Source organism: Chrysemys picta, chromosome 3 (assembly GCF_011386835.1).
Source record: "Chrysemys picta bellii isolate R12L10 chromosome 3, ASM1138683v2, whole genome shotgun sequence".
Classification (NCBI taxonomy): domain Eukaryota; kingdom Metazoa; phylum Chordata; order Testudines; family Emydidae; genus Chrysemys; species Chrysemys picta.
Window position 1 is genome coordinate 80,531,259 of NC_088793.1, and position 72,089 is coordinate 80,603,347.

Consider the following 72,089-nt stretch of genomic DNA (forward strand, 5'->3'; position numbering starts at 1 on the left):
GCCAAAATTAGGCTATCCCATCATACCATCCCCTCCATAAACTTATCATGCTTAGTTTTGAAGCCAGATACATCTTTTTCCTCCACTGCTCCCCTTGGAAGGCTGTTCCAGAACTTCACTCCTCTGATGGTTAGAAACCTTCATCTAATTTCAAGTTTAAACTTCCTGATGGCCATTTTATATCCATTTGTTCTTGTGTTCACATTGGTACTGAGCTTAAATAATTCCTCTTCCTCTCTGGTATTTATTCCTCTGATATATTTATAGAGAACAATCATATCTCCCCTCAGCCTTCTTTTGGTTTGGCTAAACAAGTCAAGCTCTTTGAGTCTTCTTTCATAAGACAGGTTTTCCATTCTTCGGATCATCCTAGTAGCCCTTCTCTGTACCTGTTCCAGTTTGAATTCATCCTTCTTAAACATGGGAGACCGGAACTGCACATAGTATTCCAGATGAGGTCTCACCAGTGCCTTGTATAATGGTACTAACATCTCCTTATCTCTACTGGAACTACCTCGCCTGATGCATCCCAAGCCCGCATTAGCTTTCTTCACGGCACTATCACACTGACGGCTCATAGTCATCCTGTGATCAACCAATGCTCCGAGGTTCTTCTCCTCCTCTGTTACTTCCAGCTGACACGTCCCCATCTTATAACAAAAAATCTTGTTATTAATCCCTAAATGCATGACCTTGCACTTTTCACTATTAAATTTCATCCTATTACTATTACTATAGTTTACAAGGTCATCCAGATCTTCCTGTATGATATTCCCATCCTTCTCTGTATTGGTAATACCTCCCAGCTTTGTGTCACCCCAAACTTTATTAGCACATTCCTACTTTTTGTGCAAAGGTCAGTAATAAAAAGATTAAATAAGATTGGTCCCAAAACCGATCCCTGAGGAACTCCACTAGTAACCTCCCTACAGCCTGACAGTTCACCTTTCAGTATGACCCATTGTCATCTCACCTTTAACCAGTTCCTTATCCACCTTTCAATTTTCATATTGATCCCCATCTTTTCCAATTTAGCTAATAATTCCCCATGTGGAACCGTATCAATTGCCTTACTGAAATCGAGGTAAATAAGATTCACTGCATTTCATTTGTCTAAAAAATCTGTTACCTTCTCAAAGAAGGAGATCAGGTTGGTTTGGCATGATCTACCTTTTATAAAACTATGTTGTATTTTGTCCCAATTACCATTGATCTCAATGTCCTTAACTACTTTCTCCTTCAAAATGTTTTCCAAGACCTTCCATACTATAGATGTCAAACTAACAGGCCTGTAGTTACCCGGATCACTTTTTTTTCCCTTTTTTTAAAATAGGAACTATGTTAGCAATTCTCCAGCCATATGGTACAACCCCTGAGTTTACAGTTTCATTAAAAATTCTTGCTAATGGGCTTGCAATTTCATGTGCCACTTCTAGCATTTGTATACAAGCACTCATAAAATTTGTCAAGATTTAGTTGTCTGCCTACATATGAAGTAATTGAATGGGACTCTTTTTTGTTTGTCTGTTTCTCTTCAATTCCTATCTGTACTTTATTAACTTCTATTCTCTCCTTTTTACTAGGAAATCCTTTAGTAATTCCTCCCCTAAGGGATGTCTCTGTCAAATCATGCACTCCTCCACACCTGTTGGCTTTCCCCCAATCCTTTACACCACTCAGGCAGTGTAAAGAGATCAGTAAAGGAGTGTAATTATGCTCACAGCATAATTGATCATAATTGTAAATTGATCTTAATCTAAATGAGAATCATGCCTTTTAAGTTTTATATTTATCAAAGTAGAGTTTATTTGCAAGCACTGAATGCAACCAATTTCTTTACCTTTAGCCACATTCTGTCTCTCAGACTTTAAGGTCAGAAGGGACCATTGTGATAATGTAATCTGACCTTCTACACAGGGATCAGCACCCTTTGGCATGCGGCCCGCCAGGGTAAGCACCCTGGTGGGCCGGGTTGGTTTGTTTACCTGCCACGTCCGCAGGTTTAGCCGATCATGGCTCCCACTGGCCGCAGTTCGCCGCTCCAGGCCAATGGGGGCTGCAGGAAGTGGCGGCCAGCACATCCCTCGGCCAGCACATCCCTCAGCCCGCGATTGGCTGAACCTGCTGATGTGGTAGGTAAACAAACCAGCCCGGCCTGCCAGGGTGCTTATCCTGGCAGTCCACAGGACAAAGGGTGCTGATCCCTGTTCTACACGTTTGAGGCCACAGATCCTCAACCACTCACTCCTTGTAATACACCCCTAAACTGAGATACTGAAATCCTCAGATCATGATTTAAGACCTCAAGTTACAAAGAATCCACCATTCAACACTTACACTAGTTGAAACCTGCAAGTGACCCGTGCCCCATGCTCCAGAGGAAGGAGTTGCTGGGAGAATGTGCCATTATGCAACTAAAGGAATGTCTCCGTTGAGGAACATGAACTTCGTGTAATACAGAAGAAAGTTGTATTTAGATGTTATGAGACATCTGACTTACATCATGGAGTAGATCAGGGGTCAGCAGCCTTTCAGAAGTAGTGTGCCGAGTCTTCATTTATTCACTCTAATTTAAGATTTCGCGTGCCAGTAATACATTTTAATGTTTTTAGAAGGTCTCTTTCTATAAATCTATAGTATATAACTAAACTATTGTTGTATGTAAAGTAAATAAGGTTTTTAAAATGTTTAAGAAGCTTCATTTAAAATTAAATTAAAATGCAGAGCCCCCTGGACCGGTGTCCAGGAACCGGGCAGTGTGAGTGCCACTGAGAATCAGCTCACGTGCCGTCTTCGGCACGCGTGCCATAGGTTGCCTACCCCTGGAGTAGATACTGTCTCATGTTGTCCCGCTCTTCGTTTCCCCACTCACTCTCTCTATTAAACATTCATAAGCAAATTCATTACAGGGTATCAGGGTAGCAGTATAACTTAAAGCCTTTAATGCATTTATAAGGGCAAGTAGTACACTGGGGATGAACTGTGACCTTTCACTAAGAGGATGACATGTATGGTAATAGGTTTTTATACCCTGCTGATTTAAACATGCCATTATAAAAAGGATTTGGCAGTTGTTAAAAATTTGTTAACATATTCATGAAAGATAATGTGTGAATTATTATTCCATTTAAACAAAAAAAGGTTACTCTATTCCCACATGATGCTTAGAGTCCCTTTAACATTGTGTAAAATATAGTTTCCTATTTGTGCTTGATAGAACCTAGTTTAACAGGTACAGGGCTCTAAAGTTTTATTGCCCAAACCTAAATTTCTTTTCCAAACTCTGATCTCAGTTATGTATCCTGGAATCAGACATTAATTGTGAAAGATGTTTGATATTTTGGAGTTCTTTTGTAATCGTTATTGTCTGACACAAAGGCAAGTTGCCAAGTTATCTCCCCATGGTAAACTCCCCAAAACACAGCACAGAAACTAAAAAAAATTAATATCCCCTTCGGGATTTGCTATTCAATACAATGAAGATATTATGTTCAGACTTCATTCACACATATGTCTCTCGACTTTTCAACTTCAAGACAAAGTTTGTAGGTTTTTCTTTCTTTGTTTGTTTGTTTAAGAGGAAGAGAATAAGGGGAAGAAAACCTCTTGTTTATTTACACTCAAATATTATTTCGACTAGTTTAAAGTAGATATATGGTTGTCTGTAGATTTTCTTCCACTATGATTTTAAAGTAGTTCACTGTTAAGAGCTATCCCATAGTGCAAAAAGATAGACAAATCATTTCACTTTGGAATACTCTGTTCTGTATATTAAAACAATAAAATCATGAAGTATGGCAAACTATACAGTAGCACGTATATGTTAAATACTGATGACCGAAGATATAAGCAGTTTACCTTCCATTCGGTTTTCACAAAGATTCACTTTTTCCCAGGTCTGATTCTAACCTGTCTACAGACAAAACTCCCATTGAAGTCAGTAATATTGTTGCTGTTGTGAAAGGACTATGCTTTAGGATCTAGGTATTTAGCTATTGCTGTGCTCAGCATTGCAATGCCTAACTAACTTAGGAGTCTTGGTCTTATTTTCAAAAGTGATTTTGGGCAGTTAGGAGCTCAAATTCCATTGTCTGAACCTATGTGGCTAATACTTGTAATGGAATGTGGCACCTAATCTGAATGAAAGGATCACTGGATTTTAAAGAGTGATTTGGATAAATATTTAAAATATGCTACATTTTAAAAAAATCATAATGTTTGCTTGAAAAGCACAAAAGCTTGAGAGCAGAGGGGTGAAAAGACTAATTCTTTAATTATACAGCTATGCTAATTACATGAATGCTGCTTCAGAAGCTTTTGTCTTCAATGCTGACAGGTAAATGAATAGGGCTGTTCAAAGATTCAACAGTCATGTTAAAAAAAATTGCAATCTACAGAAGCAATTTCATAACTAAACCTTGTGGGATGCATATCTTCTTTGAAATGAGTATGATGGATGGCAGTAAAAGCAAGAAGAAAGTTGGTTTCTGGATGCATCTGTTTCTGACTGTTAAATCTAGCCCTCACAGAAGATGTCTGTTGGATTTGAAACTGTATGATTGGCATAGGTTACAAAAAATGGAGAAAATATACATTTTCAATATTCAGCAAGTGTATAGTGTGTGTATTTGGTGGACTGACAGTATATAAAAAAATTCCCTTGAAATCACAAGTATTCTTATTGGCAGTTACAGATTTTGATGTACAAACACTATGAAAGCTGACCATATGATCCTAGGGTCCTAATTTTTTCTAATTTTGTTTACTATATATCTTCTCTTATATTGGTTAAGATAAGATTTAGAGATGTTTTATTCTTGGTAACGTTTATTCCTGGTAAAGCTACATTGGATTAAAAAGCAATTACATACCAGATCCATTACTTCTGCCTCCTGTGCCCCATACAGTACATTCCGAGATGTTTTTTCAATGAAGTGTTTAGTAGCTCACCCATAATCACTATCTTGATTTCCTTGTCTTGTCAGTCTATCACAAAAATACTTAATTCCCATACCTTGAGTTTATATCATATACCTATTATTAAACACTTAGTCTTCAATGTTTATTACTCTATATTTCGCAGTTGGGTACAGTTACTGTCAAGTAAACTTCTAATTGTCCCTGATTTATTATTTTTCCCCTGTGGAGAATCCAAGCAGTAACACATGTTGCATGTATTATATTTGTCCTAATTATTAAATCTTATTTGTGCAGCTCTATTGAGAATTTACAGTTCTTTATCATGAATGCTTGGAAGTCAAGTATTCTTCTTTGAACATTCCCTATATAGAGCCCTACTTGATCCCCATTTTGGGGTATCTCTAATTCAGCTGTCACTTCTTCTAGAATTCCTGATCAAGAGCCAAAGAGAAAATACTTCATGTAGATATGAACTCTCTGGCTCTGGTGGAATTGGATTGTGACCTTTTTCTGTTTCTCAATTATTTTGCATTCTTGTGATGTTACTTAATGGAGGAAGTATGATGGAGTAGCTAAAGCAGGGTCCTGAAGTCAGAACTTCTGAGATCCCTTCCTATTTATGCCACTTGTCATGTGGCCTTTGGCAAATGACTTAACCCTTGTGCCTCCGTTTACCTTTCAAATGGATATAAACTTACCTATTTCATACCATCATTGTATATAAGGCTCAAAATAATGTTTTGTAAAATGCTTCTAGAGAGTCTCAGATGAAAGGTGAAATGCACAGCAAGAGCCAGCAGCAATTATTATAATTGTTAATAGTGTGGTATACTGTTGCCGCACACCGTTAAAACAGTTGAGATTGTTTTTCTCCCCTGCAAGAGGTGATACTGTTCAGTGTTGGATAGAGGAAACTTTCTATTGCATTTGTAATTACATTTGTACAACACTTTTGGGTCCTTCACGAGGAACGGTGCTATATAAATGTAAGATACATTAGTAATAGTAGTGTTAAATATACAGTAATTGCTGAAGCCATACTTTAGAAAGTAAAACTATTTTGGACTACTATCCAAACTAGGTATCTCTGAACACTGTGCACGGGGAATTATGGGGCCTGAAGTAAGTAGACAGAGCCCATTATATGTGTTCTAAGAGCTCTGACATGCTCTTCATTGATTGCTGTCCCTGACTTAATGTCATCAGGCACTAGGTGATTTACAACACTCCGGGTAATAAGACAGAGGCATGGAAGCAGGCAGATAGTGAGGTTTTTTACTTGCTTCCCTACAGTTCATTCGTTGGGTAAGGCAATACCATGGTGATAATCAGCATGTAGCTGAATATAATGAAAATGAAGAACTGTGGGCAGATTATGCAGAGAAAAAGAAGCCTCTTCTCATTGACTTGTAATCAATATTGTGTCAAGCAAACAGGAGCCAGTATTTTTGAGCTCTCTCTGCTGCAGCTCTTACTCTACATTCAAAAAGGCTGAGAAGCCTTGATATTCCATTGATGAAAAGTTACACTGGAATCACAATGAGAAACAACATCTCTTCATTTCAAAGAAACCAGAATTCTATCAACAATGCAATTCATAAGGCGGATCAGACAGTGAGGCAATAAACTGACTTTTCAATGGGTTCCATCATATGCTTGTATACACAGGAGTGAAGTAGCTGTTGATCTGGACAAAGCTGGAAGATCAGAAACACAAGTTGGAATGAGAATGGTTAATTGACACCCTATCAAGGAAAATATTAGCTGAAATACATGGTTGAAAGATAAAAGATCCGCTGATAGCAATGCATCTAGGAAAATAACATCCAGTATTATGAGAAGTATCAGGGGGTAGCCGTGTTAGTCTGTATCTACAAAAACAACAAGGAGTCTGGTGGCACCTTAAAGACTAACAGATTTATTTGGACATAAGCTTTCGTGGGTAAAAACACAAATACATTTTTATATGTTCTCACTAATAACAGATTCAAGAGGTGGGGGTTTTTTTTGTTTTTGTTTTCGGTACATAATTAAATATGAAATACTGATCATTCTGCTACTAGGTGGCTTGCTTTTGATCCCAACCAAAGGGAATAGTGCAAAATAGGAATTTAAAGTGCCTTACCACTGCATGGTAATTTTTTCGGGCCCCCCAGCAAGGGCGGACCAGCTAAACAGGGCCAACGAGAGGCGGGGGAGGCCGGGGAAGCCAGGGCCCCCTTTCAGACCGCCGGGCCCCAGTAATTTGTACCGGCTTCCCCCCGCCTCGTTGGCCCTGGCTGTTTTGCCTTGCTTTTCTTCTTGTTTTGCATAAGTAGTAATGTACTATCACTATTCAGTATGTGCATCGTTTAAAAGAGGGTGGTTCACTGATTACTCACTGGATGGAAGGCAACTCCATCACAGCAGACTAGGCATTACATGCAACTGGAATAGGGCATTGATTAACATAGTCTTGTAAATTTTATTATGTATTATAGAAATGTTGTTGAATCAAATGTTTTATATTGTCTTACTTGTTTTATATAGTTGGCTGTACATTCTCTACATCAGTTTACTTCCTCTTTCTGTTCTCACTGATATTTTATCTTAGGGATTTTATGAGTTCATAAAAACATATCATCTGAATTTCTCTGATGTGAGTATCATCAGAGAATGTGGAATGTGTTGGTGTAAATGTTTACTTCTTTCAGATCAAAGAAGGATATACAACTATTTCTGCTTAGTAAGAAACATAATAACCATCTTAGCACGTTGCACAGAGTACTTGTGAAAAAGAGGATGCAGCTAACCTGAAGAGCAGTATTGAAATTGTATTAAGACATACTGCAGATGGGTATAGAGAAATGTTCCCTTTTATAATATCAGATCCAACATATAAACTTTTTCAGGTGCTTTCAAGATTGTCTATACTCAGATAAAATAGCAACTATTTCTCGTAATACGGTAAGTTGGAAAAAAAAAGGGGGAAGACAATCCAGGCAGTCAGAAATCAAACCTATAATTATCTACAAGTATCTAAAAATTTTCACTGTCATGACTCATAACCTGTGGAATGCCAGGAAACCAGGAGTCATTACGTGAAGAATGCCTATAATGTTCATTATAATGTAGGAATCTCTGACCTGTGTTTGCAAATGTATTAAGAAAATGGAGGAACAGAAATGATTTTGCCATGGACTCACTTGATATTCATATGCATTATCTTTATGCATCATTTTAGTGCTTATTTTCAGTAAATATGAATTCATATAGCATCTGAGAATAAGGTGTAACTTTAGTTTCAATTAATGATCTAGGTTTCATTTTTATTTTATTTTTTACTGTACAGTACATGTGCTTAAGGATAAGATTGATGGGGAATTTGCCAGGAGAATTTTTTTTTTCCATTTTAAATATTTGGAAAATGGGCAAAAAGAGAAAAATTTCTGGTTTATTTCACTCTTGTCATATGGCCTTATTCAGAAGACTGCAATTTACTTCTGCTTTAGTAGAAGCTTTGTGTAAACATCATGGAAGTTAGCAGGATGTGGCACTCATATGGAAAGGAAAGTCCAATCTATGCTAACTATATGCAAATCAAGTCCATATATCAAACACTTGGGAGGAAAGCTCTTTTCCTTCAAGGACTGTGCATAGTAAAGGTAAACCCCAAATGTGAGGAACCTAAACAGGGCCTGGGTGCCTTTCTGGGGGGGATACGCTTTAGTCAAACACAAGTTCAACACAAGTTATTGGGTTCGATTCAGGAGGGAACTGGGTGCAACTTAATGGCCTGTGATCTACAGGAAGTCAGATTATCTAAGGCTCCCTCCTGGCTATAAACACTATGATTTTTCCTGTTTTCACTGACAGATCTCATGGACGTAGGGCTATACTCATGTGAAACTTCTTGCACAATTAGGGTATACAAATCCAATTCAATGGAGAACAAGAACCTTAAGCCAGAAACTGCTGTATTGACATAACATGGTGAACACACATGATACTTTCAACAGTTCCTCAGTCTACACAGAGGGTTTTCAGGAACCCTTATTAAATTGCAACAAACAAAAGACCCCTTAGAAATTCCATCACAAAAACTGCTTCCCAAACCCTTTAAAGTTGCTAAGTGTGAACTCTGAAGCTATCTCTAACAACATTTATGAAACCAAAGCAGTTGAAATAATAAATAGTTAAGGATATCATGCATCTTATATTTTCTGGAAAGAAACACATTATTCTTATCAAGTATAAACAAGTACATACCTCCTCACAATGCTATAAGTCAAGAGGGCTTACAATGAGTAATGAAAGTTTTGCTGGATCTCTTAAGTGTTCATTTCCAGACTTGTCAATGATTGAATTATTTTTTCAAGCATTCAGTTTTTGTAAAGAGAGTATATGATTGGATAGATGTTACCTGGACTCCATCAAAAAAGAATGATGATTGAAAGTGATGACATTTTTTGTTTGGGATTTGTATCTGTTTTAATTAATCTATGTGCTGAATACAATAATATTGGTATTTCTGGCTTAAATGGACACAGTGTATCCAACAATTAGAGACAACAGAAAAAATGACGATTTGTATGAAAAAAATCAAAAAAAATTTCTGCAGGTTTAGAAAATGAATAATTTTCCCTTTATTCAAGATTTAGAGTTTTTTCCTCTTTCCCATTTTTCCTTCCTGTTCCCTATTTTTCCTTTTTTTCCCCCATTTTTTTTTCATTTTTCCATTTGAAAAAAGGGGACAAAGGGGAAGAAGTTTAGGAGGAATAACTAAAAAATTAAACATCTTTTTTTTCTGATTTTTGTTGGGGGAAACAAAAAAAATCTAGTGAACAAAGAAAAGTACTGATTTAAAAAATCATAATTTTCAACCGAATTTTTTTGTTCAAAAAATTTCTACCATCTCTTGTCACAAAAAAACATTCTCTTGTGGTGCCTCCACACCAATATTTCTGATTAAAAAGACTGAGATAGTTAGAATAAGGTTTTTCAAAAATTCAAACTTTTGCAGCTTACCTAAACCAAAACTTCAGAGGTTCATATATCATTATCACTAATCAGAACACCCTGAATATTCAGAGACGTCTGTCCTCAGATGTATTGCTCTCACACCTAAAGTATCAGTGACAATGATGCTGTCTTTGTATCTTAGGCCTCGGTCTACACTTAAAAATGAGAGTGATGTAGCTAAGTCACTGAGGGCTGCGAAAAATGTAATGCCCCATGCGACACAGTTAGGTCGACTTCAGCACCATTGTAGAGGCAGTGTAGTCGATGGACGAATTCTTCTATCGACTTATCTACTGCCTCTTGTAGATATGGATTAATTACATTGATGGAAAACCCCTTCTGCTGATGTAAAAAGCGTCTGCACTATGGCACTACAGGGGCACAACTGCAGCGCCATAACTGCCGCTGTAGCAGCCATAGCATAGACATACCAGAGACTGCAATCGAGCTGAAACACTTCAGCTTTGGATTCATTGTGCTAGGCACTATGGTCTGTGTTCTTGTGGCTCCCTGTCCTCAATGCCATTTGTCACCCGTAATTTTTAGTATTCTCTGTTCTTTGACCCTTCTGACTCTGTAGTGTACTCTCAATGTGACCTTTTTATGTCTGAGATTTTCATAATGAATTCCATTTAAAATAGGCACAAGACCCTCTACTCTTTTAGTCTCATTTTTTACACACTTCCTCCAGATGCCCATTCAGCAATTTAGGACCAATTTCTGCCTTTGGCACACATGGCTATTTTGAGTTCAGTTGCATTTACAGATGTGCATCATATTTGTGCAGATGTGACCACTGGAATCTGTAGCTGGTGTTCCCATCTAGAGAGCCAGAGTTACTCAACACTTGTTTTGGATGCAGTTAATGTGTTCATAGATTTAAAAGGTCTTTTAACAAATTATTTGATTTGGGGACTTAATTTCAAAGGTGTCTTAGGTATTGAATGCTCTTATGGAATAGACATGTATCTGTTTCAAAGAACCAAGGATAGCTGCCTTTGAGTCAAACAGACATCACAACATCCTCCTCTATTTCTGATCTGTTTATTTCTTGCAATGCAATGATAATAGCTTTCATTTCAGCTGAAAATTCAAGCTGATATATCCCAGACTAATGCTCTTTCTTGTACTCTCTCCATTAGGTCACCAGATGAAGATACCACCATTCTTGAAGGATTTATCTGATGAAACATCAGTGTACACATGTCTTGTAACTGATACTGTTGGTTTGTATTTTCTGCAATTTTTTGTTGGTATGGCCAGGTATATGTGTTCCTTTGAGCAAGGTTCCAAAAGGGAAGAGACAGTTACTAAAGTAAATAAGTTCACATCTTTCAAAACAAGATGATTGTTTCAGCCTTTAGACAATGATGACATTCAGGTAGGGAACAAAGATGCTTTCCATACCAATTAGCTGTTTTTTTCTACCATTCTCAAGAGGTTGAACATCAGACTCTTGTTCAAAAATTGCTATTAGAGTGGCTCTTGCAGCTCCTGTTATTGTGTGAACTGCAGACAACTGTACAATGTCAGTCCTGGCAAGGTTACTGGAAGCAGAATGTGACCAGACATGATGCATATCGAGCAGTATGTTGTTTTTAGTGTCTTAGTACATGAAACCCAATTGGGGTCAGCAATACATTGTTTACGTTTCGGTCTCTGCTTTGGCTGCCATCTTTCTAACTTGTGGTCCAAACCTTGTGGTCCATGGTCACCCCAAGATATGATGGGGTTTCAAAAGCAATACCTTTTCCATGCAATATCAATTTCAAACAGAAGTTGAACCTCTTACGGTTTATGATGAAGTAGGTGGACTTTTTGCTGAATTCAACTGGAATTTGTTACTTTTGTCCATCTAGTTACAATTCTGAATCTTCATTCAATTCATTCTCCAATACATCTATTTCATGACTTGTGATATGATATGCATATATGCATATAAATGTTTCCAAACTGCCTGACAATCCCAAGGAATATAGCAGGAAAAGAAGAGGACTTAAAACTGAGCCCCAAGGAACTACTGCCCTGAGTGGCCTTGTCTTTAAAAAAGTATCATTTAATCTTGCTGTTATTTTTCTTTACAGTAGGAAATTTTTATCCAGAGGCATATTTTGCCCCAGATTCCCACTGTGTTTCTAAGAACTTATTATGCCAGATTCTATCAAATGATGCACTGAGATCCAAAGAGACTCCTGTTGATGACTATGGTGGCTTTTGTTGGAATCCATCAACAATAGGCTGATGGCAGCACACCAATAAGTCTGAAATTGAGTGTAAGTGCCATTATGCCATTTGGGTAGATTATATCTTCCCTTCTTTTAGAAGTCACCATACAAATCTTGATTGTATCATTCTTTTCATTATCTTGCAAAGGTGACTAGTTAAAGATCCAGGGAAACAGCTGCCTAGAAAAGAGGGATCCTTGCCAGTCTTAAGAAAAGGAACAATAACTAATGACATCCAGCAATTAGGTACCTTCCCTTTTATCCAGGATTCATTTCTGATGTCCAACAACATCACAACGTGGTGGATTTAGCTTTATTCCCAAAGTGCTTTTATCACATAGCCACAGACGAAGTCCAGCCCTGGAAACTTGCTTTGTTCAAGCTTCTCTATTGCATCTTCTAGCTCATGTATGAGAAAGAGCTTTCTGAAGGCAGGGCACTCAGTTGGATCGGTGTGCAAGCTTTTCAATTGTCTTTGTCTTTCATCTTGACTACTTCATCTTGTGTATTTTGCAGTGACTCTATCCTCTTCTTTATACATGAGAATGCTAGTCTGAACATAATATTTAACCAGTATCTTTGCAGACTCTTTGTCATCTAATGCTTCTACATCTCCATTTTTCAGAATATTAGTGTTCTTTTGACTGCAAGCCTTTGTCTGTTTGGTTTCAATTTGTTTCAGTATCGTGCATTAATTTTTTCATCTGTTAGGATCCAGACTTTCACAAGTCTCTTCCAATGCCTTTGTTATTCAGCTATTTTCACAGCAACCTCTTTCAAGACTTCGTTCTATTTTCTTCTGGCCTCTTTGTCTCTGGGGTTCCAGCTAAATTCCAATCTAACTTTATTTTTAATAATACTTAATAACACTTTTTGTACCAATATCATTCCAAAGCGGAACCCATTTCTTCCTCTTACCTCTTAGGATGTTCTCTTTTGCTCAGTTCTGCACATCAGATTCAGATACTATATAGATGTTTGAGAAATAATATTCTCAGGTTGGTCCTATTTCAGAGACACATCAGCCTTATGAAAATTACACCACCTATTTTTCACGTGAAAGCTCACTATCTTCCTATTCCAACACATGAGAACAGGTTGATGATCACTTCCAACATCCTCCAACACAGTCCATGTGCAGCTCATAGACATGCTGCTGCTCACCAGAGTTGCATCTAATGCCAACTGTGTGCCGTACGATCTTGATGTATAATCATGGTCTCATTAATCAAGACAACTAAATCATTGTCAGCCGTAAAGTCCTGCGGCAAAGTTCCATTCCAATCAATGGTTCTGTCCCCCCAGACTTCACTTTTGGCATTGAAATCTCCAGAGATAACTGTGCGGCTGCATTTTCCAAATGCTGTTTCAAAATTCTCTTTATCAATTGAGCTATCATCAAAATGGTAGACATTAAAACTCTTAGCTCCTCACCTCTTCCCCCTCCCCACCCTGAACTTGATAGTGATGCAATCCAACTCAGTATCTGTGTACATCTCATACACTTCCATTATCTTTCATATTTGAGTGTCTCCCTAATAATAAACAACAGTTAAAACCTACAATGGATATACTTTGTCTATCAGAAAACTTTGTTTCTTGTATGGCTGCAACATGAATATTTTCCTCACAACAAACTTTTTCTACTTCTCTAATATTTCCACATGCCAATTATATTCAAATGTGTGGTGTTAAAGGGGTCTTTAGCATATTTCTTGATACCTTCTCCAGAAACCACAGGAAGTGATACATCAGTTTCCCTGTTCACAGTAGCAACATGTTTCTGAAATTCTCACCATAGGGTTTTGGAGGAGATATGGTTGCAAGAGCTATGTTAGCCAGCAATTTCTTTTGGGAACACCCTAATAGCATGATGAAGTGAGGACAGTCTTTGCTGGGATTTCTTTTCACTCCTTCTAGATCCTTTTCCTAATCCAGGAGCTTCCCTGCAGCTCTCTTCCCTCCCTACCAACTGAACTACTTGTTAGTCTTATCTCCCCATGTAGGAGACACCTAGCTAGTCAAAGGTGAGGCTTTGTCCAAGTCTCTTAAAGGGACCCTCTCAACCTGTGACAATTACAATATGTTTAATTGATTTAAACCAAATATATTGTAACTGTCACAGGATGGGAGGGCCCCTTTAAAGGAGTTGGACTTCGCCACACTTCTGACTAGCTAACTGCCTCTTAGATGGAGAGATACAAAATTAGCAAATCGCTCAGTTATTGAGAAGCTACAGGGAGGCTCTTGGGTCAAGGGAAGGGAGAAATACCACACCAGATAAGTACTTGAGTGGGGATATCTGCTGTGTAGGCAGCAGAAGAAGCCCTCTGAGTCAGAGCCGTTAAGAGATCCAGGTGGCAGAACCTGGTCTGATTGACTGATGTTAAACTTTGATTATATTTGAATGTTAAATACATCCACGGGGAAAGGACAGGAAATAATGACACTTGTGGGAGTTACATTTGCACAGCTGACCAGTGAGTTGACCCACAGACTTGCACAAGTGGGGAAGCTGAGCAAGTTGGGCTTTGATGCCAGGTTTGGGAAGACCATGTTACATTAATATACAAAGATATCAGAAAAGAATTTCCAGTAGCAGACGTCCATCAGCAGGAAAGGGCCAGGTCAGAAAGTGAAGAAGAATGTTCATAATCCAGATGTTGCAGACACTCTCCAACTAATTCATCATTGGAGTCAATGGGACCCTTTCCTGAGCAGATGTAGGTCCACCAGAGGATAGAAGGAAAAACTGTCAGTGGTATCTGACCTTAGCATCTGACTTCAAACAGCTACTTCAACATTAGTTCTTTTGCCTGCCATGTTAAAACACAAACATAAGTGCAAGCATTACAACAGCATTCACACCAGGGATCGGCAACCTTTGGAATGTGGCCCGTCAGGGAAATCTGCTGGCGGGCCGGGCCACTTTGTTTACCTGCAGCATCCACAGGTTTGGCCGATCGCAGCTCCCACTGGCTGCGGTTCACCATTTCAGGCCAATGGGGGCTGCAGGAAGCAGCACAGGCCGAGGGATGTGCTGGCTGCCGCTTTACCCTGGCGGGCCATGTGCCAAAGGTTGCCGATCCCTGACTAACACCCACATAATCTCTCATACAATTCTCTCACCTAATCAGCACTTACACAGGTTACACCTGGCACCCTTTAAGATCTCAGCCCTTCCGTAAAATATCTCCAGCAAGTCGATGATGATGATGATGATGAGTAATTCATGGGTTAATCATCATCATCATCAACCTATATTTTCTCTGCAAACAACATTTTTATACCTTGACTTGTAGGGTCTGGTAAAAAGCCCTTTGAAATCAATAGGATTCTTTCCATTTGCTTCAATGGGCTTTGGATCAGGCACTATGTGGTGAATAAGTTTAAAAGGGATCCATTTTTCTGTAGTGTTTAGTACTATTTATTACTCCTACCAACATTGTAGCACGTGTTGTAATTATTTTATTCCTTGTTTCCTTTCCTTATACATAATTTCTTGAGCCAACTTTTCATTTATTCCAAAACTCCCACAATTTAGACATGTGATTAACCTCAGATGTGTAACTTTGTCAAAAATGCTTTCCTAAAGAAAAAATAGCCTTGTCATTTCATTAGAAAATTTGCACTTGGGTTCAGAAAGAATTCTTACTTTAATCCTCTTTTAATCATCAAGGTTGCACTGTCTTCCATCATAACCTTTGATTTCTGGGAAGAAGCTAAAATAATTTCCTTTGCACAAAATCCTGACATATGAAGTCCTTGTCATGACATTAATTTAGTTATTGAACTCATGATGAATTTATGTAGGGAGATTTTTCTTTTCAAAAACTTTTTTCCAGAGAAATGCTCAGAATATATTTACATATTCTACCCAAATACACCTTGTTAAGGATTTGGAAATAGGTTTTTTTTTTTTTTATATTTAGACTCCCCTTCACTAATAGCTGGTTTTCACAAAATGATAACCTGGTCCAAATTATGAAGATCTCCCTTTCATTATATTTCCAAGGCTACCTCACTCTTCCCCCATCCCCCCCATGAGATTTATTTCTGCATACAGGAGCAAACAATCTGCATGTTTCCACTCACTCTTTCCTTAGAATTCTTCCTCTGGGAGATGGGATGAGAACACTGGGCTTTGCCCCCTAATAAGGTTATTGTTGTATTTGATCACATCACATCATTAACATATTTATCCTCTCAACAGCCCTGTCAGATAAGGACCATTTTACAAATGGGGAAGTGAAGCCCAGAGAGAAGAAAGGTACATCTACGCTGGAGGTGTAATATCCAGTTCGGGTGAACATACGTGCACTAGGTTTGATTAAGCCCAGTATATACCTAGGGTCTCAGACAGAATTGTAGTTGGGGACAACTAGCTCCCATGCTGCCACAGCTACCCTGCTATTTTTAGTGTACTATCTTCCCCAGTACGGTTCTGTCTGAGACCCTAGGTATATACTTGAGTGGCTAGCGCATCCTGCTGCCTTTGCTGAGTGTCTACACTGCTATTTGATCAAGCTTGCGCAATTATACTTTCAGCTCCAGTGTAGACGTATCCTAAGTGACTTGCCCAAGGTCACACAGGAAGTCTGTGGTACAGAAGGGAAAAGGAACTGAGGTCTTCTAAGTCCCAAATGTTAACCACAGGACTATCCTTCCCATGAAAGGAGCCAAAGATTACACTCTCTAAAACTACGTATTTGTGAGTACTGCTGGTCAAAAATTCTCCTTCAAAACTGTTTTTGACAGAAAATTAAGCTTCTGACTAAACAACTTTTTTCACAAAAAGGGACCTCTTCCTGCAGATTAAGCCTCATTTCCTGGCCCATCATATGATATGAATCAGTATTATTATGGCAAAAATTTTGTGAACAATTCATATGCTGAAAGGAGGTTTGCATAAAACAGTAATGAGATAATTCTGAAGTATGAACAGATTTGTAAAAATCTAAATCTGTACATGGAAATTTGTAAACAAAAAAGCTAAATTCTGCAATAAATTGTTCACCGCACATAATTTTGCCCGTTCTAATGCTAACAAATAACTTTGCTGACAGAGCTAACTTAACATGATGATTTAAGAGATTTTCTTTCTTCACAAACAAACATTCAATAGTAGTTAGCTTAAAAAATAAAACATTTTAAATGCTTTTACTGGAATTCATATGCAAATAATTCATATTATAAAAAAATCATACAAAGGCCAGTATGTGTATTATATTCACATAAAGAACAATAGAGGTGGAAGGTTAGCGATCATATTAAAACCAGATTAGACACTTTGTTTGCAACACATTAAATAAAACTAATAAATATGCAAATTAGATTATTATTATGTAAATTGCACAATTTCAATATTCTGGTGAAGAACGATATCAACAATTTCAATTAAAAATTACAGTTGTCTACGTATTATAGTTTTTGAGCAGGAATTACTTGACAGCATCTAAAATGTTGAGAAATGATTATTTCTTTATTACATTCCATTTTACATCAACTCCAATCAGAAGCTAAATGCTATTATAGAAACGAGTGTAAAAGCTGTACTAGACAGTTATATTTCCTACAGCTTCATTCATCATAGAAAGTGTCTTATGAAATGAATCTCTTGAAGAAGACAGAAACTTTACTGTTGTCCTTCTGGTAAATTCTCCTTCAAAGCAAATATTTTCTCTCTCTCTTAGAAAAGCTTTCGTTTCTTCTTATTTCTGTTTGAGAAAGAAATGCAAACAGTAATAATGGGGATGATGTTTTAATGGGATCTTACTATTTGGTTTTATTCAAATGCATTTTAATCCCACTCACAATGCCTCTTAAAAGATTTTCATAGCAAAATGGGCTAGCCTTCGCACCCACTGACAAGTGATCATCTAAATATTTTCGTGAAATCTTTAGAATGTTGAAAAATTTCATATTGATGGCTGTGCTATGGTAACTAATAGCAATTCGGACATAGTCTACAGTGGAAATCAAGTGATACAGTGAGCAAAGAATTCTAAAATTGTATTGATAGGAAGCTGACATTGAATCACTGGTGGAAGACTGTTTATTATTTAATGGCAATATGAGTCTCTATGTTCCCCTCTGCTGCATTATGTGCATGGAGAACAAAAGCACGGAAACATTATGCAAAATATGAGTGGTAGGCAAGGCAGAGGAAACTGGTTATTACTTATCCACCCCCACCAAGTAACCACATGCAGGGTCACTGCTCCATTTCTGCAATAAACTGGACACAGTAGGGAAAAAGATGAAAAGAAAGGGAAAGGATCCATGGAACCTTTCTGTTCTACAAGGTATTGTTCCATTGGAAATCACTAATAGAATCACTGTAGGATCTGCTGGCAAACTGTTTAAATTACTGCTGCCCTGAGTAGCATTAATTCACCTTATGTGCCACTGGTGGGCTCACATGGTAGCAGGTGGTGGGTCAGCTAATGGTATCAGTTTGGTTTTGATAGCCATGATGTTATTGCTAATGATGGGATTAGGAGGGGTTCAGAGGCAGGGAACTTGTGTAGATAATCCAATATACCAAGATCTTCCTCCACTTTTTACCCCTGCCTAACACACATCACCCCAGCCCTGCCTCACTGTGGGGATGGTTTGGAAAAAGGAATCTTTTGAGCTCCTAAGGTCAGGCGTTCCCTTCTGTGATTTTGAAATGGAAAGGAAAGATATCTCATGACAATTTACAAAATGTTAGTGAGATCTGTGAGGCTAATGTCACATGTTTCAGTTCTCATGTTCTACCTAACTAAGGGCTAACCTCTTCTCAGACTACATGCCCACACAAGCTTAAGAGGGAGTAAGAAAATCTGCATGAGTTACCTGGAGATAAGGTTCAGGCATGAAGGAATGAGTGTGAGCTGGGCTCTGAGCCAAATTCTCTCTTAGGGCTACTGTGGAGAATGGTGTAACTTATACAAAACCTCTTACTCCAAATTATACCTAAAGTCAAATATCAGTCCACTCTGAGTATTTAGTTTCAAAAGATCATGGTGGAATAGTGACACTGGAATAAACAGGTCAATTTGCATACTGATGTGTAAGTGTTCACTGTCAAATCTAGTTGCAGCTTAACAAGGGCATAATAGTCATAGGTTCAGTTAGCCGGCCAATTAACTATATGGATTTGCTATGTAAGGTCCAATTCACTGAGGCATTGTAGTCATAGTTCAGGGATATCAAGGACATGATAGGGCTTGGTATGACTGGCAAGTGTAACTATTGAAGATAGATTTACAGTCAGATATTTGCATAATAAAGAGACAGATGGAACAGGAGCAGGCAGAAGAGGTTTTAGGTTTAAAGGGTGTTAGTAAAAAAAAATCATTCTTTTAGTGAAATCAGTTTGAATAATACAAATGTTGATTAGTCACTACATTTCTCTGGGCCAGAGGGAAGAGATTGTATGAGCTAATGGGTGAAGATTGTTATCAATGGCTGTAAAGGTTTTCCTGAGATTGCTTTTTTCAGCAGCAATTAACCCTGAGTATAAAGAACTTTGCCCAAATGCCACTCAGATAAAGGTGCTGATACTCTTTCCAGGAAAAATAATGAACTTAAAATACAGAGATCCTTCATTGCCACTTAAGCTTTTGACTAGAGGTAGATGCTTTAGGATCATTTGTATGTTTTCAGAGAGAAATGCAGGACAAAAGCACTTGGAAAAGGAACAATGTAATCAGTAATATGAGTGAGATTAATGTGGTAAAGATAATCAGCAGTTTCTGTCTGTTGACCAAACCAGTGAGGATTGGATTTTACAGAAAAAAACAGAAGGACAAAGAGGACAAAAATAATGGCTACTTAGCCCTGGTCTACACTACGAGTTTAGGTTGAATTTAGCATCATCGTTTTAACCCTGCACCTGTCCATATGACAAAGCCATTTTTGTCAACTTAAAGGGCTCTTAAAATCGATTTCTGTACTCCCCTCCACTGAAATCAACCCTGCTAAGTCGAATTTGGGGTAGTGTGGATGCAATTCAATGGTAATGGCCTCCGGGAGCTATCCCAGAGTGCTCCATTGTGACTGCTCTGGACAGCACTCTCAACTCAGATGCACTGGCCAGGTAGACAGAAAAAGCCCCACGAACTTTTGAATTTCATTTCCTGTTTGGCAAGCGTGGCAAGCTGATCAGCACAGGTGACCATGCAGAGCTCATCAGCACAGGTGACCATGGAGTCCCAGAATTGCAAAAGAGCTCCAGCATGGACCGAATGGGAGGTACTGGATCTGATTGCTGTATGGGGAGACGAATGATGTTCGTCCATCGTTATCGATGAAGACCTCAACAACTCATTCTTTCGATGACCGGGCTCTGTGCGTCCGAAGATGACTGATCAGTCCAATTCGGGTGTGGAACATCCTATCACACGTCGGGCAGACATGTAATGGCACTGTCGATGATGTACGAGCAGCTCTGGACTTGCGCAGCTCATGCTTTTTTTCAGCCTTAGCCATATGCCTCGCCTCAGAGGTATTACTGCCTGTGTGAATGAGGCTGCACCATGCTGGATGGTTCAGTGCAAAGGTTTCCCATGTGGCAGTGTTGATCTCGAAGGACTTCAAAGAGGTCTTCAGCGTGTCCTTGAACCACTTCTTTTGTCCTCCATGGGAGCGCTTTCCCTGAGTGAGTTCTCCGTAGAAGAGCTGTTAGGAATGCGTTCGTCTGACATTCTCACGACATGTCCGGCCCACCTGGTCTGGGCTCTCATCAGCAATGTGTGAACTGACGGCAGACTGGCTCTAGTAAGGACATCAGTATCGGGCACTTTGTCCTGCCATCTGATTTTTAGAAGCTTTCGCAGACAGGAAATGTGGAAGTGATTGAGCCTTCGTGCATGACTCCGATAGACAGTCCACGTCTTGCAGGCGTACAGCAGAGTTGGAAGCACCAGTGCTCGGTAGACCTTCAGCTTCCTTGGTAGGCTGATCCCTCAACGTTCCCAAACGTTGGAGCGCAATCGGCCAAATGCAGAGCTGGCTTTAGCAATTCTGCAGTTTACTTCATCATCGATTGACACTGCTCGGGAAAGGGTACTGCCCAGGTACGTGAAGTGGTCCACTGTCTGAAGTCTCTGTCCATTTACAGTGATGGACGGTTCTGAGTACGGAGCGTGGGGAGCTGGCTGGTGCATGACCTCAGTCTTCTTGATGTTAATAGTGAGACTGAAGTTGTTGCATGCAGTTGAAAACTTGTCCATACTGGCTTGCATTTCTGGCTCTGTATTAGCATTCAGAGTACAATCATTGGCAAAGAGAAAGTCTCGAAGTACAGTTTCCTTCACCTTGGTGATGGCACACAGTCGCCTCAGATTGAATAGTTTCCCGTCAGTTCTATACTTCAGGCCTACTCCTTCAGTGCAGTGTTGAAAGGCATCAGTCAAAGTGGCAGAGAATATCATGCTGAACAAAGTGGGTGCTAAAACACACCTTTGCTTGACGCCGTTGGTGACTGGGAAGGTCTCAGATGTTTCACCGTCATCCAGGACACGAGCCATCATACTGTAATGAAATGGATGTACCATTCGTATAAATCTGTCTGGACAACCAAATTTCAACATGATCCTCCACAGGCCCTGACGACTGACAGAGTCAAATGCTTTCGTGAGGTCCACAAAAGTTGGGTAGAGTTCACGATTCTGCTCTTGACATTTCTCCTGTAGCTGACGCACAGCGAAGATCATGTCAATAGTCCAATGTCCCTTGCGGAAGCCACACTGTGATTCTGGCAGTAAGCCCTTCTCCAGGTGAGTGATCAATCGGTTCAACAGAACCCATGCAAGAACTTTCCCCGCTGTAGAAAGCAGCGAGATTCCACGGTGATTGTCACATACCTGGCGATTGCCCTTCCTCTTATAGAGGTGCAAGATGGACACGTCTCTATATTCTTGTGGAATGGTTCCCTGCTTCCAAAATGACTGAAACGGCTCAGTGAGTTTCCGTAGCAGCACGGGTCCACCGACTTTGTACACCTCTGCTGGTATGGCATCTGACCCTGGGGCTTTGCCACTTGACAGCTGATTGATAGCTTTCTTCACTTTGTCCTCTTCTGGTGAAGCGTCCATGGAGTCATTGACTGCAACCTGGGGCATCTTGTCAATAGCCTCATCATTGATGACTGAGGGGCGATTGAGAATTGCTTCAAAGTGTTCAGCCCATCTCTGGAGAATCTGCGTCTTCTTTGTAAGGAGCACAGTACCATAAGAGTTCAGGAGGAGAAAGCTCCCAGAAGACTGTGGACCATAGAGTGTGTTGAAGGCTTCATAAAACCGCTTATAGTCATTCCTGTCCGCATATGCCTGCTTTGGCACTCAGCCACAAGTCCCGCATTTTGCGCAGTTGGTTCTGTACTGTTCTGCGAGCGTTGATAAAGACGGTCTTCTTTGCCGCTGAGGATGGATCGTTTTGATATGCACGATGCAGGCAGTGCTTCTCAGCAAGTAAGACCTGGATTTCTGCATCATTTTCGTCAAACCAGTCTTGCCGCCTGCATGTGGAGGGCCCCAATACCTTCAATGCAGCTGTATGGACAGTGTTGCTGAATCACTCCCAGTTTTTCTCAGCGTCATCTTCAATACGAAGATCAGCAAGCTCATTCTCTAGGTCTTCCACTAGATTTTCAGTGATGCGGCTATTCTTCAGCTTCGACACGTTGATCCTTTAGAAAGCCTTACAGCCTTGTGGTCGTCTCTTCAGCATGATACGGAGCTTCATTTTGGATACTCTGAGCCTATGATCCATCCAACAGTCAGCGCCACATATAGTTTTTGTAACCCTGATATCTTGTCTATCCCTTTTCCTGATGATGACATAATTGATCAAATGCCAGTGCTTGGAATGGGGATGCATCCACGAAGTCCTGTTACGGGTAGGAAGGCGGAAGACCGTATTGCTAATCAGAAGGTCATGTGCTGCATAGGTTTTCAGCAGTAACAGGCCATTGCTGTTACACTTGCCCACTCCATTTTTCCCAATGACTCCTTCCCAGGCTGCGGCATCGCATCCGACTCTTGCGTTAAAATCGCCAAGCAGAATCAGCTTGTCTATGCGGTGCAGAGTATCTAGTTCTTCGTAGAATTTATCCTTCACATCCTCTGGGTTGGTCATTGTAGGAGCATATGCGCTGATCAAAGTAGCTTGTTTTCCCTTTTGAAGCTGAAGCTGCATTGTCATGAGCCGGTCATTCATACCCTTGGGGGAACTGGCAAGTTTCCGAAAAAGATGATTCTTGATGGCGAAGCCAACCCCAGACTCTCATCGCTGCTGCGGCCACTCCAGAAGAATGTATAGCCACCGCCTGACTCGGACAGCTGTCCTTCATTAGCAAGGCGAGTTTCGCGAAGGGCTGTAATGTCAATGTTGTAGCGTGCGAGCTCTCTAGCGACAAGTGCTGTTCTTCTCTCCGGTCTGTCTGCCGTGATGTTGTCCATTAACGTGCGCACATTCCATGTGCCAATAGTGATTGATGTCACTCTAAATTTTGTTTTTGTTTGACTGCTTTTGTGGGATCCCCACCAACCACGGTATGCTGGCCGGGGTAAGGTGAAGCAGGCAATGTTTACGGCACCTTTTCTAGCCCCCTCCTCATACTACAGAGGTGAGCAGAGCTCCACTGCTGCTTCGGTCAGTGAGGAACGACCATTATGCCTGAGCCCCCTATGTGCAGGTCCGCGGCTACAGCTCCCAGTGTATCCACACCTGCTGCTTTGTCGCTCGCCACAGGACTTGATATGATGTAATATGATACGATATGATGTCGAGACTTGCGCGTGAATTGGATTAAAGTGAGGGAGAGTTGTGTGACATCAGCCTCATCTCTCTTCCTAGTTCCTATCTGTATCCAGTGGCAGGACAGAAGTCAAGACGGCTGGAGATAGGGCAGGGCGCAGTGGATGACCAGGACACCTAAGTGTCTTGTTGTGCTCTTAAGCGTTCCACAATGCTTGCTGTCACCGCCTTCCTGACCATTGAACCAGGTTGCCTCAGTCAGCCGGCTCCAGCCTTCGCATGCAATGGGTAGACAGGCCCTAACTTACCGAGCGTCTCATACTCATCGGCTACCTCACCTGGTTTAGCCCGCCAGTCGAGACGGTCTCCGGGGTGTGGCCGCTGTCACATGCTGACAGCTACTTGGAGCCACAGGTGAGAGCTCGGTGTCAAGTGGGGACCAAAGTGGATGAGCTACTCCAAAGAGTAGGACTGCTCCCCCATCAGAGGTACTACCCCTCCCTGACAGCCCCATACAGCCCTGGGGAGACGAATACGTGCTATCAGAACTCTGTTCCAAAAGACGAAATGCCAGAATATTTGAAAAAATCTCCAATGTCATGAAGGACAGATGCTATAACAGAGACCCGCAGCAGTGCCGCGTGAAACTTAAGGAGCTCAGGCAAGCCTACCAAAGAACCAGAGTGGCAAACGGCCGCTCCGGGTCAGAGCCCAGACATACCGCTTCTATGATGAACTGCATGCCATTCTAGGGGGTGCCCCTACAACTACCCCACCCCTGTGCATGGACTCTGTCAATGGATTCTCACGCAACAGGGATGCAGATTTTGGGGACGAGGAAGATGATGAGGAGGAGGTTGAAGATAGTGCACAGCAAGCAAGCAGAGAAACCATTTTCCCCAACAGCCAGGAACTGTTTTTCACCCTAGATCTAGTACCCTCCCAACCCACCCAAGGTGGGCTCCTGGACCTTGAAGGCAGAGAAGGGACCTCTGGTAAGTGTACCTTTGTAAATAGAATACATGGTTTAAAAGCAAGCGTGTTTAATTATTAATTTGCCCTGAAGACTTGGGATGCATTGGCAGCCAGTACAACTACTGGAAAAGTCTGTTAACATGAATGGGGATGGAGCAGAAATCCTCCAGGGACATCTCAGTGAAGCTCTCCTAGATGTACTCACAGGTCACCTGGTTGAAATAGGGGAATTTTATTAAGGGGACATTCAGAGGTGGTCATTCCTGTTGGGCTTTTTGCCTGTGGCTTAACAGAAATCATCCCTGCTGTTAGCCATGTGGTCGGGGGAGGGGTGAAGCGATCATCCCAGAGAATTCAGTGTGTGTGGGGGGGTAGTTGGGTTTGTGCTGCACATTAACCCGTAAACCGCAGCCTCTCCTTTTAAATGGCCAACCCATTTTAAATGGCCAACCCAACGGGTGCTTGGTATGGGAAATGAGGGCGCTGCTGTTTGAAACCACCCCCACATGTTATGAAGGTTAAAGAAGCCAAAAGACTGTGGCTTACCATGTCTGCCTGCAAGCATGAATTCTGTTACCCGCCGGCCCTGCGTGTGTGATCTCTCACACCAAACCAGCAGGCCCTCAATATAAGAGGCAAAATGCGACCTTGTAAAGAAAGCACACGTGCTATGTAATGTTAATAGCTTGAATCACCATGAAAGAGTCTACCCATTGTTCTCTAAAATGTGTCTTTCTAAATACTACTCTCTTTTTTTTTCCTTCCACAGCTGCAAATGTTTCAACACTCCCCTTATCCTCTCCGTCCCAGAGGGTAGCGAAGATTAGAAGGCGAAAAAAATGCACTCGCGACAAAATGTTCTCTGAGCTCATGCAGTCCTCCTATACTGAAAGAGCCCAGCAGAGGAGGCAGACACTGTCAGAGTGCAGGAAAGCACAAAATGAACATGAGGACAGGTGGCGGAGCAAGAGGAGAGATGGTGGGATCAAGATGATCAGTGTGATGAGAGGAGGCAGGAAGCAATGCTTAGGCTACTGGAGGATCAAACTGATATTCTCCGGCATATTGTTGAGGTGCAGGAAAGGCAGCAGGAGCACAGACCGCTGCTGCAGCCCCTGTGTAACCAACCGCCCTCCTCCCCAAGTTCCATAGCCTCCTCGCCCAGATGCCCAAGAACGCGGTGGGGGGGCCTCCAACCACCCAACCACTCCACCCCAGAGGACTGCCCAAGCAACAGAAAGCTGGCATTCAATAAGTTTTGAAGTGCAGTGTGGCCTTGTCCTTCCCTCCTCCACCACCCCACCAGGTGCTTCCCTCCTCCCCCACCCCTCCTGGGCTACCTTGGCAGTTATCCCCCCATTTGTGTGACGAATTAATAAAGAATCCATGAATTTGAAACAACAATGATTTTATTGCTTCTGCAAGTGGAGATCAAAGGGGGGATGGGAGGGTGGTTGGCTTACAGGGAAGTAGAGTGAACCAAGGGGTGGGTTTTCATCAAGGAGAAACAAACAGAACTTTCACACTGTAGCCTGGCCAGTGATGAAACTGGTTTTCAAAGCTTCTCTGATGTGCAGTGCACCCTGCTGTGCTCTTCTAATCGCCCTGGTGTCTGGCTGCGCGTAATCAGAGCCAGGTGATTTGCCTCAACCTCCCACCCCACCATAAATGTCTCCCCCTTACTCTCACAGATATTGTGGAGCACAAAGCAAGCAGTAATAACAAATATCGGTTTCGCTGAGGTCTAACCAAGTCAGTAAACTGCTCCAGCGCGCTTTTAAACGTTCAAATGCACATTCTACCACCATTCTGCACTTGCCTAGCCTATAGTTGAACAGCTTCTGACTACTGTGCAGAATGCCTGTGTACGGCGTCATGAACCATGGCATTAAGGCGTAGGCTGGGTCCCCAAGGATAACTATAGGCATTTCAACATCCCCAACGGTTATTTTCTGATCTGGAAAGTGAGTCCCTTGCTGCAGCCGTTCACACAGACCAGAGTTCCTAAAGATGCAAGCGTCATGTACCTTTCCCAGCCATCCCACGTTGATGTTGGTGAAAGGCCCCTTGTGATCCACCAGTGCTTGAGCACCACTGAAAAGTACCCCTTTCGGTTTATGTACTGGCTGCCTTGGTGGTCTGGTCCCAAGATAGGGATATGCGTTCCGTTTATTGCCCCACCACAGTTAGGGAATCCCATTGCAGCAAGGCCATCCACTATGACCTGCACATTTCCCAGAGTCACTACCCTTAATAGCAGCATCTCAGTGATTGTGTTGGCTACTTGGATCACAGCAGCCCCCACAGTAGATTTGTCCATGCCAAATTGATTTCCGACTGACCAGTAGCTGTCTGGCATTGCAAGCTTCCAGAGGACTATTGCCACTCGCTTGTGAACTGCGAGGGCTGCTCTCATCTTGGTATTCTTGTGCTTCAGGGTGGGGGAAAGCAAGTCACAAAGTTCCATGAAAGTGCCCTTACGCATGCGAAAGTTTCGCAGCCACTGGGAATCATCCCAGACCTGCAACACTATGTGGTCCCACCAGTCTGGGCTTGTTTCCCGGGCCCAGAATCAGCATTCCACGGCATGAACCTGCCCCATTAGCACCATGATGTCCAAATTGCCAGGGCATGTGCTTTGAGAGAACTCAGTGTCCATGTCCTCATCACTCTCGTCACCGCGCTGCCATTGCCTCCTCGCCTGCTTTTGAAGTTTCTGGTGCTGCATATGCAGGAAGATAATGCACGTGGTGTTTACAGTGCTCATAACTGCCGTGGTGATCTGAGCGGTCTCCATGCTTGACGTGGTATGTTGTCTGCCGAAAAAAGGTGTGAAACGATTGTCTGTCGTTGCTCTCATGGAGGGAGGGGCGACTGATGACATGGCTTACAGGGTTGGCTTACAGGGAATTAAAATCAACAAAAGGGTCGGGTTTGCATCAAGGAGAAACACACACAACTGTCACATCAAAGCCTGGCCAGTCATGAAACTGATTTTCAAAGCCTCTGTGATGCGCAGCATGCCTTGCTGTGCTCTTCTAATCTAATCGCAAACAGCCTAGTCAGAAAACAGTGCCAGCGAGCTTTTAAACATCCAAAGGCACATTCTACCACCATTCTGCACTTGTTCAGCCTATAATTGAACTGCTCCTTACTACTGTCCAGGCTTCATGAACCATGGGAGCAAGGGGTAGGCTGGGGTAGGTGCAACCGCGCGGTGCTGCCGGCTGGGAGAGCAGCCTCAGGCAAAAGCCTCCAGCTCACATGACATTCCAGGCAGGACTGAATCTCCATTCGATGAAACTTAAAGAAGAGAATGACCTGGAGTCATTCCCATTTTTGTCTAGGTGCCCCCGACTCACCTCACCAAGGTTGGCCAGGAGACCCCGACTGACCTCACCAAGGTCAGCCAGGCGCCCCCGACCGACCTCACCGAGGTCAGGAGCATCCACGAGACGACGACGACGGTTAACAGTTGTATTGCACCGTCTGCCACCAGCAAGGCAAGGCAAGGCAAGGAGATGCAGTACCGTGTCTGCCAGCAGCACCCAGGAGACACACAATGGCAGTTAGCTGAGCGGGCTCCATGCTTGCCGTGGTATGTCGTCTGCACAGGTAACCCAGGAAAAAAGGTGAGAAACGATTATTTGCCATTGCTTTCACAGAGGGAGGAAGAGAGGGAGGAGGGCCTGATGACATGTACCTAGAACCACCCACGACAATGTTTTTGCCCCATCAGACATTGGGAGCTCAACCCAGAATTCCAATGGGCGACAGAGACTGCAGGAACTGTGGGATAGCTACCCACAGTGCAACGCTCCTAAGTCGTCACTAGGCTCGGTACTGTGGATGCACTCCACTGACTTAATGCGCTTAGTGGGGACACATACGATCAACTATATAAAATTGATTTCTAAAAAATCGACTTCTATAAAATCGACCTAATTTTGTAGTGTAGACATACATTTAGAAATGAAAATAGAAGGTAGAGCTCACGATTGTCTGATAGGAATATATCTATATAAAATAAAGAGATTGGCAGCAAAAGAATTGTGAAACTGTACAAAACATCTCCTGAAGTTCACTGAAAAAAATGCATGGAAGGTAGGAAAAGAACAGAATGAATAATGTGCATATCAAAGGATTTAAGTTCCAAACTCTACACCCAGGAAATCTGGGTTTTCTCTGCTCTGCCACAAGCTTCCTGTGTGACCACTGCCAAGTCACTGGGGGTACGTCTACCCAGCAGTTAAACACCTGTGGCTGGCCTGTGCCAGCTGACTGGAGCTCACAGGGCTCAGGATGTAGGACTGTTTAATTGCAGTGTCGACGTTCAACCTTGGGCTGAAGCCCAGGCTCTTGAATTCTCCTCGTCACAAACTTGTACACAGTAATTAAACAGCCGCACAACATGAAGCCTGTGAGCCCTAGTCAGCTGACATGGGCCAAACATGGATGTTTAATTGCTGTGTAAACATACCCTTAGGGTAAACTTTTCAAAAGGTACATAAGAGCCAAGTGATACTTGGGTTCCTAATGTCCTAAAACACTTTTGAAAACGGAACTTACATGCTTTTGAAAATTTTACCCTAATTCTTTCTGGGCCTCAGTGGTGATGAGCCAACAAAGTACCTGGATAGACAGGTAGATGGAACACCTTTCACTGGGCAAAATATTTTCACTGAATTCTAAGTTCACTAAAGCACGCATTTTTCGGGGCACAGAATTATTGAAGAATTTGGGTTCAATTCAGAAATAGTTTCAGCCAAAAAATACTGAAAACAAAAATTTTGAAAATGTCAAAAGTTTCTTTTGAAAAAAATCAAAGCAAACTGTTTCAAAAAGGTTGTTGAAAAAGTCATTTGACTCAACATTCAAAATGTTTAATTTCAACTTGAATTAAGATTTCAGTTTTGCATTTTGTCCAATGAAATGAAAATGAAATGAAAAAAAATTCAGTTTCAGTTCAAAACAATACATTTTTTCCCCATTTTTTTTATTGTTTTGTCTGCTCTATACCCAACAGAACAAATAGAAACCTTTTCTGAACCTTTTCAAATTTCAATATATCTTTTTTGAGATGGGGCAACCACATCTGCATGCAGTATTCAAGATGTGGGCATATCACAGATTTATATAGAGGCAATATGATATTTTCTGTCTTATTATCTATCCCTTTCTTAATGATTCTCAACATTGTTCCCTTCTTTGACTGCCACTGCACATTGAGTGGATGTTTTCAGAGAACTATCCACAATGACTCCACAACCTCTTTCTTGAGTGGTAACAGCTAATGTAGACCCCATCATTTTATATGTATAGTTGGGATTATGTTTTCCAATGTGCATTGCTTTGCATTTATCAACAATGAATTTAATCTGCCATTTAGTTACCCAGTCATCCAGTTTTGAAAGATCCTTTTGTATCTTTTCGCAGTCTGCCTGGGATTTAACTATCTTGAGTAGTTTTGTATCATCTGCAAATTTTGCTACCTTGCTGTTTACCCCTTTTTCCAGATCATTTATGAATATGTTGAATAGGAGTGGGCCCAGTACAGACCCCTGGGGGACACCACTATTTATCTCTCTCCATTCTGAAAATTGACCATTTAGTCCTACCCTTTGTTTCCTATCTTTTACCAGTTACTGATCCATGAGAGGACCTCCCCTCTTATCCCATGAAAGCAAATTAAGTCAAAAGTCAAAGAGCAATTAATTATATTATATTTCAACAATGTCTAATTTAGAAAAAAAGGATTTTTGCTTTCAAAGGCTCCTAAATTTAGACTAAAATTGTACTGGATGGAAGGGGAAAAAATCAGTTCTAAATGCAAGAATTTCACTGGGAACTTTCTTCCTATTTAAACTTTAAAGTGTCAGGTTTCAGTTGCTAGGTGTTATTCTATCCTGTCCTCTGAAAATAGCTGGTCTTCTATTTGGCTTTTCAATATAATGCAATAAAATTATAGAGAGCCCTTTATAAAAGTTCTGAGGGTGTTTTAAATAAAGAAAACAACACCATTGCTGTATTTATTCAACTTTGAAGGGCTCTGGCTTATTCAGTTTAATCTAGGAATGGAATCCATAATCAGCAAGCATAATTATTACCACAGGTGTGAAATCATTTCATACTATTTTATTATAGTGTATTAATAATTCTTTAAGTATAATTAGTATGCTATTGAAGATGGTCTTAAATCGGTAATGAGAACATGACAGATAATCAGCACTAGCAGATCTGTGTGAATGGATGGGGCAAGGGAAGATCAGAGGGGAAAATAAGAACACATTCTCAGTGGAGGTTTTGTAATTAAGTAAAAGCACCTTAACATCAACAAGGGATTTCACTGTGCACCTATGGAGAAAGGCAAGGCCAAGAATTACATTGGTGCAGAATCAAGAAAAATATAAGCTGTCATGTTCATTTGCTGGAGCCTATGGATGACATCCTCTGGGACCCATGCAATGCTAAAATCCAGTAGTCAAACCTAAAGATGGCATAGTTACATAAAGTTATGTGAATTGTACATTATGGAGGCCATTATCTAGGATAGATACTGCAGTGTAGGGGTTGAAAAAGAGTGCAAAGCAGACTAGGCTGTCATAGACCTAGCCATGAAAACCAGAGTACATTAATGAAAACTCCATCAAAATGGCAGTCTATCAGCATTGAAAAGCATGGGATCTACAGCCGCCTTGTGTGTCATATCAAGGCACAAGTGGTATTGGTCAGACGTAAACTTACCCTAAATAAAGGTAAATTAGAATCAAACCAGACAACAGCTGCACCAGCAAGTCCCACGGTCAGTCGAAATGTGGAAAATTCCATGGCTGATAGCATCAAATGCTGCCAAGAGAAACAATGGAAGCTAAAGACAGATACAGAAGCATTACAAACTTGGGAAGTAGCAGAGGAATCTTGAAATCAAATCTTTTCAAGTAAGCCACAATTTTAAAAGTAAGGATAACTTGGAAAAGGGGACCCAGATTACCCCTGAGGACATTGTTCTTCCAGCACAAACATACATATGCTTCAGATATTGCTATTTCCAATTAATCAGAAAACACCAAGGACCAGATTTAGGGATTTAGGCACTTAAATAGGCATATGGACATAAGCCTAAGTGCCACTAACATTTTCAAAGCCGCAGCTCAGGTGCTACCTAAGCCCCCTAGGTGGCTAAGTTTCCACCAGCCAGCATTTGCAAAGGAACTTGTGCACTGCTGCAACTCATAATAAGCTGCTCAGAGTCCTAGCTCGAGCTGAAGTCCCAGAGGCTCTGAACCAGGATTTTTTAAACTAGGTTAAGATATGCCTATCTCACCCAGGTGGCCGTGAGTCTATAGGCATGCTCTGAGCATGTCTACAGATCTGATCTCTGTGACACCATACAGCCGGAGGGCAGGAGGCAAGCTACAGATAGCCGAAGGGGCAGCACAGCACCCTCACAAAAGACAGCTATGGACACAGGAAAACATAATGCAAGTGTTGGAGAAGTATCAAGTATGTACGGGTTGTGAAAAAAAGTCATAGATGTATGCTGGAAAAGTGTTCTTCACATGGGTTTGGGAGGCAAAGCATAGAACCACCCTATCCCACACAAAGGGCTTGGCTACACTTGCCGATGTAGAGCACTTTGGGTTAAACCAGCCTTCGGAGAGTACACTAGGGAAAGCGCTCAGGCTGTTCACACTGACAGCTGCCAGCGCACTGGCGTGGCCACATTTGCAGCATTTGCAGCGGCATTGGGAGCGGTGGATTATGGGCAGATATCCCAGCATTCAAGTAGCTGCAACGTGCTTTTCAAATGAGAGGGGGTGGCATGGAGTGCGTTATGTGTACGTGGGAGGAAAGAGAGAGTGGGTTTTTGGAGTGCTGAGAGTGTGTCAGCACACTATCTTGTAAGTTCAGATCCCCCTAGCCCTCCTGCCTCTCTCTCTCTCACTCACTCACTCAGTAAACGTTTACTTTGCCCTGTTGCAGATAAGCAGTGGCTGTCTGAAACGGAGTTCTGAAAAGGCACTTCCGCATTCCTCAGCCGATTTCACAACAAAGAGAAGAGAGGCCGCTTGTCTTAAGGGGATTATGGAGCATTTCCGGGGGTCAATCAGAGCACAGTAACTTAACTCCCCGTTTACACTGACCCTGAAGTGTCTCATCCAATACGCAACAGCTGTTAATCCTCTCGGGGAGGTGTAGAACTAGGAGCACTCCAGCCAGGGAGTCAAAGTGCTCTACGTGCCTTGCCAGTGTGGACGGGGAGTAAGGTAGAGCACTCTGGGAGGCTTTATTGTGGTATAAAGTGCCAGTGTAGCCAAGTCCAAAGGAATGAATGTTTACCTGTTGGACTAGCTTGGTTACAGATGGAGAACAATGAAAGTACACATGCATATAAGTGAACAAAGCCAAAACAAGAGGGGAGAAGACCATTTAACATTCACACGCGGGAACAGAATCCGCACCCCAGGAAGCCTTCCTGGCTCTTGAGGCAGAGACAATGGATTTTGGATAGTATAATAAGGGGAGCAAAAAAAGATATTTTAGTTATCTATCACTGAGGGGACATTGGGTATAGCACCCTCTAAGCCTGTGAAAGTTAGATCCCCTAGCCTGGAGGACTTCAAAAGTTTTTTTTTCTCTTACTTAATTGGCCTCTCAGAGTTGGTAAGACAACTCCCACCTGTTTATGCTCTCTGTATGTGTGTATATATATCTCCTCAATATTTATTCCACTCTGTATGCATCCGAAGAAGTGGGCTGTAGTCCACGAAAGCTTATGCTCTAATAAATGTGTTAGTCTCTAAGGTGCCACAAGTACTCCTGTTCTTTTTGCGGATACAGACTAACACGGCTGCTACTCTGAAACCTGATAATTTGATGTAAGTAAGAAAACTGCTTAGGCAAAGATTGTAACTTGCTAAGATTAAGTGTTAGTCATTAGAAAGTGTGTCTTGTTTTGTTTTGTTTGTAACCTCTTTTTCTCTTGCTTAGCAACACTTGAGTCTCTGTTCTTTGTTAATAAACTTGTTCTTGTTTTATTACAAAACTATCTCAGTGCTGTGCATTAAAGTGAAGTGTGAGTCTTCAGCTAAGCTAACAGGCTGGTGTGTGCTCCGCCTCTGTGGGCAGAGAACTTAATAATTTCTGTGAGCGTCCAGTAAGAGGGACTGGATACTGCAAGGAAATGTCACCGGGGCACTCAGGAACTGGGGTTCACTGATTATTATTAGCAAGGCAAAGTTTAGACTGGCAGAGTCTTGAGGAGTTTGCTGGCCAGGCAGAGAGGCTGGTACAGGGATAGGCAACCTTTGGCATGCGTCTCGCCAGGGTAAGCACCCTGGCGGGCCTGGCCGGTTTGTTTACCTGCCGCATTCGCAGGTTCGGCTGATCGCGGCTCCCACTGGCTGCGGTTCACCGCTCCAGGCCAATGGGGACTGCGGGAAGCGGTGCAGGCCAAGGGATGTGCTTGCCGCCGCTTCCCGCAGTCCCCATTGGCCTGGGACAGCGAACGGTGGCCAGTGGGATAAATACATTTGTTAGATTTTAAGTGATCATGGTAATCTTTATACAAGAGTATAAACTGTTTTACAAGTAGCAAGCTTCACAATACCTCTGTGAGTAAATAAATGAGTATGAGATATGTGAGTTTTGCCACCCTCATATAATTTTAGAAAGCTGATGAAAATATACTCAGGAGCCTGGACATTTAAGTACAAAAGCATTAGCGGGAAGGGATTACAAGGACAGCCGTGTATCACCAACAGTATAGAAATTGATCCAGAAGCCAGCTTAATTGTTTTCTAATATCCAACCTGAGCGACTTAATATGAGTTTCTTCTCTGTAAACGAACAAGCTGTATCTGTCAGAAAGAGCATTCCATCATGAGCCATTTTCAATTGAAAGATGAGAAGAACAGTAATGGAACACGGAAGAAGTTGCAGAAAGGAAATATTTATTTCACCATCCACGTGGCTGGAAATGAAGTGAGTCAAAGACACAGGGTCTGATAATGATAAGCTTTTTAACCATGTCTTGAATGATAACTTTCTGGGCCTAGGTGATCAGTAACTCACAAACTACATTAATGAAGTGATAATGGTATATCTGAGAGGCGAATCTGGACTATGGTCGTTGAAGTAACAAAGTATGGCTTGTGGCAAATTTTAGATGTGCCAGTCTTTATTTAGATCATGCACTGTATATTGAGAATACCTACTGTACCTATTCTTACTGGAAAGGAAATGAATAAAACCTAAAAAAATCAAAAGTTTTCCCCCAAATCTTGTTTGAAAATTTTTGAAATCACAATTATTGCTGAGGTCCACCATCATTCATATAGTCCAGGCAGGATCACTGAGTATACAATGATCATGATCAGACAGTGGTGGTAATGGGTTTAGGGGAACACTTGTAGTGCTCCACTCCAGCAAAAGAGTCATATGTAGGGCCCTACCAAATTCAAAGTCCATTATGGTCAATTTCACGGCCATAGGATTTGAAAATTGGTAAATTTCATGTTTTCAGATGTTTAAATCTGAAATTTCATGGTGTTGTAATCGGTGGGGTCCCAACTCAAAAGGGGATTGTGGGTGGGGGGGTCTCAAACCTGCTCTAGGGGGGTGACGGGATTGCCACCCTCACTTCTGTGCTGCCTTCAGAGCTCAACTCCAAAGGCAGCAACCGCAGAGCTTCCTGCAGCCGCAGGAGGTTCCCAGAGGTGGAGGTAGGTCTGAGCTCCCACCAAGAATGGCTGTGCAGGAAATGAACAAGTCCTGTCCCTCCCCAGCCCAGCCAGAGCTAGGAGCCCCCTTGCTGGGGCACTCCTAGTAGCAGAGGGAGATCGGACCCACCTCCACGAGCCTCTTCCAGCTGCAGAAACCTCTGGGGTTGCTGCCCAGTCCCAGAGCATCCTGAAGCAGGGGAAGGCACCTGGAGACCAGGAGGTGGGTCTGAGCCCTCCCCCCTTTGCCTCCAGCCTGAGAGCGGCTGTGCAGAGGATGGACAAGTCCTTCCCTACCCAGCTCAGCAGAGCTAGGAGCCCCTTGGCTGCAGTGCTCCTAGCAGCAGGGGAAGATCGGATTTCACGGGGAAGGCTTATTTCATGGTCTGTGACGTGTTTTTCATGGTCATGAAATTGGTAGGAGCCCTAGTCATATGGAATACTTCAAAGATCAAGGAAAAGGGAAGAAATAGGTGGCTTTATAAATTGTCTGTACAATTATATTCTTATAGTATTACTTTGTCAGGACTTCAATTCTAATGAACTAATCAAAGAAGATATCACACATTAGGCACCAGCTCAGACAGGGTGTTAAAATATAAAATATAATAAGATTCTGCAGGATGAAATCTCTCTAGTTTATTCGTAGAACTAAAGCAAACCAAGTGAAGACACCTGGCTATATTCTATTTTTATGCATCTTTTAACCATGACAGCTGGTCTTGTGTCTTCCAAGTTGTTCAATATTTAAAAGCCATCAATACCTAAAGTGTTGGAATTCTAGTCCTGAAAAGCTTAACTTGGTTTGTTCTTTCTGCAGTCATAACTATCAAGACAAGCCAATATTTTTTTCAGTCATGTGCATTATGTGTGCAGCACTGACATGATTCATTGGCATGCTTCATGACTCATGAAAAAACAGCTCCTGTTTGCTTCCACCAGGCAATTTTAAACTTTTAGGGTATATTAGTATCTCTATTGTTCATTTGGAATAGATGGAGCCTTTCTTGGAACCACAAACCATATAAATAAAATCAGTTGATGTACCTGCAATAGAGTGTAATGACAAATGACAACAATCATACTGGAATTCAGTATCAACAACAAATAATCAAACACTGAATGAACCTGACAGAAAACCTTTAAAATGTTGCCAAACTCTATTTGGATAAGTTGAATGTTTACAGCAAGCCTAATGATTTCATCAGTCTTAATTATTACTGTGGCTTGGTGAAAGATTCACATGCACTAAAAGTAATGAAGAATGTGTCAAATGTTTGAACAGGAACAATTAACTTCTGCCCAAATGTTTATTGTTTTGCAAATAATCAGAAACTGGGGGAATTGATGGTAATTGCAAGAGAAAGTCTATTCTATTGTCTGCATTATACCAAAATGATTCCCTTACACAGCAGGTTAGAGTAATGAATTCTAGAGTTATAAGCATTGTGTGGTCTATTTCCAGCCTAGAAACTTATATAAAGTAAACTTTAATTACTCTTATATGATTAAAATAGAAAAAAATGCTCAAAGCTGACAAGCTCACATAAGACATTTTGCTTCCCATGACACATACAAATGGAAGCAGTAAGTTTTGTAAAGATGAGGAAAACTCCTTTTTGTTTGTCTTTATCTATGATCTCATTTGAAAAAAAAATAGTGGTCCAGTTTTTATTGCTGCTGATCCTCATTTTCTGTATTAAACTCCTCAGTTTTCCCATAAGTTGTCATTCTTATGTTTTCCTCCTCATCACTTTTGTAAAGGTAGTGCTCAGGCCAACAAAAATAAGTCTGGACACATGACTGCAGACTGAGAAATTGCTGCTTTATTTAATTGCATCACAACACATTTGAGGCAGGGAGAGAACTTCCACTAAACAAACAGGAAGTAAGGGGTGGGGAGTGGAGCCTGGCTCCAACACATAATACTCTAAGTAACCCCATTAACACCTTGATGACTACTATAGTATGGAGTATAGTGAGTTGAATAATATAGCTAGGCTTGGAAGGATTCAACTTTTGTAAATTTTGGTAAATATTGATTTCACAAAACACACAAATCAATGAAAAAATATTGTAATCTATAATAATAAAAAATTACAGATAGGCACAGAAAAATGCTGTTTGAGAACTTATTAATTTGATTTAAAGATATTTACTTTGTGTATTTTGATGTAATCTTGACAATTTATAGTTTAATAGTTATAAAATTTTTACTTTTTTAATCTCAATGGCAACTGTAATTAAATAATTATTTTCTGACCCCTTCCAGTTGTCTGACCCCTCCATAATTTCCTGCAAGTGTGAAAATTTAATTCAATAAAAATAGGGAGGGGGAATAATTAAAAATAACCTACCCAGAAACTAGTACCATGTGAATGGAGGTTTCCCCACATACTATTCTGATCAGGTGGGATGTGTCTGTGAGTGTGAAAAAAAGTCTGTCTGGGAGAACAGACAAGGAACTGGCAGAGACTCAGCGGTAGAGGGAAAAAGCTAAGCCAGAACTTGTAAGCATGACCCTGGGAGAAGTTAAAAAGAGAACTTTTGGGTTTGGTGCTAACTAAAGAGATTTGGGGCTGTAAGCAAAGAAGCTGTCTCCTGATTTTAGTTCCTGCTGTGTATGGTGAAACAGGTGTTTGTACATTCCTTCGAAATAAACAAAATTGCATCATAGAAAATACCAGACTCCATCATCAATTTCTACTCCAAACTGGAATATTCCCAAGGCCCTGAACTTTGACACGCTGCTTGGGTCAAAAAGGGGCAAACTTGTTAATAAAGCTGGAGTAAATATATTAAATTTACATGCACTATATAAAAATACACATTCACATCCTAATTATAAAATTAATCTTCCTCCTCAGGCAATATAAAAAAATGCATGATGGTTTGCTGTGGTACCAGTATAAAGATTTTATCAGCATGAGTTTCGATGGCTGCATTACTCACCTTAGCTCATCTCGGGTGTTGGGAAAGAACATCTGGAAAGAAGCAATTTGTCTGTTTTAGCTTGTGATTACCTTAACATTGGAATTCAGTGCAGACTACAGAGCACAAATGTAATATGTCCCATGCAGGAAGCTTTGCTACATGAATGAATGCGACATTCTGCATTAGCTGAAGATTCCAAGTAGACATCAGGTATAACTCTGAATAGAACACATTTCAGTAATCCAAGATGAAGGTGATGAAGGCATAGATGAGTATGAAGTAATCTGGACCTCGGAGAAAATCACACTCTCTTTGACAAGACCAGATGGAAAAACAAACAAACATACTGTGACGGGTTCAGTCACAGAGACCCCCTTGGGACTGTCGCCTCATGTGCTGAAATTACCTCTGAGCCCATTTTCCCTGCCAGTTTGGGACTTCCAGAACCCTGTCTTGTTGAGCCAGATATGCTAGCCTGCTGCAACACAGACCCAGGGTCTGGTCCATGCCCCCAAAGCTGCAGACTAAACTGAAAACAGCTCAGCAGGTTACCTGCCTCCAGCACCCAGACACCCTGTTCCCAATGGGATCCAAACCCCAAATAATTCCGTTTTACTCTGTATAAAGCTTATATAGGGTAAATTCATAAATTGTCCACCCTCTATAACACTGATAGATAGATATGCATGGCTGTTTGGTCCCCCAGAGAGTAATCACTTGCTCTGGGTTTATTAATAAACAAAAGTGATTTTATTAAGTATCAAAAGTAGGATTTAAGTGGTTTAAAGTAATACTTTGTTTTGTCTGTTAAGTCACCAAGCAAAATAAAACAAAAACACACACGTCTAAGCCTAATATATTAAGAAACTGATTACAGGTAATATCTCACCCTCAGAGATGTTCCAATAAGCTTCTTTCAGAGACTAGACTCCTTCTTAGTCTGGGCCCAATCCTTTCCCCTGGTACAGTCGTTGTTAGATCCAGGAGACATCTCAGGTGGTAAGCAGGGGTTTTCTCATGACTGGCAGTCCCTTTTGTCCTGCTCCGCCCCCTTTTATAGCTTTGGCACAAGGCGGGAATCTTTTGTTTGTGCTTGTCCCCACCCCTACCTCATCGATGGAAAAGTACAAGGATTAAGATGGATTCCAGTATCATGTGACATGGTCACATGTCACTGTAAGACCCCTAGTCTCCATTCTTCCTGGGTTGGCCCACATGTACACAGGAAGGTTTGCAGGTAAATAAACCATTTACAATCAATTGTCCTAGTCAATGGGAGCTAAATCATCATTAATGGCCCACACTTTGCATAATTACAATAGGACCTCAGAGTTATACTTCATATTTCTAGCTTCAGATACAAGAATGATACATGCATACAAATAGGAGGAATATATTCAGTAGGTTATAACCTTTGTTATGATACCTTACAAGAGACGTTTTGCATAAAGCATATTCCAGTTACATCATATTCACACTCATAAGCATATTTCCATAAAACATATGGAGTGCAACATCACACATACATTCTGGACTGTTGTTGGAAACTCTGTGAAGTAGCTGTTGTCGTGCAGTAATAAAGGATGTGGCTGCAGAAAGGTCATCCTCCATTTTGGAAGAACGAGCTCAGAACTGCAGGGATAAATCAGGGGACCGTGCACTGGGTCATATACTGCTAGAGCAGGTTGAACATTTTTCATCAAAACTGCTTTTTGAGGAGAAAATTTCCATTTTTGTCAACAATTTTTGGGTTGTGTGAAAAAAAATCATCATTTTCTTCAAAATAATTTGTGGAAAATAATATACATACCTGACAAGCTCTATATCCAGGGCCGGCTCCAGGCACCAGCTTCTCAAGCAGGTGCGTGGGGCAGCCGCTCCGGAGAGTGGCGGCACGTCCAGGTATTTGGCGGCAATTCGGCGGACGGTCCCTCACTCCGCCTGGGAGCAAAGGACCTCCCGCCGAATTGCCGCCTCAGATCGCGATCGTGGCTTTTTGTTGTTGTTGTTGTTTTTTGTTTTGGCTGCTTGGGGCAGCCAAAACCCTGGAGCCGGACCTGTCTATATCATGTTTGAATAAAGGAATAATTTAATTGTTAAATACAAGGACTTGTTGCATTAATGCTGAGAGCAATACTTGAAAAGCAATCAAGGATCCAAGAGGTGCCCTAGACTATGAAATTCTTCTCACTCAAGGGTGAAATTCATCCCTGCATAGAGAACCAACATAAAGCCTGTGAAACTTTTACACTCTCTAAAGCAGGGGGTCTCAGACTTTTGTACTGGTGACCCTTTCACATACCAAGCCTCTGAGTGCGACCCCCCCTTATACATTACAAACACTTGTTTATATATTTAACACCATTATAAATGCTGGACAAAGCAGGGTTTGGGGTGGAGGCTGACAGCTCGCGACCCCCCATGTAATAACTTCACGACCCCCTGATGGTCCTGACCCCCAGTTTGAGAACCCCTGCTCTAAAGAAAGGTTTAAGTGGAACCTATGTGTATCATAGGCCTCTTGTCGGATCTCTGTACAGAGGTAAATTTCACCCATGGGGTTTGCACATGCATATGAGCTAGCAGGATAAGGACATATCTTTTATGTCTTTAAGAAACATGGTGGGAGGTAGCAAAGGAAATATAAGCCACCATTTTTCTACTAGAGGCTTAGCTATTGCAATCATTTTAAAAGCCATAAACCAATACATACAGTTGTTGCTCTGCAATGCAGATAATAAGGTTACAATTTTGAAAGGAAATTATTTGTGCTGTTAATATTTAGCAGTTTATATTCAGTTCAACATCCATGCCTCAACTTCATTTTATATTTTTACATAGAATATTGCTTTAACCCTTAGAACATTGCCTGAAACAAGAAAATATTTTCCACAACAAATATGATCAAACTGAAACACTAGATTCTGTAAACAAAGACAGAAAACATTACTACATTAAAACAAAAGCGTGTGATAATGACTGACATGACAAGCAAACTTGAAAAAAAAATGCTGTAGAATAACCTCACACCACTAAGAGACCTCTAGAGCATTTTTAAATGTCTGATCAGTATGAATTACGAATGTTTGCTATGTATCAGAGGGTAGCCTATGCATCTGAAGAAGTGAGGTTTTTACCCACGAATGCTTATGCCCAAATAAATCTGTTAGTCTTTAAGGTGCCACCAGACTCCTGAATGTTTGCTGTTTTTGTTGGTTTCTTCTATAAGACTGATCAATGACCTGCCTAGCAAATGGCTAGCTGTGTTTGCACAAGGACAATCTAATCACAAAAAATACGGTGCAGCATTTGTAAAATCCAAACCCTTATCGAAGCTAAAGGAGAAAGGCCACAACTTCTACCATAGTGAAAAAAATTTAAACACTTATCAGCCCTCTGCAGGAGAGGACTCTGCTGGCTCTGCATTTGCTAGAAAAGTCATTCAATCTCAGCTCCTTTAGTTGGGGTGTGTTCATTTTTCTATATAAAAGTAAAAGGCTACAAGTAAACATAACAGTGCAAGTCAGAAGCCAGGCAGTAATAAGCAAACTACTCATGATGAACAGAACTTCATAATAAATATAACTGAGGGAGTTATAGCAGATTAATCACTGTTTTGCTATTGTGAGCCACTTTTCAAATGCAGACAGACACAGACAGGTGGCCAGTGGGTGGACGCAAGCCTGGAGGAGGTGGCAAAGGTGACTTTAAACCAACTTTTTTCCCCTTCAGATTCTGAGCCATTTGTGGGTCACAATGGCCCTCTAAATAATTTATGCAGTTGGAAGGACTGCTGTAAACTTCAGCAGCCTCATAATTGCTGTCTATGGGCATCTCGATAAGCCAGAATTGCTCCAAAATCTCTGTCATTCTTTGCTATGGCCTGGGCCCCAGCCCTGTCCCTGCAACTTGTGAGGGAGCATGTGCAGGATAGTGGTATATAAAGAGCATAGAGAAGGAAGACTCTTTTCCACTGGATATAAGAAATACTGAACACTATGTCAGCAAATAATCCCCTCTAAACCAAAAATGAGGATAACAGAATATAAAAGTGACTGGCAAACTCATGGGTGAGCTACCTACACTCATTCCTCTCTAAAAAGCATAATGGTAAGGCAACATGACTGGTCATGAAACAATCTCTCTGGTTAAGTATTTTCCAAAATCATGAGTTTTAAAAATAAATATACTTGGGGTTTGTTTTACTTGCCTTCTGGTTTTTGAGCCTTTAAAGTATACCTGGTTCATGTTTCCTACCTTTTCACAGCCATGAGGGCTAGAAATTTACTTCTCTAAATCAAAGCTTAGAATGCCAAGCAATCACCTGACTCCATAAGCTGGAACTTTAATTAAAAAGCAAATATTGTGAGACTCACCAACTCGCACGATTTCATTGCAACCCCTCATTCGCAATACACAAAGATATTTTAAACACAAATCCCCAAAATTTTAGAACCTCAGAAATTGGAGGGGGATTCCTTTAATGGGAGCGAATTGGAAATGATGGCTAGCAGAGGACTGCCACAGCTTTAGAGGCATTTCAAAGAAAAAGCAAGGATCACACAGTTCTTCAAACTGCTATGAGGGCTTCCTGGCAACTGATGTTGCTTTAACCATTCTAATCCTTGTGTATTTTAGAAGGTTTTAAAATTTTGTTTTTAATATTTTGCTCAGGGTGTTTTAAGAAAAAAAGGAACAGAATTGTGATGAAATTGGAATGAGTTCAAGAAGACTTTTCTTTTAGAATTTTTAAGTGGTAGATTTAAATATATATTTAGAATCTTGAATTCATTCCCCATGAAACTATGCCAGTTTTAAGACAGATCATAGACCTTGACTTCTTGATACTGTATTTAAATATATATTTAATTTTACATGGATTTCATGTTTAAAATACAAAACAAGCTTTCACTTTGCCTTTAAACACCAATTAAAATATCAGATCCCGATCTGATATATTAATAAAATCTAATGAAATGTGAACATTTTAAAGAAGCAAAGCAGTAATTTAAAGTGGTGGTTATAGCTATCACCATAGCAACAATGACAAGAAAAGGAAAGCTACCTCTTCACTTCCCATGTTGGCGTGCTTATAGAATTAGCTTTAATGGACTACATTATGGTTTATTTCACTCCATTATAAAAAAAAGAATGCAACATATGTTCAGATCCTACCAATCTTTGTTCCTTTTTTAATTTCAAAACTATACATAAGTACACTAATTCTAAGCTGTAAGATGCATCTATTATATAAGGGCTTACTTTTTTTTGTTAACAATAGCATTGAAGATATTGATCATGTTAGAATGCATAATTAAAGGACATAAAAGGGAAACCGTTAATGTCAGGTTAGAAGCTCATTTGACAAGCTGAAGCAATACTAGAGGCCCAATAGCGACCTACGTGCTGAGCACCCTCAACCACCAATGCACATCCACTTACCACTGACATTTTGGTAGTAATGTCAAATTGTAATGTCAGCCACTTTCAGGATTGCGGTACAACAACTTTTTTCTTTTTAACTACATGTCTAATCTTAAAAGAAATACTTCTACAAATACAGTTGTTACCATGAAAAAGTCAACTCTGGTTCTTCAAAGATCACGGTTGTGTTACCCGGGGTTCTTTCAACCCAAAGCTCTTGGTCATTTTTACTCTGTGCGAGGTGGCGTCAGGAAATAAATCAGGGAGACACGGCCATCCGACCGATGGATGGCTGGCACAAACAGGACAACATAAGAGTTCTTTCACTTAAAGCTAAACTTTACTTAGTCTCAAACACTTACTCACGTCTGCAACAGATTAGTAAAACACCCCCAACCCTCGATAATTACTGAAGCTGAGTGTGGCTCGAGTGGCACAGCGGCAGCCTTGTGGTGGCCAAATCTTTCGTCTGCCAGTGGGGACCGCAAGATGTATCCAGAGGGAGAGTCCAGTCCTGAAGAGTCCAACTACCTCAAACTTTTCCTCCTTATTTATACATTAGTAACACAATGACATGTCCCTTAAAGAAAACTTGTTAAGCAAGCAGATTCAATGCTCAAGCAAGAGGTTTCCTTCTGATTATTGATTAACCAGGTTTGGGTTATTCCCAGAGTTTGCAGCCTTGAGTCCTAATAGAGGGCATAGCCTGCTCTTCTAAAATGCAGGTATCAGCAACTTCAACACAATTCTTATCAGGAAGGATGCGGGGTCAAGCTGCCCTTTCTGTGGCACCCAAAGCCCCCTCTCCTCCTGCCTTGGTTAAGATAAGGCTGCTGCATGGCCCATTTACAGTCTGCTGACTTGGCTGCTTTTAACAATAAGCAATAGTGGTTTCAGGCACTTTACTGGTTTGCTGAAATCTTCCAGTACGGTTGCAACCATGGTAAGAATTAGAGTTGGGCTGAGAAAGGAAACATGTTTCAGAGAGGATTCTGAGACTTCAAAATTTGTTTTTCTTTTGATTTGGCATGAAATTCAAACATTTTTAAATTCTCCATTAAATGGATTTAAAAAAAAAATCCTTTCAGATCAAAATGTTTCATTTCCATTTTGACTTTTTCATATTATACTGTGGAATGTGATGTGGATGTGATTTGTTACCAAAATTGTTATATTGGTACAACCCCTAATGTGGACGCAGTTATATTAGTTTAAAGGTGCTGTATACAAGTATAGCTCATTTCCCTTCCTGTATAGGAATAGCGATGTAAAAGTATAACTAGCGGGACTGTACCACTTTGACTATACCATTGTAGTCTCTCTTTTATGTAGCTCTTTGATGGTAAACATCTATAGTCACAACAAACATCTCATGTATTCATTAGCGTGACTTTCTCAGACAAAGACTACTTTTAAAAATTAAACAGAAAAAAATGACTATGCTTTGTCATCACAGTTTTCACTTACACTAAGAAGAGCTGACAGCAATGTTATCTGCTATGTACTTGTGTTCTGCAATGCCATTTCCTTAGTCTTAATGTATAACCTACTTCCCTGCTTCCTCAGTTCTGGCTCATCAAGGTGATCTCTTCTCTTTTTCAAAGATATCTTGTGGCAATGCATTGTATTTTTTTAAATGCCTTTCCATTGCATTGGGTGTAGTTATTGATATTTGTATTGCAGTAGCACCAAGAGGCCAGGATCCCATAGTGCTAGGCACTTTACAAACATATATAACAAAAAAAAGAATCCCTGCTAAAAAGAGCCTATAATCTAAAGTACATACAAGGATATTCCCTTCTCCTTTGTAGTAGCAGAAAGGGTAAATAGGAGTGTCCATCTGACCTTCTCCATACCATTCATTATTTTGCATACTTCAGTAATACCCCCTCTTATTCAAGTCTGATCTAAATTTCAATCCTTCTTCATAAGGAAGTCTTTCTCCATGTAGAATATTTTTGTCATCTGCAGTGTCAAGCTCATTGTTGCACCTTTCACAATCCTGGAGACACTGCCTGCAGGAATGTCCACTTGCTTGTGGACTACTGTAAGTTACACAGTAGCTAACGGCCCCAAGAGGACAACACTATAAATAGGGATCAGTGCATCAGAAGGGTGTCATGGCCACACCTCCTTTTCTCTACCCCTGCCTTCTGTGCTAGCAGCAGGGATAAGGGTAGCATATGAGTCTATAGCTTTCCCCCTCTACACTGTACAGCCAAGATCTGCCCCACAGTGATGGAAAGCTGGTGTACCGCCTCAGAGGATCTGATTCACAAAATTTATTATACAGCATAATGTTTTCCTTCTTATGATACTTTATCTCCCTTTGTGTATGTATGTGTGTGTGTGTGCCTGGCACACTCACATGCTTGGGGTCAGGAGGCCTCTTCATGTGTGGCTGTGGTACCAAAGGCGTCTGAGACAGAAATGCAGCCCTAGGCACTCCATTTCAGGTAATTTGGTCCTGAACGTCTTACCCTCACTTTTTCTAGTACCAAAATACGGGAATTACATGATTCAATGTGGGTATGTTGGTGATAGCCATAAATTAGAGGTTTCAGTGCTACAGCTATACCAAGGGCTAGTTTCTTTCTTTCCTTTCCCTTCCAGAAATAAATCACAAACTTAGAAATATTTCCATCTTATTGATTCAACTTACCTTTCAATTCTGCACTTCAAAATAGCATAGCAGGCAAACTAACCTCCACCTGCTAGTTTGGACACAAGGAGGAAATGGACATTGTGGCCATCACCATTGGTCTTTGCTTACTCTGGGATGGTTCCATGAGATACCGAGCACTTCCTATGATGCTCTGTGTGACCTCAATGCACATTGATTTTAATGGAATTGAAGGTGCTCAGCACATTACAGGACTGGGCTTTTTCTGCTTCTGCCTGAGGTTTTGTAAAACATATTGAAGATAATCTCAGGTCTTCAGCCATTTTCAGTTCAGTAGGTGTTCATCTCAACACTGCGCATGGAAGGCACTAATTCAATCCCATACTCTGTGGAGGTAAAACTTGTGGATTTTGTCCCGCTGTTTTTGTATCCAAGCTGTTGTTTTGCTAGCCTAGAGGTTTATTTTAACTGCTTCATGATTTTTTAATGCCACTTTCCTCTAATCCTCCTTCAATAAACTCAGCAGGTTAGCCTCCATTCAAGTAAAAGTCACAGCAGTCCAGAATTTCTGTTAAAACTCTACACATTCAAAAATAAGCTTTTCAAAACTCATTGTAGAACTAGATTTGGACTCTTGGTTTGGGGCACATTATTCAGTACTTACTCTTGAGAGACAAGTATAATTTAAAACCAAAATGAATTCTGGAAATCTAATCATTATCTTTCTTTTGGCATGTCTGTGGAAAGCTGTTGCTTTTTTATTACACTATTTGCAATACTTTTATTGAAACTCCTACATTTTTGTACAAAGAACTCTCTTAAACAAAGGCCTTATAGAAGAATAACTGTGTTCATGGAACAAACTTTCAGCATTTCACATTCTGCTACACTGAACTGTGTATGGAACTACCAGGCATAATTTAGCTAATGGATGGTAGAATAGCTGCCTATCCATATGAAACATATCTATTTTACTATTCACTGGACTAAGGCAATTCATTTAAAGAGATTTCCTTTTGCCTGCTCCTGCCCATACCTTCTTCCAAACACCAGTAGAACATAATTACTAACCCTCTCTCTTTTAATCTTTGGCTGAGACCTGAGCTGGATTATGGCTAGGTCACAATAAGCACAGGTCAAAGGCCCAGACTTCCTTTAGTCATATGACAGCATCAGGATCTAAAGCTGTCATTGTAAAGAAATTGTTTCTGGCTCTTTGAAGATGTGAGTCAAGTGTTATTGATGCAGTTATGTATTCCTTAGTCAGCAGACAATTTCCAGGAGAAGGAGGAGCATCACCTACTAGAGCCATGGACAAAAATTCCCTGGCTTGACATCCTGCACCAGAAGACACCAGATGGGGGTGCAATTTGCTTCTGTTCGGGGGTGCAGACACTGTTGGCACTGGTGGGAGTGTCAAGATGTCTGGAAAAGCATATCAACATGAGTGCCAACCTCAGGGCAGACTGTTACAAACCAGGGCACAAACTCCAAACTGGTTATGTGTTCTGTAATTAGATTTCAACAATCAAGTATCAAGTGTGAACTCCTGAAGCACTGTAACAGCCTTAACATGGAGTCACAGACAGTCCCTTTGGGTACTTACAGTCTATCTTGCCACCCAGGCAAGGCTGCCTTTGTGATAGATGTCCACTTACACGAAAAAGTCACAATAATATTTAGGTTACTCCTTGTCCCAAAGGACCAGTTACTTACTCCAGGTCAATTGCACCTCAGATCACACACCAAAGACACTGTTTATAGCCAGTCCTGTAATAAACTAATTAAAGATTAATAACTAAGAAAAAGAAACAAGAGAGCAATTTACAATGTTAAAGCAGATAAACATACACATGCAAATGAGTTACACTCAAGCTCTATATGTCCTCTAGAGCTAACACAGCTTGGGGATTCCTTGCTTATGCTTAGAAATATTGTGCTCTCCAAATTCAAAGCAGCATAGTGATACAGTCCCTTCTGGTCATGGATTTTTATTCTCTTCCCCCAAAGTTCAAACTGTGATGGGACAAAGGTTTGTGCATATCCCCTCTTCATGGATGTGAAAAGAGAAATCAACAAAGTCTTTTGTCCAGTGACGTTCCATAATGGTTTGTGTGTGTTTATAGGCCTTCTTTTTTGGGCAGGAGATAATACTGTGGTGAATTAGCATTTCACACTTGGCAATGCTTCTTTCCTTACTGAGGGTATTTCCATAGAAAACACTTCTATAGTTACAAAGAAAACACTTAAATATTACCTTATAACATGGGATACAGTTATAAGTGAGATTAATACATGCAGCAACTCACAAGCATTTAATCAAGTCCAAACACATTCTTACACACTTAACATCTATTTTAACAATGCTAACACACAAGTGAGCCAGACTGGTTTCTAGCTATGCATTTGTCAGTATTCAGTGAGGCCTAGGGGCCTTGGCATGAGGAGGCACCAGGTCTGTCAGTGTCACAGGAGGGTACAGAGGGCCACCACCACTGGTCCATTTTCTACATGTTGCATGTTGTGAATCAGTGCCCCGTACTCTGCCTTTGCCTATTCTGTCCCTATAAATAGGTTTACGCGTGAAATTGGAACAGGTATATCATTCATTTACAAGATTGTGAAACCTGTATTTTTAAAACACCGTTTCAGTAAAACTTCTTATCATTAGCACTTTTAAACTATCTCACTAGCCACCAGTACTTGTCTGAAGAAAAAGAAAATTCACTTACCGTTTTCTTCTCCTTTAGTAAATTGGCCTTTAAGGTAGAAAAGGGACAACAGAAGTATCAGGTTCAGCCTATAACTAAAGATTTCCACCCTTCCCATTTACTGAGAAATTCTAATCTCTACATTCATTTTAGGATATCATTAGTTAAAAAGATTAAGTTTGGTTTAATATCCCTTATGGTTTCCTGCAGTCACCCAATAATTCATTACCTTGCAGAACTTTTTGTGATTGATGCTATAAGGCACAATAGGCTGGATTCGTCAAAGAGATAATGAGGAGAGTTTGACTTCTGGAATATTAATGAATACATGGAATTCCCATTCATTAATATTCAAACACTGATAACAAACCAGTAACTGTAGTGAGAAGTAATGGACAACTGACATCCAATTTCTGTCTTTCAATGGAAACGGACACATTTCTAGATAACAGCACAATTTGATACTTATTAAGTAAGTGCTGTGTGTTTATTAATCAGCTATATTCAGCTATATTAAAAAAGCAATTATTAATATAACCATGTACCTGTTTTCAGATTTTAATAACCAGAAACACTATTTATACAATAAGGGTCAGTGAGTGACTGCTAGGCACTGGCCGGCATTGGCACACAATCCTTCCTAGAACACATGCCGGGGAGTGTACATGCCCTACCTCCTTTTTAAATGGCTCACACCTTAGAAGGCACTTGGAGGGATCAGTCTCTGTGCTCAGGTAAATGCGGGGAGTGGGGGGAGGGACAATGTAAAGTGATACATTAACCCAAATTTTCCAATTTGGGAATTATAACTAGATCCATAATTAAGCACCTATATAAGAAGCCTGGTTTTCAGAGATGCTGACTGCCTGCACTCACACTGTCTCCAGATTAAACCAGGGGGAGCTGGGGTTGCTCAGCATTGCTGAAAATCAGGCCAATGTGCCCACTCCAACCTTTATGCTATGACTTTGGCGAGTGGGTCTTTGGCAGGCTAGCTGGAAGAAAAGGAGTGTTACCTCTTTCAGGGCTCCCTCACAACAGGTGGGGAGAAGGGAGAAAGTTTACAGGGATGGGCAGGATAAGGAAACAGTTGGGGCCAGGTTAGGACATGATCACTGCTTTACCCTTCTTGATGACCGGAAGAGTGGGAGGATATTTATACCCCATGCAGCCCTATAAAAGTCCACTTTAACAGGATCAGACTAGCAGCAAGAGTATCCGCAATAGCAAGGATTTGCAGCGTCTCCATGTGAAAGCAGCCTGCCAAGCAGTACCAGATGGTATTATTCCCACTTGTTGGGGTAGGAATAAATAATATGGAGGGAGAAAAAAAAGTCAGATCCCCCTCAAAGAATGTTAGTTCATGGGATACGTTTGCCATTCGGGGAGCATCCAGAAGGCCTCAGGACACTGAAGGTTACATGAAAGTTAGCGGGAAATATGGTTATGTAGGGGTGTGGTATTCATTTGGTGTTCACCATATCTCTAATACTAAAGATAAGATATTGAGAGGTGAATACATAGACATTTATCACTGCTACACAGGGACGCTATGGCAAACAGTAAGACGGGACAGGACAAGCAAAGCAATGACAGCCAAATCTCCAAGAGTGGTTAGAACCTGGGAAAATTGTGAAGCAGCTTTACATGGATGTCAATTCCCAGAAAGAAGGCCAGCATTATTCAAATATATAGATATAATTAGATAGGCATGTAATACATTTGGGGGCAAGGTTTGGTTTAACTATGATCAGCAGTGTAGACTGAGGGCTGCAACACAGGCTGGGAGTCAGTGGGACATCCTGCATCACTTGCTTTGATTAGAGTATATGGCACCACAGGAGGCAGGTGTTCACACTGACAGCAGCCTATTTATTACTCATCAGGCCCAACAGAGACCCTGTGCTCTGAATAAAATTTGCTGGGCTTTTAATGAGGATGGGTGTTTTCAGAGCATCTGCAAATTTAATAATACCTCTGAGATGTGCTAGATGGTCCACACACCCCACAATTACTATAGCTTTCAAGGAAGGCCCCAACATGATGGAAAATTTGTGGGGTAAATCTAGCCCCCCTTTGCCCCAAGGTACATAGACAGGATGGAGGTCAGGGCACAGGAAAGGGGGGCAGAGGAGCTGGCAGCAGGAGTAATGGGAAAAGCTTTGTCTCCAGTTAAACTCATAGTGGGTTTGGGATTACCCCAACAAGACAGGTGGAGCATATTTATGGGAATGGTTTACTTCGGGGCATAGGATTCTCTATATGGGGGTAAGAGATTGTGCACATTGTATAAGGGAAAAAAAGGATTGCACAAGAAATAAATGCTAATAGAGTTGCAGGGCCATTCAGTCATTTACCTAAGAAGAACCTCTGGGTTTCTCCCCTGAGCTTGGTTTCTAAGAAAGCACCTGGTAAGTATCGCTTGGTCTATCACCTGTATATCCATGGGGTAGTTCAGTTAATAATGCAATAGACTCTGAAGTATGTACAGTGCACAATTCTGCCTTTGATAAGGCTGTGTACATGATTAGGACCCGTGGCCCAGGTGCATGATAAGAACCCGTGGCCCGGGAGTGCTTTTGGCAAAATATGACATCAAGTCAGCTTTTCGATTATTGCCAGTGCATCCTTCTGATTTTAACCTTTTGAGTTTCTGCTTTGATGGTCAGTTTTATTTTGATAAGTCAATTCAAACGGGATTGTCCATCTCCTGCTCAGTGTTTGAAAAATTCAGTACTTGTTGATGTGTAACTCAACTTAACAATGCGCATCATCACAGGAACTCTCCAACTGACTCATCTTCCATGGCTTCCAGCTCAGAGACACATCGCTCCTTACATCAGGAGGGAGATTGCAGCTGGCAAGCTGCTTGAGAAGGTATGTGACAACCCAAGCTTGTTCTTGTTCAACAACCTTTTTAGCCCACCAGCTACATGTCTTTCATCATGACACCAATTGTGGTCAAGGATGCCATGCCAGGACATGACAGTAGAGTCCCTGTGGCTGGAAGACTGGTACTTAACATCAACCACCAATCAGTTCCTTGTCACAGACCCTACTGCTCTCCTGCCCAACTTCGAACCTGCCACATCATCAGTGCCCACTAACCAAATCCAGTGGCAAGCTCCAAGAGCTCCACTTGGCCACTAAGAACACCATTGTTGCCTCAGCGAATATGCATATGCTAAATAAATACAATTGAGCATCTTAACTTTGTATGTTGAGATGTGTTCCCGGGGGGTGGGGGGGGGTGGAGGAGGGTTCCATTTTGCACCAGTTGTCAGCTGTCACTGTAGGAGTAGCAAAGCCCAGCCATTTTATAAAGGTTATTAAAGAGGCAGAGGATGATTTGGGGGGTTGGGAACAGTTTATGAATCAATCTAATGGAGTGTCTTGTTGGAGAAAGGAATGGATGATAGAGGCAGATTTAAAGATTCATTCAGAGTCATCGGGAGGAAATAGGTTTTAGAGTATTTTGCAAAGACAGATGAAATGCTCAGAAATGGCCCTCAGATTGGATACAGAAATGTATAGTAAAGGATATAACATTACTGGAATTTTTTCCTCTTTTGGTAACAGTAACTATTTGAGAAACAGATTTTGCAAACAAAAGTGTGTATTTTTGGAGGTGTCATGACTGCACATGAAAATCAGGTATTTGCACATGTTGATGGAAGGTTAGACACATACCTTTGTGAAAACATACATTTTGTATGTGCAGCTGCAGCAAATGTGTATGAAATTTAGTGTAGTCGTACAACAGAATGCATGTTTTTGCTTTTGTATTTGAATAGTTGATATTTTAAACATCATGTCTTAAAAATGAACAATAAAAATCATAACAGTTAGGGTGTACTGTAAATAAAGTTTTAAATAATAAAAAGACATGTCAGGATCAAAAACAGGCTCAGATTTTCATAATCAGTGTTGTTATTTTTAGGCTTGTTTTCTGACTTTGCCTAATATTAAAATTTTAATACAGTTTAAAAAATATAGACAATATAGCTTTTTCTGCTTCAAAAAATCTCATTATGATAATTATGATGTGCCCTTGGCCAATAATATTGTGTATTCTACATTGAGAATCCTTAACGCTTATTTTACTCCACTCTCTTCAAGCTACATATTTGCTGTTTTACAGCATAAAATCACGAGTCTCAAATAAGCTTTATGACTATTCTACATTTAATATATTTGGTAGTTATCTTCTGATTTTTATATTTAAAACATTAGAAACTAGAAACTTCAAACGATATCTACAACTAGGCTATAAACAAGACATTTGAATTGTGATAGAATATAGTTTCAAAATCCATTTTGTGGGCTAGGATTATGTTTGGGACCTTATGGACTAAATTTTGTTTGGTTTGCATTTTCTTCTAAATGGGACTTTCAGTGATAAAGGAAGAAGTGTGCTTTGTGAGGTGCATTATGAAAACATTGCTTAAAAGCACTACAAAATCAGGAGGATAGGGATCTGATAAGGAGAAAGCTCTGTGAAAGCTGAGGAAAGCAGCAATGAGTTATTGAATGTAACTGTGGGTGGCAGATTTAAGATGAGTCAGCCTGACAGGTGATGAAAAGTGCATGGTTCGTGAGGTCACCATAACACCATGAAAATAGCTCCTCCAAACTTTGATGTATTTTGCTGCCCCAAGCACGGCAGTCAGGCAGCTTTCGGCGGTGCACCTGCGGGAGGTCCGCTGGTAATACGGATTCGGAGGCATGCCTGCGGAAGGTCCACGTGTCCCGCGGCTTCAGCGTACCCGCTGCTGAATTGCCGCCAAAGCCACAGGACTGGTGGACCTCCCGCAGGCATGCCGCTGAAGGCTCCCTGACTGCTGCCCCCACAGCAACCGGCAGGCCGCCCCCCCGTGGCTTCCCGCCACAGGCACGCGCTTGGTGTGCTGGTGCCTAGAGCCGCCCCTGAGTAAGGTCTACAGCAAGCACATAACCACTTGGGACTAAGGAGCAGGTAGGCCTTGAAAATGCTGAAAATATTTTTCATGGTAAATAAAATTTGCTATATAGGCAAATTTTCCAAAGCTCACATACATCTAATTTCTCTTCAGTCATTAGTCATTTCAGGGCTCTGATTGGTTTGAACAATCTTCTCCCTTTGTACCCTTCACACGCTCTGCTGCAGTTAGCTTTCATGTTATTAGGGATGGTTGAATCATTTCAGATGAAGCATTTTCCATTTGAAAATAAGTTTTCATTTCAATAGAAATTTTCCATAGGAAAAGATCAATTTTGGAGAAATTTTACATTGGGAAATGTAAAACATTTCAGTTTATCACCCAAATCAAAATGTTTCATTTCTGCATCAGACTGAGTCACCACAGTGCCTCATGGGAGTTGTATTTTTAGGTCTGTCATGCCTCCTTTCTTTTCTATGGGCTGGGTTCCCCAGCTGGACTGCATCTTTCATGATTCAGAATGGTCTCTCCCTTTGCTATAAAGTGTCAAGGATCCTCATCCACTATGCCTTCAAATCTGTTGTGCATCATTGGAAATACAATCTGACAAAGGCAACTGTGCTCAGAGGTGAATGGGGACTTGAGAGACGTAGAAGAAGTATCCAAACAAAAAAGGGAATTACCTACAGAATGGAAATTACCTTTTCCAAACAGCTCTACTGCTTAATTTTCTCTTTTCTGCCTGGGAAATAAGAAAATAAATTCACATGACAATATAAATTTTCTACTGTTAAAGTTGCATGTCTCTTCTGTTTCTCTATTATTTTATTTCCTTCTATTTTCTCTCCTTCCCTTTCCATGCAATTTACTCCCATATTTTGTTTTCCCTTCTTATACCATTTTCTCTCTTTTCCTGTGATTTTCCTTTTTTCATTTCTCCAAGATCTCACCCACTCAATGTCTCTGTTCATGACTTCCTCCCTACCCGCATTCTCATTCTCTTTCCCTTGCTTGCCATATCCCTCCTCCCTTCTGTATCCAACCCCCAACTCTCACTTTACTCTAAGTCTCTGTTCTTGTAGTTGATGAGAGTAGGATGTCTTCCAGGGAGGTAGAGAAGAAAACAGCGCTGGAATATGCCACTGTTATGCCAGGGGAAAAAAAGACCAAAATGCATGTAGAATTCAAATCAAGCATGGATACAGCAGCACAAAGAAAAGATTAGACTATTTAAATTATGGAATGGTTGCACTGGCATTGCAATCATTGATAGATTCAATCACTAATTCAGATATAAAGTGCTGCTGCACCATAAGGATTTTGAGATCTCTAGGGAATATTACCGCTCTTCACATTATCAGAGAGCATATTATAAGTGGGAATTATTAAAACGGATAGGTTTCTGTCTAGCGGACACACTCAACATGTCTGGATGTTTTTTTATTGATAGTGATTAACAAACTCTATATAAGAAAAATTCAAGCCAGTCCTCCTGGATTTTTCACACCCCTGAGTAACGTAGTTATACTGATATAAGTTTGAAGTATAGAACTGGCAGGGTTCCTGCTTCTGATGTACTGAACTTTAAAAAAAAAATGCTGTTAATTTTTGTGTCTTTTGCTAGTTGCTCTTCAAATTCTTGTTTGGCCTGCCTAATTAAACTTACATACTTGATTTGCCAGAGTTTGTTCTTTTCTGTTTTCCTCGGTAGGATTTGACTTCCAATTTTATCTTTTTTTCTCTAACTGCCTCATTTCACTCTTACAACTTTTCCTTTTACCTTCCATTTTATTGACCCCTTCATTTTTGTGTAGTTCCCCTTTTTGAAGTTAAATGCTACTGCAGTGAGTTTCTTTGGTATTTTCCCACCTACAAGGATGTTAAATTTAATTACATTATGGTCACTGTTACCAAGCAGTTCAGCTATTTTCACCTCTTGGATCAGATCCTGTGTGCCACTTAGGAGTAAATACAGAATTGCTTCTCCCCTTGTGGGTTCCGGGACTAGCTGCTCCCACAAGCAGTCATTAATGGTATCTGGAAATTTTATCTCTGCATACCATTCTGAGGTGACATGTATCCAGTCAACATGGGGATAGTTGAAATCCCTCATTATTTTGGGGTTTTCCCGTGGTTGTAGCCTCTCTAAGCTCCCTGAGCATTTCACAATCACCATCACCATCCTGGTCAATAATATATTCATACTGCTATACTCTTATTTCAGCATGGAATTTCTATCCATAGAGATTCTATGATACTGTTTAATTCATTTAAGATTTTCACTATATTTGACTCTATGCTTTCTTTCATATACAGTGCTGCTCCTCCACCAATGCAACTTAATGTGAATTACCATTGGTAATAGATTAATAATTTAACTGAATATGTAGATGCCTTACTGAGTAACTGTGTAATGTTTTGCCCTTCTCATTTTTGTTAGTGATTAGAGCTGGTCAGAAAAAACGTTGACCACCATTTTCTATTGGAAAATGCAGGTCTGTCAAAATTGAAACACTTTATGAAATCATGACAAGTTCACTGAAATTTCATTTCAGAGACAAACTGGAAAAAAATGTCATCCCATTTCAGTATTTTCAGAATGAAATACTTCATTTTTGTTTTGAAATGACTTCATTTATATTTATTTTTAATTTTTATAAAACATGCAGAAAGTCAATTAAAACAAAAAAAAACTTTTGATTGATCCAAAGCAATTTTTTCCCTAAAATGTTCCTTTACGGAGAATTTTGGACTTTTCGGTTTTCTTTCCAACTTGAAACAAAGTCAGATTTTGAAATCTTGAAAGCCTTCACAACACAGAATTCTCATCTTCTACCCAACTCTATTAGTGACTTTTATTTGATGTGTTGTGGTGAATTTAGATTGAAAGCTCTTTGGGGTAAAGACTGGGTTTATTTGTTTTTCCTCTTTGGGGGAAAGATTGTGGTTTTATTTGTTGTGGTCAAGTGGTAGCCAATCAACATGGTTTTTGACCTTCAGTGGAAATGTGCTATGTATGGGCCAGATAGATTCTATCTAGCCTTGATGTAAGTGTCCTTTAGATTAGAGAGATGGCTCAAGGAACTTGGCCACCACAGAGGATGGTCTATCATAGCCTGCACTCCAAGGGATAGACTGCTCCACCCCTACTCCTTTGGGGGTCTGTGGCACTCCAAAAGGAGTAGGAAGTTGGCAGGGCCATCTCCTCTTCCCACCGTATTAGCTTATGAAGAGGAATTAATGTACCGAAGAGAACCAGGATGTACTTCCATAGAGGACTATAGTAGTAAGTGAACTCTGGACACCAGGGATGCCTCTCTGTGCTGCCCCTTTGGTGGCATAATTCAGCATATATCATATGCTGAGGTATGCTTTAAAGTCATGACCTGGTCCTTTATATATATATGTGTATGTTATATACATGTGTGTTTCTCATACATATTTTGCAGATATACATACATAGATATGTATACACCTGATTCCTAAAAGTGCTGAAATACCTGCTAATCCTATTTACTTCAATGGGATATGTGCATGCTTATCCCTTCTGAAAAATAAGCCTATATATATGAATATATATATATATATATATATTTCTTCATACTTAAAGAACTAAATGAGAACATTAGTCTATTGAATTGTGTAATCTGCTCCTCACAGCTGTTAGCAAATCATGGCGAGATTATGAGAATTGCACGTTAGAGTGCAGCTATTTTAGAAATTGCAATTTGATTAACCATAAGAATGCTAATTTGTGTCAGTTACCTAAAGATAAAATACTTGCCAATAGAATTCAATGATGCTTGCCTTAATAAGATTTCATAATTATGTAATGGCTAATTAACTGATTGTTATAACTATTTAAAATATAGACTCTGCTATACATGTAAAAGTTACTTAACATGAGGAGCAAGGCATATTTTTTTACTTCCTTAAGATATGGGGTACTTTGTACAATGTTATACTACAGAATAAAACAAATGTCAGGCACTTAAAGCATCCAAATGGTGAAATTCTGACACTGCTCTTACTAAATGGCAACCTCTCAAGGATATTAAGCTTCCAGTAGTATTTCTTGAGTAAAGAGTAAAGAAAAATATGCTGCTCTGCAAATGCAAATCTCAGGGGTTCTCTCCGCCCACCTTCACTTTTTTTTTAAAGTGCAGATAGCACAATTAATGAATCTATGGGAAATATTTGAGGGTAGGAGTTGTGTATAATAGGCCAAAAATCAGCTGGGTGTAAGTGGGCATGACCCCATTGGCGAGAATGGAATGCACTCACTTTCACCAGGTTTGAATTTGACCTAGTGCGTTTATAGCACCAAAACCTACCCTTAAAGAATGGCAGATTAATTTTGCACCTGCCATGAAATCTGGAGTGATTTCCTGGAAGACATTGTGACAGGATGTGATTCTGAAAGTCATTATTTCCAGTGGATCCATTTCCATTTCAGCCACTGACAACTGATGACACACAATAGGTCCTAGAGGAATAAAAAGCAGTGGGCAGACAGTTTGAAGAAACTTAACTGACAGAAGGCATTGCTTACCCAGTGGGCAATTTTGCTGGTGGTTGCTGATCAAACAGACAGCAGAAAGGTGTCCAAAGATTGTAGATAACATCAAGAGAGAGTCACCAGAGGGCATCGGAGCTGAGACAAAGATGCTTTCAGCTTCTGAGAATTTGTCACGCAGGCAGGTAGCCACTTCGCTGCTGCCATGATATGCACCATGGTGGAAGAAAAGGCTTGAGATGCATCAGTTCATTGGTATGTATCCATGTTCATTTAATGCCAACATTGGGAAAGGGAAGAGGCTGGAACTTTAGCTGATTTCTCTAGGAAGAGGAAGAGAGATGGGAGCAGAAAATAACTTTTGAATTCTGCAATGTCTAGTATTAGTCATTGTGCCAAATACCCGAGGGCCAGTGAGGCACAGGATTACACATAAAATAAAGTAAATAAATAGTGACTAAGGGCCTGGCCCACTATTTTGTTGTTTCAGTTTTAGACTGAATTTTGATTTTACATTGATCTCTGTCGACCTGCACCCACATGATTTCAATGGGATTGCCCATGAAATCAGTCCATGAGATACTCATTGCAACACTGGGGCTTGCTGATATTACTGGAGTGACATCAGCATATAACTGGAGTAACATAGTAATGAATCAGGCCCTAAAATGGCAAAAATAATAAAAGTTTTTAAAAGGCTTAATTTTCCGCAAATACATTCCAAATGTGTGCATGCATATATAGGAGAAGCAACTTTGATATGCACTTGTCTTTTGATAATGAGCAGTTTGGAATATACTTGTCTCATGTAATGAAACCATTTCGGTCTGTGAGATAATTATTTGGCATATGTGTATGTGCCAATAAGATGAGATTTGGCTCAGTGAATGCAACATTTTACTCCAGTCGTGTTTTAATAAATTTGTTGTGATCAATTTATGCTTGGTGATTGTTATTTTCTTTCCATTTATACCTACATCTTTTGACAAAACAGCAGTTTGGAAGGCTATCTTTTAGTAAAACACATTTCGGTAGACCATGTTGGGAGGTGGCCCTGCATATTTGCAATTACCATACAGATATTAGCTGTGCAGTCATTGTAGTTCAGGAGTGATCCCTGACATGTGGGATATTTCCCACTAATTCCCACTATACTATTTAAGGAAAGGCCTTTGTGCAAACCTAGGAACTGCCAATAATGAACTTTAATTTTAGGTAAAGAATCTGAAATTATTTTAAGCAATCAAGTCATGGCAGAATTAAAGAAAAAGCATTGTTGACTGAGCCCATATGTATGGTAGTGCTCGACTTCACTCTGAGTTGTCTGTATCTCTGCTAATTGGGAATAGGGCTTCTGACAGTCAGAATCAAAATCTGAATCAAACTCTCCTTTTATTCCTATTCAGGATAACAATTAAAAAAATGAAATGCATGTCTGTCTTTCTCGCTCTCATATATATAATTTATTTCCATTGTAAGAGCTGATAATGAGATGAATTTAATTCTAATGCCCTCTCATTTTTCCTCATTAGGATTGTTGGCTATTTTATCCTTACTCTTGCTAAAGAATTACTTTAGGGACATAGCCGTCTTGCCATTCCTCTTCATTAAACTGGAAGAGGTAGAAGTATGTAAAAATTGCATTGTGTCAGCAGTCTGGACGAGGAATTTAAGGGTTATAAATGGGCTATCTCATAAAAATCTTTCATGTTATGTAACCTAGCACTGTGGTATATTGCCTGCTTTTGTTTATATGTTGATACGCTGTGTTTCTAAATGAGTTAAATGTGTCCTTAATTTTATCAAGATGCAAACACATTCATCCTTTCAGTTTCAAAAATATGAAATGGGATTCCATTCCAGCAGAACTGATGGACAAAACAACACATGACCAAGTCTTCAAAAGTGCTCACCATTGGCCTAATTGGCTCTCATTGGAGTAAATGGTAAATTTCCCATTAACTTCAAGTAGTTAAGTGAATGCTGAGTGCTCTCACAAAACTAAACATTTATAATTTAATACAATATTGTATTTATACTAATCAATTCATTGCAACAGAACATCCTTTTCCTTTTATTGCTGACCTTCAAATCAACTTGTACTACTGGAATACTGCACTGTACACATGTTCTGAACATATATTTCCCAGATCCATATCAACAAAATAATCCAGTTCCTACAAAATGACTCCACTAAACACTCTCCCTTGATCATATTTATATCAGTGTGGCCTGCCCCTCTTAGGACCTCAGACCTGAGGCTAATCAGCTCTGTTCACTAATCAGATGCAGCTGAGAAGAGGTAGCTATAAGGGGCTGAAGTAAAGAGGCTGGGGGAGGAATTGCAGAGTGAAGCATCAGGAAGAAGCAGTCTCCTGGAGCAGTCCCTGGAGGTGGGGAAACACCAGGCAGTAAGCCCTTTAAGTTGTGATTGTGTAGAAAGCCCCAGCTGGAAGTTTGTTTTTCTTTTGTGAGTTTGTGCCTGTTTGGACAATAAATTGACCCTGAAGAGAAGGACTTGGGTGGCTGATAATTCCCCAGCTGTTGAGGAAGGTTGCCAGTATACAATATTCTTATAACTTCAGTGTCTATTAATATTATCACATAAAATGAACAATAAATAATGTGAGATAAGATGTGTGAGGTAATATCTTTTATTGGACCAACTTCTGTTGATGAGAGAGACAAGCTTTCAAGCTACACAGAGCTCTTCTTCAGGTCTGGGAAAGGTCCTGAAAATGTCACAGCTAAATACAAGATCAAACAGATTGTTTAGCATATGTAATTCGATCTTGTATTTAGCTATGACACTAAGTACCTTTTCCAGACCTGAAGAAGAGCTCTGAGTAGCTTGAAAGCTTGTCTCTCTCACCAGCAGAAGTTAGTCCAATAAAAGACATAACCTCACACACCTTGTCTCTCTAATATCCTGGGATCAACATGGCTACAACTACACTGCATACAATAAGTGTCTGTCATACTCATAAGCTTCTCAATATTTTATTTTCTCTTTCAGCAATTAATACTTAATTTCATAGTTCAAACACAAGATACAATATTCATTGCTCAGAATCAATCCAGTTTTATGGGGTTTAGATTTCTTTGGGTCCAAAGTTCTTGTTTTTCTCTCTCTCTCAGCCAAATTCAATGGGAAGTTATTTTCTCTTCTGCTCACATTTCCCATCTATGGAATACAAATAAAATGGCTACTCCTTGTGCAGAATTCTACTGCAACTCCCAAATCAATGGCTTAATGAGCATCCTTAAAGATCCCACTTAGAAATCACATTTAAAGAGTGAAAATTTTTCAAAGTTTACAACTGTGCATCTTATACAGGGACACTGTAGTGTACCACATTTGTGAGATTGAGTGCATGAATGTGTGATGTCACCCTCTATTGGCTGATCCATAGAGGATAAGGGACCTGCTACAGCAACAGTCCTTTAGCTCAAATAAGGCCTGCAATTTCGGAGCTGAACAATGAGAGTTCTAGTCCTGGATTCCCAGTTGTGTGTATGATTTATAGAGTAATTGTGTCTGCTGTCCACAGAAAATAGATTTGTTACAGTGAAACAATTCAATCACATTTTCAAATGGCCCCCCCACAAGACAATTTCTACCCCAGCCTGTGAGACCCACAATCACCCACACCACTTCTCATTGATAAGGCTCCATGTTTGGAACATCATAGTGGCTCCATGAAATACTGGTTCCCCTTTGCTCCACAGTCACAATTATATGTCGAAATAAACAGACAGACTAGAATAATAGTCTGAGGTTTAATTCTTTATAACTATTTGTTTTGAAAGTACACATGGGCAATTTTTTTCTGGGCACCTTCATGGGTGTACAAGTGGAAGAAGGGCACAAGGAGAGTCCCTCTGCTGTTCCGCAACCATACAAGAGATGTGCAATACCTCTCAACTGAATGCAAGGACTACACAAGGCTGACACCCCCCGCCCCTTGGGGGTGTCTAGTGGTAACTCCCTGACCCCTTCCATACATATGAGCCAGTGGAACTGGACAGTGATGGAGAGGAGCAGAAGCTGCACCTTCTTAAGAGGTGGTGTGCAAATTGCACTCCCCATCACCTGTGGGAGGCCGTTGGGGTGTTTCAACCTCTCACCATCCCCCAAAGTAGGACTGAAATCAAGGTCCACAGGAGAGTTCCTTATCTGTCTAACTATCTCAGAAATTTAGTAGTTAAAGCAGATAGTATAAAATCATATGGGTAGATGATGTTTGTGAAATACTGGGTGTGATGGGTTGGGTCACAGAAACCCCCTTGGGACTGCCACCTGATGTGCTGAGACTATCTTTAAGCCCATTTCCCCTGGGAGCTTGGGACTTCAGTACCTTGCCTTGTTGAGCCAGACACACTAGCCTGCTACAAACACAGGCCCAGGTCCAAACCACATCCCCCAAAAGCTGCAGGCTTAAATGAAAACAGCTTAAGAAGTGCTCCTGTCTCCAACATTCAGGTACCCAGCTCCCAATGGGATCCAAATGCCAAATAAATCCGTTTTACTCTGTATAAAGCTTATACAGGGTAAACTCATAAATTGTTCACCCTATTTAACATTGATAGAGAGATATGCACAGCTGTTTGCTCCCCCAGGAATTAAGTACTTGCTGTGGGTTAATTAATAAGTAAAAAGTGATTTTATTAAATATAAAAAGTAGGATTTAAGTGGTTCCAAGTAATAACAGACAGAACTAAGTAAGTTGTCAAGCAAAATAAAATAAAACATGCAAGTCTAAGCCCAATACAGTAGGAAACTGAATAGAGGTAAATCTCACCCTCAGAGATGTTCCAATAAGCTTCTTTTATAGACTAGACTTCCTCCTAGTCTGGGTCCAGCAATCACTCACCCCCCCATAGTTACTGTCCTTTGTTCCAATTTCTTTCAGGCATCTCTTTGGGGTGGAGAGGTTATCTTTTGAGCCATCTGAAGAGAAAATGGAGGGGTTTCCAGGGGCTTATATAGTCTCTCTTGGGGGTGGAAACCCCTCTCTTCTCCTGTGTAAAATCCCCTCCACAAGATGGAGTTTTGCAGTCACCTGGGCAAGTCACATGTCTATGAATGATTCAGCTTTTTGCAGGCCGATGCCATTGTTTACGTTAGTTTGAATGATCCAAGGAAAGCTTAGATGTGGATTGGCGTCTCCCAAGGTCCATTGTTAGCTAAGTACTCCCAATTACTTGAATAACCCCTTCACACTATGTTGACCAAATCTGCCTTATGTGCTTCCTACAGCAAACACTTTAAATACAATCATATAGCCAACGCTCATAACTTCAGATATAAAAATGATGTATGCATACGAATAGGATTAATACCTTCAGCAGAATATAACCTTTGCAAAGATATGTTATATGGCATGTTTAGCATAAAACATATTCCAGTTATGTCATATTTACACTCATAAGCATATTTCTATAAAGCATTATGGGGTGCAACGTCACACTGGGGGCAGGCAGGTGGAGATATATATATATATATATATAAACACACTCGTGGCCAAGAGGGAGTCTGCTCTGAAGGCCTAAAGGCAGCTCTGGCCAAGAGAAGGCTGACGCAGGAATGCAGCAGGAAAAGATCTTTCCATCCCGGGGGCACCTGTTCCAACACCCCCCCTCCCCCCAAGTGAACACACACACCGGAAAAGTACAATGACTATAGGAAAGGAAAATATTTATTAACAGAGGGATGAAAGGAGAAAAGCAATAGGGGAAAATATAGGGGGAGTGGTAAAACGGGGTTGCATTCAACTCAAGGCGCCACGAGCCCAGTGGTAGCACAGTCTGGAAGGGCAGACACTGAGCAATGTGTCTCCACACAGAGTTCAGGAGTCCTGAGCAAAGTTCCAGTCCAGTGGTGAGTCTTGGGTGCTCCTGATCGTCTTCAGCGCCAGTGAACTTTCTCCAACAAACCCCTCCGGTGCCCTCTTCTGCCGCTCTCTGCAAAGCCACAGAGAGCGACAACCTCCCCACTTAACTAGCTAACAGTCTCCCTCCTTATTCCCAATGCAAAGTCACAAGCCCCAGCATGCAGTATCACTGGGCAGCAGTGATACTGGGTCCAGTTCTGATTTGTCCTTCTCGGGCAATTCCTCCCTGGCACAGTCCTGCTTCACTCTGTGAGGGCCTGCTTGCTGCAGCCCTTCTGTCTGGAGCTCCATACACCCTCCTTCTGGAACAATCAGCACTCTCCCCACTCAGGAAAAAGATTTAAAGGGGCCATGCTCGTTAAACCACAAAGGAGTTTATATATAGAGAGAGACTTCATAAATACTATTGTAACAATATTTTACCAAAAGAAGCAAACAAATAAGGATTGGAAATGTAATTCAAATGGTAACATTTGAAGAAAAGTAAATCCATCCTTTATCCTTTTCATGTATGTTACCCACTGTTATAAATTATGTCACTATTAAATATAATGTGCTATTATAATCTGTTATTTCATCCCAAACATTATTTGCATATCCTGATTGCTCACTTATAATAGTTATGTTCATTCTTCACTTTTATTTGAAATGTAATTTAGTTAAAGGCATAAAACACAGATAAGAAGCTAGCTTGAAATATAGGAGTGCTTAAGTTAAATGAATCAGGATTAAAGGGATGCAGAAAAAAATCCACAACATTTTCTCTCTTGCCCACCCGCTCCGCCCAGAGACACACCAAAAAGAGTTCCAAAAATACAGATATGCTGTGAACATCACTTTTATTTGTTTTTTGAAGCAGAACTTCAAGAAATAACATTGCAGGGTCAGCAGTGCCGACCGACCAGAAGAACGTTTCACAACTACTTTCTTCTGGTGGGGCTGAATCAAGGAAATGACATCACAGAGACAATATATTTAACAGAACTAGGTCCTTTGGGAATACCTAGTGATACTGAAAACACATATTTCAATTCTGACCTGTTACTATTAGACTTTTCTGAAGAATGATAAATATATTGGGGCAGCTTTTTAAAGGGTGTATTTTAAGGTCGCACTTAGGCACAATATTGTACTTTTTTTTTCAGAAATGTAATCAAAGCATCTAATGCAGCTAAATAAAGATGTCCTATTATCCAGCTGCACACTTAGCATAGGGCCCAATCTAGCTCCCACCGAGGAATCTCTCCATTGACTTCAGCAGAAGTTGGACTGGATTCATATAATATGATCCTGGGCAGGGGCAGCTCCAGGCACCAGCGCAGCAAGCGCATGCCTGGGGCGGCAAGCCACGGGGGGTGCCCTGCTGGTCGCTGTGAGGGCGGCAGTCAGGCTACCTTCAGCGGCATGCCTGCAGGAGGTCTGCCGGTCCCGTGGCTTTGGCGGCAATTCGGCGGTGGGTAAGCCGTGGAACTGGCGGACCTCCTGCAGGCATGCCGCTGAATCCGCGTTACCAGCGGACCTCCCTCAGGCATGCCGCCAAAAGTCGCCTGACTGCCTTGCTTGGGGCGGCAAAATACATAGAGCCACTCCTGATCCTGGGAGATCTTCAGATGTCATGGAGTTTAGCATAATAAAAATGAGCGCAAAAGAGATACTGAACACTCACAATTTGAGGTTTTTGGAGCCCCTGGTTGTCCATGAAATTTATTATCAGTTTTTCAACAAATTCAAAAGTTTGGGGTTTGCAAACACCCTGATCCACACCATCTTAATGATTAACAAACACTTCCACTCCTAACTGAGCTTATTTTCACTCTGTAAGCAGCTTCTAATAGTTCCTTTTCCCTCTTTGTTTAAACAAATGGCAGCCTTTGAAACAAAGGGCTTGTCTACTTGGTGAGTTAGTGCATACCAAGCCAGGGTGTGAACCTACAGCACACTAACTTGCTGTGCACTAACTTGCAGTGTGAACCCTGCTACCACAAACTAAAAGTTCTGTAGTGCACTTTGATGTACTCTGTCCACATGGGATCACATGGCAAGTTAGTGCATGGCAAGCTGCTGCACTGTAGATTTACATCCTGGCTTGCTGTGCACTATCTCGCCATGTAGACAAGCCCTAAGAAGAAAAATTACAAGCAGGTGAAAGCTTATTTTTAAGGCTGCTGAGCCAGATTTACAAGAATAGCTGGGTCCCTAAAGATACAAATAGGTGTCTAATGGGATTTTTGAAAATGCCTAAGCAGGACAGGTGACAAAGGGAGTCAGCCCCCTTTTCTATTTAGATACCTAAAGGAATTTACAAAAGCACCTATCTATGTGTTTAGGCTCCCAAGTACCTTTGTAAATTTGGCCCATTGTGACCAAACTAACATTTAAATAAGATTTAAAGCTTGTTTTCATCCGTCTCTCTTTTACTCCTGACATGCATTAATTATGTTTTATCATGCCTGGTTATGGAATTAATTTCTGAACCTTATCAGCTGAGCTAGGTAAACATTTCAATTTTTTCCATTACATATGGAGCCTGACACTGATCCCTTTGAAGTTGGTGGCAAAACTCCTGTTAGGCCATTGATGAAAACATAAGAGGCCAGATTTACTCCAGAGGTTCCATGCCTTTAGTATTGCCAAGCCCAAGCATTCAAAAATGTGACCCCAAAAATCACAAGATGTTTTAAAAATAATAAATGTTACATCTTTATATTTAGGTCTTTGAATTTGTTTTCTTCTTCTTCTTCTTTTTTAAGCCTTTAGCAGTCACAATTGCAAGCTTTTGCTTATGTTTATGCCAGCCAGCTTTCTTCAGGCAAAGCACCTGCTAAGGAATTGAAATAAACACTGAATAATCAGTAGAATATAAGAGTCACACTTTTTATTTTCTTTTGACTTTGATCAGCATGAATAACCATGCTGAAAAGAGAACTAAAAGGATCTTTAGTAAATTGTACACAGTTTTGGAGGCTACTGTTAAGTGCCATTTTGTCTTTCATTGTGTGTTCGTTTAGAGACAAATAAACATCAGGATTTTATACTGGAAAGGCAATTATTCTTATGAGGTCAATCCAGCTCCCATTTCCATGTAGTAGAGATTCCAAAAGTAGCAAAACCGCTGCACTTTTGCAGTCAAAAGTGGGGGTTAGATGATGCATGTGGGATGCAGCCCACAGCTTTTTGGGGAGTGGTCATAACTGGGCTAGGGGATTCACTAATTACTAGTACATCGATTTTCCCCATCCTCCCCACCATGGAGATGCTTCAAAAGAACATTCAGAGTCAGCACCGGCAACTGACTTGAGCAGACTTTTCAGAGCAGCTCCACACCTACTCTGTGGCCTGGGATTGTTCCCATCTGTCCCTTGAACATCTGGTCAGAGCCCAGTCCAGTAGTTTGAGCCAGGGACTGGGGTCTGGATAACATACTATGGATAACATTTACAAAAGTACCTAAAGTGACTTAGCCATCTGAATCCCAATGAAAATCTATGGGACTTGGGCTCCTAAGTCACTTAACTGCTTTTGAAAAATATTCCCCTATATGCTTGATTTTCACAAACACAGGCATGCAATTGCACACACAAATCAGATACCTTCATGTACAAATGGCCAGCCCTTAGAAATTTTGGTAGAATTTTCATATACCTAAGGAAGTTAGGCACCAAAGCCCAGACCCTCAAAAGTATTTACATGCCTAACTCTCATTGATATCAGTCCCTTGGGCACTTTGAAAATCCCACCCTACATTTTACGCACCTGACTTTTTTTACTGTCCTCTCAGTATGTATGTACAATATATAATATTCTTCTTAAAACAGCTAAGAATCCTGAATCTAGTCTGAGTTTAAAAAAATGCTGTGTTGTATAGCTCATAATTTCAAGACTGAATTAGAATGTCAAATTGACTAGATTTGATACGCTATTAAAAGCAACATAATGAATAATAATACATGCAAATCAACATGAAAAATTTATAAAAAGTACTTTAGATACAAAATGATTACAGTACTTGTATAATGGAGCTCACCAATCCAAGAGCTCTGGTTGTAAATTGTCTGGTTATCTATCAGCTCCTACATGTGACATAGAAGTTAAAGCCATTCTCTAACTGCTCCGTTCTGCCTAGATTTGGTATAGTTAAAATAAAACAATGTGGCAAACAGCTGGCATAAATACCAACTATTATTCTTGTTAAACAACATGAAGCAAGAAAGCAACTTTTCAAATTTTGTTTCTAAACCATAATTGCACAACTCATGCTGACAAATTAAGAAGCAAAAGCAAACAAAGCCTATTCACATTCAAATAATAGGTTTCCAAACTGGAAATGTCAAGCACTTCCTTATGAGGAACACTTCAGCCAGCAACTGCGTTTGTCAACTCACATATTTTTTCACTAATATCATGGGAGGATATGCCAACAGTGCAGCACACAGTCTTTTTCCCTTATAAAAACCACTAAAAAATATATTAATTATCTTACATGTTGAAGTAGATTTTGCCATTCAGTGTACAGTGTTAGGTTTATTAAAAATAAACCATATTAATTATGTAAATGTAATGATTAATGGTCCTTTTGCGTCTTGACCTGACAGGAGCTAAACACAGTACAGAGAGATCTTTGGGGCAAGGGCCATTTATTTGAAAATATTGGTACACTGTTAACACAAATAGGGTTAGATGTTGTCTGGGGCCATAGATGTAACATAACAATTAAAATAACAATTTAACAAAATTCCCAAGCAATTGAAAGGGAAATTTATAGAAGCTGAATTCAACAACATATGCAGTATTGGATCTTGGTGACATTTTTTGACAATCAACTTTAGCAAGCGAGCTGAAATGTGTACTAAGGTTAAGGGGTGGATACTGCATAAATAATCCCCACCTTCTAGTCCCCTCTCATTACCACTACAGTTTTCTGTATGTACACTAAGGGCTTGTCTATACTTACGCACTGGTTCGACGGCAGGCAATCGAACTTCTGGGTTCGATTTATCGCGTCTTGTCTGGACGCGATAAATCGAACCCAGAAGTGCTCCCCGTTGACTCCGGTAATCCTGCTCGGCGCAAGGAGTACGCGGAGTCGACGGGGGAGCCTGCCTGCCGCATCTGGACCGTGGTAAGTTTGAACTAAGGTACGTCGACTTCAGCTACGTTATTCACGTAGCTGAAGTTGCGTACCTTAGTTTGAATTGGGGGGTTAGCGTAGACCAGGCCTAAGACAACTTCTGCTCTAAATTACACCTGTGCAACAGCGCTAAAGGCAAAATTTGCCTCACTGATTGCTGGAATATACCCCTTCACTTTTCAAAATAACTTTAAAAGGTGATACTAATTGCAAAATAAATTCTAAATTTAAGGGAGGGGTGTTAACATCAATGTCTTAATTCACCCAGTTTATGCCACTTTCTACCTGCATAAAACAGGGTGCAGGTTCCCTATCAGCAAAGTCCATCAGGGAAAAGTTGCAGCGGCACCTCCCATCCATAGCAGAGAGTCAGTGCTGACCATAGCTGTAGCATAGCTTGAGTGACCAAGGAAAGTACTGGATCAGCAAACCACCTTGGCAGCCTTTGATGCTGGACATCCTTGGAGCTGTCAACGGAACTCGAGAAGGAGCAATGGAAATAATTCCTGTTGTTCCCTCAGCGAGAATCTCCCTCAGATTGCAGAGGGCCTAGCTGATGTAGGGATATGTAATATGCACCTCCCTGTGCCAGGGAGAAGGACGTCAGCCATTTTCTCTTTTAAAATGTAAAACAGTGTGAGTATCACAGAGGTAGCTGTGTTAGTCTGGATCTGTAAAAAACAACAGAGGGTCCTGTGGCACCTTTAAGACTATTTATTTTAGAAAAGATGCATTGTAAGGATATACTTAATGTTCATGTGTACCCATAACTGGATGGAATCAGAACTGATCCATTGTATGTCGGATGTCCTATATTGCCAGCAGCTAGAGGAAATTCTCCCTTGTCCTGCTTATCTCTTGCTATATTTGTGTCCTTAAAATAGTCCCCATTCTCCCTGAGAAACTTAATATCCCAATGATTTTACTTCATGCAATTCATGTTCTAAGGGTTTTTGTAAGTCAGTGAATCAGGGAACATACACAGTACCTTTGACTTAATCATAATTTGAGACAACATACACACCCAAAACAATACAAGTCTCCCCCACTAATCATCATGACACACATCCACATCAGTAGATTAACACCACTAATAATACCATCTTTAACACATTCACTTTCAATTCTACACTACTATAACCATCAGTGCACACATCAAGGAAATGAAAATCACATGACAGTGCAAAATCTGTACCTGTTATGGTTGCAAAGAAAAATTCACAAATAAGAATCAAGTGTTGCCGATGCAGAGAGGCCTTTATAGGTATGTCTACACTGCAGCTGGGAGTGAGCCTCCCATCCCAGGTACATAGATTTGTGCTGGTGGGATTTGAACAAGTGTTCGCTGGGATTGAGCTAGAGTGCTAACAATGGTGGTATGGATGTTCTGGCTTAGGCTGGGTGCAGGTTCCATAGCAACAAAGTCGTTACTTGGGTTCTGAAGGCAAGAGGTCAGGTGGTTTTGAGAGCCAAAACTTCTGCACAAGTTGGAACACCCATATTGCTATTTTTAGCATCCTAGCTCGAACACCGCTAGCTCAAGTCTGTCTACCTGGGCTGAGAGCTGCAATGTAGACATCTTCTGTGAGATTTCAGAGTCCTGGAAAAACAGCTCTGAGAGGTATGTACTGCCCCATTCACTTCATTAACTGAGATGCTCAGTGATCAATTAAATGTCAACATTGTTAATTATTTCATCCCTCATATAAGAAAGGAGAGGAGAGGGCAACTCATAGATTTACTGTGAGCAATATCTCATCTGGTGAAACAAGAGGGTGATGCTTCCTCCTCTTTCCCCAGCCCAGCCCAGCCTCCATCTCCATCAAGAAGGGGCAAAGTCCAAAGAACCTATCAGAGCCCATGAGCATATTGAAGTGTCACTGAGGGGAAGTCAAGATTAAGGAAGGCAGATCGCTGCATGATCATATTTTTAACATCTGCACAATCTGTTGTGAGTGGTGTTTCATTTTGTCAACTTACATGGGCAGAGTTTAGTTTGTGGGCAATGCTTGGAAGAGCTCCACCACCTTTTTATCTCCCCAGTCTGACCCTTGAACACACTCCGCTAAACTGAACCATTCATAAATACTGCTGAAATGTTCAGGGACACACTGTTTCATATGCCTATTCATAACGTGATAACAAAACAACACATCACCAGGTCCAAACCCCATCCGATGCACCACAGAGCTGGATTTAACCCTCACTGTGAATACCTCAAGAACTAAATCTTCCACTGCAATTCAGTGAGAGTGCTATGATCTATAGGTGCACTCTGGCTGACTGAGTCTGGAGGAAGCTCAGATGGGATGGGTGTCACAGCAGGGGTGGGCCAACTACAGCCCGGGAG

At 40.7% G+C, this 72,089-nt stretch overlaps 1 long non-coding RNA gene across 2 annotated transcripts; it reads right to left on the reverse strand.

The window, feature by feature from the left end:
- Positions 1-16,607: 16,607 nt before the first annotated feature.
- On the reverse strand, positions 16,608-44,542 carry LOC112059081 (uncharacterized). 2 transcript variants are annotated; one of them, XR_006176231.2, is made up of 3 exons: positions 44,311-44,542; positions 31,614-31,715; positions 16,608-17,863 (listed from the first exon to the last, which is right to left on the reverse strand). It is a non-coding gene; the product is annotated as an uncharacterized LOC112059081 (long non-coding RNA). The 2 variants fall into 2 exon arrangements; XR_006176232.2 differs by having other exon boundaries at positions 44,315-44,541.
- Positions 44,543-72,089: the final 27,547 nt, after the last annotated feature.